The sequence below is a fragment of the Triticum aestivum genome, chromosome 7D, assembly GCF_018294505.1.
Source record: "Triticum aestivum cultivar Chinese Spring chromosome 7D, IWGSC CS RefSeq v2.1, whole genome shotgun sequence".
Classification (NCBI taxonomy): domain Eukaryota; kingdom Viridiplantae; phylum Streptophyta; class Magnoliopsida; order Poales; family Poaceae; genus Triticum; species Triticum aestivum.
The window spans coordinates 529,947,126-530,019,214 of NC_057814.1; the positions used below are offsets into that span (position 1 = coordinate 529,947,126).

The 72,089-nt window shown below is 47.2% G+C and overlaps 2 protein-coding genes across 2 annotated transcripts; one reads left to right on the plus strand and one right to left on the minus strand.

Annotated features, from left to right (window-relative positions):
* Positions 1–16,859: 16,859 nt before the first annotated feature.
* LOC123168440 (AIG2-like protein D) lies at positions 16,860–19,619 on the plus strand. The gene is made up of 5 exons (XM_044586326.1): positions 16,860–17,103; positions 17,881–17,953; positions 18,493–18,585; positions 18,697–18,780; positions 19,228–19,619. Exons 1-5 carry the CDS (start codon positions 16,958–16,960, stop codon positions 19,381–19,383), a joined length of 552 nt encoding a protein of 183 aa, XP_044442261.1. The 5' UTR covers positions 16,860–16,957; the 3' UTR covers positions 19,384–19,619.
* Positions 19,620–19,945: 326 nt separating this feature from the next.
* Positions 19,946–28,900, minus strand: LOC123168439 (auxin response factor 19). Its single transcript, XM_044586325.1, has 14 exons — positions 28,309–28,900; positions 27,561–27,679; positions 25,969–26,067; positions 25,830–25,886; positions 25,584–25,739; positions 25,408–25,492; positions 25,089–25,179; positions 24,769–24,933; positions 24,544–24,666; positions 24,254–24,329; positions 24,039–24,168; positions 21,568–23,504; positions 20,781–20,971; positions 19,946–20,521 (listed from the first exon to the last, which is right to left on the minus strand). The coding sequence occupies exons 1-14, from the start codon at positions 28,403–28,405 to the stop codon at positions 20,320–20,322; spliced, it is 3,528 nt and encodes a 1,175-aa protein (XP_044442260.1). The 5' UTR covers positions 28,406–28,900; the 3' UTR covers positions 19,946–20,319.
* Positions 28,901–72,089: the final 43,189 nt, after the last annotated feature.

Genomic DNA, 72,089 nt, shown 5'->3' on the forward strand with positions numbered 1-72,089 from the left:
ATTGATATCTATAGATGGGCATCTCCATAGCCCGTTGATACACCTAGTTGATGTGAGACTATCTTCTCCTTTTTGTCTTCTCCACAACCACCATTCTATTCCACCTATAGTGCTATGTACATGGCTCATGCTCATGTATTGCGTGAAGATTGAAAAAGTTTGAGAACATCAAAAGTATGAAACAATTGCTTGGCTTGTCATCGGGGTTGTGCATGATTTAAATATTTTGTGTGATGAAGATAGAGCATAGCCAGACTATATGATTTTGTAGGGATAACTTTCTTTGACCATGTTATTTTGAGAAGACATAATTACTTTGTTAATATGATTGAAGTATTATTATTTTTATGTCAATATTAAACTTTTGTCTTGAATCTTTCGGATCTGAACATTCATGCCACAATAAAGAAATTTACATTGATAATTATGTTAGGTAGCATTCCACATCAAAAATTCTATTTTTATCATTTACCTACTCGAGGACGAGCAGGAATTAAGCTTGGGGATGCTTGATATGTCTCCAACGTATCTATAATTTTTTATTGTTCGTGCTATTATATTATCTGTTTTGGATGTTTAATGGGCTTAATATACTCTTTTATATTATTTTTGGGACTAACCTATTAACTGGAGGCCTAGTGCCAGTTTCTGTTTTTTTGCCTATTTCAGAGTTTTACAGAAAAGGAATACCAAACGGAGTCCAAACGGAACGAAACCTTCGCGATGATCTTTCTTGGACCGAAAGCAATCTAGATGACTTGGAATCGAAGTCTGGAACTCCACGAGGCGGCCACGAGGCAGGAGGGCGCGCCCAGGGGGGTAGGCGCGCCCCCACCCTTGTGGGCTCCTCATAGCTCCACCGACGTACTTCTTTCGCCTATATATACTCTTATACCCTAGAAACATCACGGGGAGCTACGAAACCACTTTTCCACCACCGCAACCTTCTATACCCGTGAGATCCCAGCTTGGGGCCTTTTCCGGCAATCTGCCGGAGGGGGAATCGATCACGGAGGGCTTCTACATCAACACCATTGCCTCTCCGATGAAGCGTGAGTATTTTACCACAGACCTTCGGGTCCATAGTTATTAGCTAGATTGGTTCTTCTCTCTCTTTGATTCTCAATACAAAGTTCTCTTCGATGTTCTTGGATATCTATTCGATGTAACACTCTTTTGCGGTGTGTTTGCCGAGATCCGATGAATTGTGGATTTATGAACAAGATTATCTATGAATATTATTTGGTTCTTCTCTGAATTCTTATATGCATGATTTGATATCTTTGCAAGTCTCTTCGGATTATCGGTTTAGTTTGGCCTACTAGATTGATCTTTCTTGCAATGGGAGAAGTGCTTAGCTTTGGGTTCAATCTTGCGGTGTCCTTTCCCAGTGACAGTAGGGGCAGCAAGGCACGTATTGTATTGTTTCCATCGAGGATAAAAAGATGGGGTTTATATCATATTGCTTGAGTTTATCCCTCTACATCATGTCATCTTGCTTAATGCGTTACTCCGTTCTTATGAACTTAATACTCTAGATGCATGCTGGATAGCGGTCGATGTGTGGAGTAATAGTAGTAGATGCAGAATCGTTTCGGTCTACTTGAAACGGACGTGATGCCTATATTCATTATCATTACCTTAGATATCTTCATAACTATGCGCTTTTCTATCAATTGCATGGCAGTAATTTGTTCACCCACCGTAGAATATGCTATCTTGAGAGAAGCCACTAGTGAAACCTATGGCCCCCGGGTCTCTTTTCTATTATACTGCATCTCTTTTATTTACATCGCATCTCGTTTACTATTTTGCAATCTTTACTTTCCAATCTATACAACAAAAATACCAAAAATATTTACTTTACTATCTTTATTGATCTCACTTTTGCGAGTGACCGTGAAGGGATTGCCAACCCCTTTGTCGCGTTGGTTGCAAGGTTCTTGAATGTTTGTGCAGGTACTAGGTGACTTGTGCATTGTCTCCTACTGGATTGATACCTTGGTTCTCAAAAACTGAGGGAAATACTTACGCTACTTTGCTGCATCACCCTTTCCTCTTCAAGGGAAAACCAACGCATGCTCAAGAGGTAGCAAGAAGGATTTCTGGCGCCGTTGCCGGGGTGATCTACGCCAAGTCAAGACATACCAAGTACCCATCATAAACTCTTCTCCCTCGCATTACATTATTTGCCATTCGCCTCTCGTTTTCCTCTCCCCCACTTCTAAAACGATTTCCGAAAACCTTTGCGATTTTCCGTACAAATATATGAAAACTCGGCGATCTTATGAGGTTGTCGATGTTGGGGAAGAAGCCGTCGTCGGGGAAGTAGTTGTCGGAGTCCGGGGCATCCGTGACGAAGAAGTCAGTAGTCGCACGGAGCGCTCCCCAAAATCCATATCACCCTTCTCCCGTACAGGACTCAAAGAGGTGCGGTTTCGGAGGCCTACTGTCCCGACTCACGGTGCACACCGCAAGCCGGGATGAGGAAGACATCAGCAACTCAGAGATTGGAACCGGTGGCGAGAGGAAGAAGAAGTTCTGGTGCGCCTCTCTGAGAGGAGCGACCTCCCTTTTATAGGCGCAAGATAAGGAGGTGAGAGGCCAGCGACGGGAGATGAAGCAAAAGAGGGAGACGAAGCGAACAGACTTCAGCCGAAGAGGCGAGCCGTTTGGATTCAGTGTCCACTACAGAAAAATGTTTCAGCTCCCGCGTGACCATTCGTATACCCATCGTGCGTGGAAAAAATTTAGACATCGGCTCGTTCCCGCAACCCGTGGCGCGTCGTGATGAGGCGTGGCGTGGCGTGGCGAGGCGGGCGACGGAGGAGGAGCGCGCATGGATGTCCCTCTTGTTCTCATCCTCATACATGTGGGGAAAGAACCTCCCTTATAAAGAGGTCCAACTCCCTCTAAACTAGCAACGTGGGACTAAACTTTAGTTCCACCTCTTGCCTTGCACGAATGGGCTGCGTGGGCCTCTAGGATTTATTAGGAATCTCTGAAACTGCTATTGGGCTGGCCCAAAATAGACAAAATTCCAGCAGTGCGGCTTTGCAAAAGGGAGCCACAGTCGGCGGTGTGTTGGGGAACGTAGTAATTTCAAAAAAATTCCTACGCACACACAGGATCATGGTGATGCATAGCAACGAGAGGGGAGAGTGTGTCCACGTACCCTCGTAGAACGAAAGCGGAAGCGTTAGCACAACGCGGTTGATGTAGTCGTACGTCTTCACGATCCGACTGATCCAAGTACCGAACGTACGGCACCTCCGAGTTCAGCACACGTTCAGCTCGATGACGTCCCGTGAACTCCGATCCAGCAGAGCTTCACGGGAGAGTTCCGTCAGCACGACGGCGCGATGATGGTGATGATGTTGCTACCGACACAGGGCTTCGCCAAAGCACCGCTACGATATGACCGAGGTGGAATATGGTGGAGGGGGGCACCGCACACGGCTGGAATAGATCAACAGATCAACTTGTGTGTCTAGAGGTGCCCCCCTGCCCCCGTATATAAAGGAGCAAGGGGGGAGAGGCGGCCTGCCAAGGAGGGCGCACCAAGGGGGGGAGTCCTACTCCCACCGGGAGTAGGACTCCTCCTTTCCTAGTAGGAGTAGGAGAAGGGGGGAAGGAGGAGGTGGAGAGAAGGAAGGAGAGGGGGGCCGCAACCCCCTTCCCTTGTCCAATTCGGACTGGGGCAAGGGGGGCGCGCGCCACCTCCTGGCTGCCCTCTCTCTTCTCCACTAAGGCCCAATAGGCCCATTACATCCCCAGGGGGTTCCGGTAACCTCCCGGTACTTCGGTAAAATCCCGATTTCACCCGGAACACTTCCGACGTCCAAATATAGGCTTCCAATATATCAATCTTTATGTCTCGACCATTTCGAGACTCCTCGTCATGTCCGTGATCATATCCGGGACTCCGAACTACCTTCAGTGCATCAAATCATATAAACTCATAATACCGATCGTCACAGAACTTCAAGCGTGCGGACCCTACGAGTTCGAGAACTATGTAGACATGACCGAGACATGTCTCCGGTCAATAACCAATAGCGGAACCTGGATGCTCATATTGGCTCCCACATATTCTACGAAGATCTTTATCGGTCAAACCACATAACAACATATGTTGTTCCCTTTGTCATCGGCCCGAGATTCGATCGTCGGTATCTCAATACATAGTTCAATCTCGTTACCGGCAAGTCTCTTTACTCGTTCTGTAATGCATCATCCCGCAACTAACTCATTAGTCACATTGCTTGCAAGGCTTATAGTGATGTGCATTACCGAGAGGGCCCAGAGATACCTCTCCGACAATCAAAGTGACAAATCCTCATCTCGAAATACGCCAACTCAACAAGTACCTTCGGAGACACCTGTAGAGCACCTTTATAATCACCCAGTTACGTTGTGACGTTTGGTAGCACACAAAGTGTTCCTCCGGTAAACGGGGGTTGCATAATCTCATAGTCATAGGAACATGTATAAGTCATGAAGAAAGCAATAGCAACATACTAAACGATCAAGTGCTAAGCTAACGGAATGGGTCAAGTCAATCACATCATTCTCCTAATCATGTGATCCCGTTAATCAAATGACAACTCATGTCCATGGCTAGGAAACTCAACCATCTTCGATTAACGAGCTAGTCAAGTAGAGGCATACTAGTGACACTATGTTTGTCTATGTATTCACACATGTATTATGTTTCCGTTTAATACAATTCTAGCATGAATAATAAACATTTATCATGATATGAGGAAATAAATAATAACTTTATTATTGCCTCTAGGGCATATTTCCTTCAGTCTCCCACTTGCACTAGAGTCAGTAATCTAGATTACACAGTAATGATTCTAACACCCATGGAGTTTTGGTGCTGATCATGTTTTGCTCGTGGAAGAGGCTTAGTCAACGGGTCTGCAACATTCAGATCCGTATGTATCTTGCGAATCTCTATGTCTCCCACCTGGACTTGGTCCCGGATGGAATTGAAGCGTCTCTTGATGTGCTTGGTCCTCTTGTGAAATCTGGATTCCTTTGCCAAGGCAATTGCACCAGTATTGTCACAAAAGATTTTCATTGGACCCGATGCACTAGGTATGACACCTAGATCAGATATGAACTGCTTCATCCAGACTCCTTCATTTGCTGCTTCCGAAGCAGCTATGTACTCCGCTTCACACGTAGATCCCGCCACGACACTTTGTTTAGAACTGCACCAACTGGCAGCTCCACCGTTCAATGTAAACACGTATCGGTTTGCGATTTAGAATCGTCTGGATCAGTGTCAAAGCTTGCATCGACGTAACCATTTACGACTAGCTCTTTGTCACCTCCATAAACGAGAAACATATCCTTAGTCCTTTTCAGGTATTTCAGGATGTTCTTGACCACTGTCTAGTGATCCACTCCTGGATTACTTTGGTACCTCCCTGCTAAGCTAATAGCAAGGCACACATCAGGTCTGGTACACAGCATTGCATACATAATAGAGCCTATAGCTGAAGCATAGGGAACATCTTTCATTTTCTCTCTATCTTCTGCAGTGGTCGGGCATTGAGTCTGACTCAATTTCACACCTTGTAACACATGCAAGAACCCTTTCTTTGCTTGATCCATTTTGAACTTTTTCAAAACTTTGTCAAGGTATGTGCTTTGTGAAAGTCCTATCAAGCGTCTTGATCTATCTCTATAGATCTTGATGCCCAATATGTAAGCAGCTTCACCGAGGTCTTTCATTTAAAAACTCTTATTCAAGTATCCTTTTATGCCATCCAGAAATTCTATATCATTTCCAGTCAGTAATATGTCATCCACATATAATATTAGAAATGCTACAGAGCTCCCACTCACTTTCTTGTAAATACAGGCTTCTACAAAAGTCTGTATAAAACCATATGCTTTGATCACACTATCAAAACGTTTATTCCAACTCTGAGAGGCTTGCGCCAGTCCATAAATGGATCGATGGAGCTTGCACACTTTGTTATCTCCCTTTGGATTGACAAAACCTTCCGATTGCATCATATACAACTCTTCTTCCAGAAATCCATTCAGGAATGCAGTTTTGACATCCATTTGCCAAATTTCATAATCATAAAATGCGGCAATTGCTAACATGATTCGGACAGGCTTAAGCATCGCTACGGGCGAGAAAGTCTCATCGTAGTCAACTCCATGAACTTGTCGAAAACCTTTTGCAACAAGTCGAGCTTTGTAGACAGTAACATTACCGTCAACGTCAGTCTTCTTCTTGAAGATCCATTTATTCTCTATGGCTTGCCGATCATCGGGCAAGTCAACCAAAGTCCACACTTTGTTCTCTTACATGGATCCCATCTCAGATTTCATGGCCTCAAGCCATTTTGCGGAATCTGGGCTCACCATCGCTTCTTCATAGTTCGTAGGTTCGCCTTGGTCAAGTAACATGACCTCCAGAATAGGATTACTGTACCACTCTGGTGCGGATCTTACTCTGGTTGACCTACGAGGTTCGGTAGTAACTTGATCTGAAGTTATATGATCATCATCATTAGCTTCCTCACTAATTGGTGTAGGAGTCACAGAAACGGATTTCTGTGATGAACTACTTTCCAATAATGGAGCAGGTACAGTTACCTCATCAAGTTCTACTTTCCTCCCACTCACTTCTTTCGAGAGAAACTCCTTCTCTAGAAAGGATCCATTCTTAGCAATGAATGTCTTGCCTTCGGATCTGTGATAGAAGGTGTACCCAATAGTTTCCTTTGGGTATCCTATGAAGACACATTTCTCCGATTTGGGTTCGAGCTTATCAGGTTGAAGCTTTTTCACATAAGCATCGCAGCCCCAAACTTTAAGAAACGACAACTTTGGTTTCTTGCCAAACCACAGTTCATAAGGCATCGTCTCAACGGATTTCGATGGTGCCCTATTTAACGTGAATGCAGCCATCTCTAAAGCATAACCCCAAAACGATAGCGGTAAATCAGTAAGAGACATCATAGATCGCACCATATCTAGTAAAGTACGATTACGACGTTTGGACACACCATTACGCTGTGGTGTTCCGGGTGGCGTGAGTTGCGAAACTATTCCGCATTGTTTCAAATGTAGACCAAACTCGTAACTCAAATATTCTCCTCCACGATCAGATCGTAGAAACTTTATTTTCTTGTTACGATGATTTTCCACTTCACTCTGAAATTCTTTGAACTTTTCAAATGTTTCAGACTTATGTTTCATTAAGTAGATATACCCATATCTGCTCAAATCATTTGTGAAAGTGAGAAAATAACGATACCCGCCGCGAGCCTCAATATTCATCGGACCACATACATCAGTATGTATGATCTCCAACAAATCTGTTGCTCGCTCCATTGTTCCAGAGAACGGCATTTTAGTCATCTTGCCCATAAGGCATGGTTCGCAAGTACCAAGTGATTCATAATCAAGTGATTCCAAAAGTCCATCAGTATGGAGTTTCTTCATGCGCTTTACACCAATATGACCCGAATGGCAGTGCCACAAATAGGTTGCACTATCATTATCAACTCTGCATCTTTTGGCTTCAACATTATGAATATGTGTATCACTACTATCGAGATTTAACAAAAATAGACCACTCTTCAAGGGTGCATGACCATAAAAGATATTACTCATATAAATAGAACAACCATTATTCTCATATTTAAATGAATAACCGTCTCGCATCAAACAAGATCCAGATATAATGTTCATGCTCAACGCTGGCACCAAATAACAATTATTTAGGTCTAAAACTAATCCCGAAGGTAGATGTAGAGGTAGCGTGCCGACGGCGATCACATCGACTTTGGAACCATTTCCCACGCGCATCGTCACCTCGTCCTTAGCCAGTCTTCGCTTAATTCGTAGTCCCTGTTTCGAGTTGCAAATATTAGCAACAGAACCAGTATCAAATACCCAGGTGCTACTGCGAGCTCTAGTAAGGTACACATCAATAAAATGTATATCACATATACATTTGTTCACCTTGCCATCCTTCTTATCCGCCAAATACTTGGGGCAGTTCCGCTTCCAGTGACCAGTCTGCTTGCAGTAGAAGCACTCAGTCTCAGGCTTAGGTCCAGACTTGGGTTTCTTCTCTTCAGCAGCAACTTGTTTGCCGTTCTTCTTGAAGTTCCCCTTCTTCTTCCCTTTACCCTTTTTCTTGAAACTGGCAGTCTTGTTGACCATCAACACTTGATGCTCCTTCTTGATTTCTACCTCCGCGGCCTTTAGCATTGCGAAGAGCTCGGGAATTGTCTTATCCATCCCTTGCATATTATAGTTCATCATGAAGCTCTTGTAGCTTGGTGGCAGTGATTGAAGAATTCTGTCAATGACACTATCATCCGGAAGATTAACTCCCACTTGAATCAAGTGATTGTTATACCCAGACATTTTGAGTATATGTTCACTGACAGAACTATTCTCCTCCATCTTGCAGCTGTAGAACTTATTGGAGACTTCATATCTCTCATTCCGGGCATTTGCTTGAAATATTAACTTCAACTCCTGGAACATCTCATATGCTCCATGACGTTCAAAACGTCGTTGAAGTCCAGGTTCTAAGCTGTAAAGCATGGCACACTGAACTATCGAGTAGTCATCAGCTTTGCTCTGCCAGACGTTCTTAACGTCGTCAGTTGCATCTGCAGTAGGCCTGGCACCCAGCGGTGCTTCCAGGACATAATTCTTCTGTGCAGCAATGAGGATAATCCTCAAGTTACGGACCCAGCCCATATAATTGCTACCATCATCTTTCAACTTTGCTTTCTCAAGGAACGCATTAAAATTTAACGGAACAACAGCACGGGCCATCTATCTACAACAACATAGACAAGCAAAATACCATCAGGTACTAAGTTCATGATAAATTTAAGTTCAATTAATCATATTACTTAAGAACTCCCACTTAGATAGATATCCCTCTAATCATCTAAGTGATCACGTGATCCAAATCAACTAAACCATGTCCGATCATCACGTGAGATGGAGTAGTTTTCAATGGTGAACATCACTATGTTGATCATATCTACTATATGATTCATGCTCGACCTTTCGGTCTCAGTGTTCCGAGGCCATATCTGCATATGCTAGGCTCGTCAAGTTTAACCCGAGTATTCTGCGTGTGCAAAACTGGCTTGCACCCGTTGTTGATGAACGTAGAGCTTATCACACCCGATCATCACGTGGTGTCTCGGCACGACGAACTTTGGCAATGGTGCATACTCAGGGAGAACACTTTTATCTTGAAATTTAGTGAGAGATCATCTTATAATGCTACCGTCAATCAAAGCAAAATAAGATGCATAAAGGATAAACATCACATGCAATCAATATAAGTGATATGATATGGCCATCATCATCTTGTGCTTGTGATCTCCATCTCCGAAGCACCGTCATGATCACCATCGTCACCGGTGCGACACTTTGATCTCCATCGTAGCATCGTTGTCGTCTCACCAACTTTTGCTTCTACGACTATCGCTACCGCTTAGTGATAAAATAAAGCATTACAGGGCGATTGCATTGCATACAATAAAGCGACAACCATATGGCTCCTGCCAGTTGCCGATAACTCGGTTACAAAGCATGATCATCTCATACAATAAAATATAGCATCATGTCTTGACCATATCACATCACAACATGCCCTGCAAAAACAAGTTAGACGTCCTCTACTTTGTTGTTGCAAGTTTTACGTGGCTGCTACGGGCTGAGCAAGAACCGTTCTTACCTACGCATCAAAACCACAACTATAGTTTGTCAAGTTAGTGTTGTTTTAACCTTCTCAAGGACCGGGCGTAGCCACACTCGGTTCAACTAAAGTTGGAGAAACTGACACCCGCCAGCCACCTATATGCAAAGCACGTCGGTAGAACCAGTCTCGCGTAAGCGTACGCGTAATGTCGGTCTGGGCCACCTCATCCAATAATACCGCCGAACCAAAGTATGACATGCTGGTAAGCAGTATGACTTGTATCGCCCATAACTCACTTGTGTTCTACTCGTGCATATAACATCTACGCATAAAACCTGGCTCTAATGCCACTGTTGGGGAACGTAGTAATTTCAAAAAAAATCCTATGCACACATAGGATCATGGTGATGCATAGCAACGAGAGGGGAGAGTGTGTCCACGTACCCTCGTAGAACAAAAGCGGAAGCGTTAGCACAACGCGGTTGATGTAGTCGTACGTCTTCACGATCCGACCAATCCAAGTACCGAACGTACTGCACCTCCGAGTTCAGCACACGTTCAGCTCGATGACGTCCCGCGAACTCCGATCCAGCAGAGCTTCACGGGAGAGTTCCGTCAGCACGGCGGCGTGATGACGGTGATGATGTTTCTACCGACGCAGGGCTTCGCCTAAGCACCACTACGATATGACCGAGGTGGAATATGGTGGAGGGGGGCACCGCACACGGCTGGAATAGATCAACAGATCAACTTGTGTGTCTAGAGGTGCCCCCCTGCCCCCGTATATAAAGGAGCAAGGGGGAGAGGCGGCCGGCCAAGGAGGGCGCGCCAAGGGGGGGAGTCCTACTCCCACCGGGAGTAGGACTCCTCCTTTCCTAGTAGGAGTAGGAGAAGGGGGGAAGGGGGAGGTGGAGAGAAGGAAGGAGAGGGGGGCCGCCGCCCCCTTCCCTTGTCCAATTCGGACTGGGGCAAGGGGGCCGCGTGCCACCTCCTGGCTGCCCTCTCTCTTCTCCACTAAGGCCCAATAGGCCCGTTACATCCCCGGGGGGTTCCGATAACCTCCCGGTACTCCAGTAAAATCCCGATTTCACCCGGAACACTTCCGACGTCCAAATATAGGCTTCCAATATATCAATCTTTATGTCTCGACCATTTCGAGACTCCTCGTCATGTCCGTGATCATATCCGGGACTCCGAACTACCTTCGGTACATCAAATCATATAAACTCATAATACTGATCGTCACAGAACTTTAAGCGTGCGGACCCTACGGGTTCGAGAACTATGTAGACATGACCGAGACACGTCTCCGGTCAATAACCAATAGCGGAACCTGGATGCTCATATTGGCTCCCACATATTCTACGAAGATCTTTATCGGTCAAACCGCATGACAACATACGTTGTTCCCTTTGTCATCGGTATGTTACTTGCCCGAGATTCGATCGTCGGTATCTCAATACCTAGTTCAATCTCGTTACCGGCAAGTCTCTTTACTCGTTCCGTAATGCATCATCCCGCAACTAACTCATTAGTCACATTGCTTGCAAGGCTTATAGTGATGTGCATTACCGAGAGGGCCCAGAGATACCTCTCCGACAATCGAAGTGACAAATCCTAATCTCAAAATACGCCAACTCAACAAGTACCTTCGGAGACACCTGTAGAGCACCTTTATAATCACCCAGTTACGTTGTGACATTTGGTAGCACACAAAGTGTTCCTCCGGTAAACGGGAGTTGCATAATCTCATAGTCATAGGAACATGTATAAGTCATGAAGAAAGCAATAGCAACATACTAAACGATCAAGTGCTAAGCTAACAGAATGGGTCAAGTCAATCACATCATTCTCCTAATGATGTGATCCCGTTAATCAAATGACAACTCATGTCCATGGCTAGGAAACTCAACCATCTTCGATTAACGAGCTAGTCAAGTAGAGGCATACTGGTGACACTATGTTTGTCTATGTATTCACACATGTATTATGTTTCCGTTTAATACAATTCTAGCATGAATAATAAACATTTATCATGATATGAGGAAATAAATAATAACTTTATTATTGCCTCTAGGGCATATTTCCTTCACGGTGCACCTTCTTTTCAAGTGCATATATTCCCTTAGAGTTAGTGTTGTGGTCAAAAATTGGGTCGATGTTTCGAAGCTTGCACATTGCTACTTGGGGAGGGCTAAATTTAGTCCAGGCTTGGTGGGAGGCGACGGTTCTTCACCATGGCCACACGAGGAACGTGATCTCCTCGCTGCTCATGTCGGTAGCTTGGGAGCTCTGGAAAGAGAGAAACGCTAGGGTCTTCAGCAACAAGGCATCAATGCCCCCCATTGTTATTGTTGACATCAAGGTGGAGGCCAAATATTGGGTTCTTGCTGGGGCCAAGCATTTGAGCACAAGCATGTCATGTGAGTAGGCTTTTTTGTTCCATTTGTTGAGGTGTAATGGATCTCATGAACTTGTTCCTATTCTCCTTCATTAATGAGACAAGGCAAATCTTTTGCCTCCATTTTCACAAGAAGAAAAGTTCTCTTCTCCATTCATGGTTAGAACGTGCTTTTCAACACTGATATGGGTATTATCCAATCTGGGCGCTCTTATGCTTCCTTCAAATTGTTTTCACTTTCGTTACGTGCATTTTTCGAGAGTACGCCAATGGCGTATCATATTTTTATAGAAGAGAGCAAAATATTTACAAGATGCTAAACATGGATGCGAACATCCCTTTAGCTACTCCAACACCTACATACACACTAGACTAATCTCTCACATAATGGTGTAAACGCCCGACTCCCGCGGTATGCCACTCTCTCATCTCCTCCATGATCTGTGAAGTCAATTGTTGTGTGCTCCTTTGTTGTTCCGTGCGCTCAAACACCCGTGCGTTCCTTTGTTTCCATAACGACCAAGCAGCAGGTATGATGAAAGAGTCGAAGCCGCGCCTTTGCCTGGTCGGGATAACCTTTCGTGCCTCATGCCACCAAGATGTAAATGTGTGTGGCTGATCTGGTTGTGGAACATTGATCCCCATCTTCATGAGGCAGGAATGACACACCTCATTTGCATATCCGCAGTGCACCAGTATGTGATTGACCGTGTCCTCTTCCTAGAAGCAGGTGTAGCAAACTGTTGTCTCGTCTTACAGGCCATACGGAGCCCTCCTGTCCGATGTCCACAATCTGTATTGCACTACCAGCCATGCAAAAAATTGCATTTGAGAATGGCCCCACTCCGCCAAATGACTTATAAGTTTCAGATTTGGTTAGCCCTAGGCACAGTCTGCTGTACACAGATTTAGCCGTGTATTTCCCAGATATATCACACGGCTAGGTAAACTCATCTGGTGCCTCAATGTCTCTTTCAATTTCGGTGATCACCAACCTTAGGTGCATGAGCTGAATGAGGGCCATAAAAGGTAGATCTCCACTTATGTCTTGTTCCCAGTGATTATTAATCAGGGCTTGACATACCGTACGCTGGTTTTGCGCTCGTTTGTGCACCATCGTGAGTATAGCTGGAGCAACGTCAGCCACAGACATTCCATTTAGCCATCTATCTTTCCAAAAGAGCACTCTTTCACCGTTGCCCACAGTAATCTTCACCAGGCTGTTGAACATAGTCCTCGCATCCTCATCAATCAGGAAAGGGATTCCTTGCCACGGTCTAGATTGGTCGGATCTCCTTAGCCACTCCCACCTTACTCTAAGGGCCAAGGCTTGCATCTTAATGTTCTTCACTCCCAATCCTCCGTAGCAAGTTGGACGGCATATCGTGTTCCACGCAACTAGGCACTGGCCGCCGTTAACTCGATCCTTACCAACCCAAAAGAATGACCTCATCCATGCATCAATCTCCTCAAAAACCCAGTCCGGTGCATTCAACACCATCAGCTGATGTATAGGCCTTGTCGCCATAACCGATTTGACAAGCACTAGTCTGCCAGGTCTTTGTATAAGTCCACGCTGCCACGCAGGCAAGATCTTTCGGACCTGATCCAGCAGCGGTTGCCAATCAGCCCGTGTAAGCTGCTCAATAGCCAACGGGGTCCCTAGATATTTGCATGGAAACTCTCCCATAGCACATTCCAGATTCGTTTTCACTCTGTCTAGGTCCTCCTCAGTTCCTCTGATCATGATTGCTTTGGACTTGGTGTAATTGACAACCAGCCCAGATGTAGTCTCGAAGCAGTCCAAGGTGTGCTTAATGAAGGTGAGGTCTTGATTTGTAGGTTTGATGAAGAGGGCCACGTCATCCGCGTATACCGACAAGCGTTGTGTAGCCGAAATCCCATTGAAAGTACTGACAACCCCTTCCTATGCTCCCTTCCTGAACATAGCTGAGAGGACCTCCATAGCGATTACAAACAAAAGCGGCGAAACTGGGTCTCCTTGGCGCAAGCCGCAAGCATGTGCGAAACTTTCTCCTGGGCATCCGTTAACAACCACCTTAGTGCTCGCTGTTCGCAGCAGAATTGCAATCCATCCAATCTATCTTTCGCTAAAACCCTTGTGTTGCAGCACCTGGAAAAGGAACGGCCAGGCCAAGGAATCAAAAGCTCTTCTTATGTCGAGCTTCAGGAAAACTCCCGCTATCTTCCTTGTGTGGATCTTCCTGGCAATCTGTCTAAGGAGCAGAAAGTTATCGTGTAAACATCTTCCTGAGATGAACGCCGATTGATTAGCCCCCACAATATCCGGCATCCTCCTTCTAGCGCGGCACGCCAAAGCTTTGGCAATCAGCTTCGCGAAGCTATGCGTGAGGCTGAGTGGTCGATAGTCACCAACTACCTCAGCATCCGGACGTTTGGGAATCAGGGTAATTAGCGCCTTATTTAACTTGGAAAACCCACGTCCATCTCCAAATACAGTTTCATGATCCCTGCCATAATGTCATGCTTTATGATCTGCCATGCCTTTTGGTAGAAAATCCCTATGAAACCATCTGGGCCAGGTGCTCGATCCGCTGGAAGTTCCTTGATAACATTCCATATTTCTTCCTCCGTAAAAATGGCATCCAACTCCTGTAAATCTACTGCTTCCAACCCCAAGTAGTCCATGTCCAAAGTATAATCTCTTGCCTAATGCTTGCAAAGGAGATTCTTGTATGCCTCGGTAAAAACATGCTCCTTTTGTTCCTGATCAGTGACGATCTCCTCCCCTTCCTTGACATGCGCAATGTAATTTATCATGCGTCTGCCATTAGCTACCGCCTGAAATAATCACGTGTTTGCATCTCCAGCTCCGATCCACCTAATTCTCGATCTTTGCCTCGCAATTGTCCTTTCAAGTGATGCGAGGCCGAGCACAGCCAGTTTAAGAGCCCTTCGCAGCCAAAGTTCTTCCATAGACAACTGTCGCCATTCCTGTGCCTGTTCCAATCTCAGGATCACCCAATTAGCAACCGCAAGCTTGAGTTTGATGTTGCCAGTCTTCTTCTGGCCCCAGGCTTGTAAGGCAGCGGCCGTGTTTCTGAACAGGGCATCAAGTCTTTTAAACAAAAAATGTGTGCATGCCCAAGTAGGTCAAGCTTGAGATCTTCAGACTGCTCCAGCCTCCAAGGCCATTAGAGGGTAGGAGAGACTGACTAGGAGCTGATCTGACTCACGTTCAACTAGGCAGCTGTCGGTATCAATATCGGCCAGTAGCACCTGCAAAAAAAACAAAAAAACAGTTGCGTACAGGTTACAACAGGATCGTATAATCGTATCATAGAGGGATTATGATCAGTCGGTCATCGGTGACGTTACAATCATATCCAGATGACAACACAATCTCGTCATGCTGCACGAGTCTATCTTCGCAAGGAGATTGGTCATTTCAGACCGCAACTGGCTCAGTTTTTCAGCTCGAGAACGAGCAGGTCCTCTTTGATTCGCCCCATCCGCATGGACCTTTTAATTCAGTGGTCATTTTTAACGTGACGGCTACTGATCTTCACGTGGTCATTAGTGCATTGGCCAAAATATGGTGCTCCTTCAGACTGCATTATTTTCATGTTAGAGGATTACCATTGTTGCCTTGCCTCACTGTTCGGTGGAGACATTACCTTTGACTGAAATAATTATTTTGTTTAAGAAAACACACATCATGTTAAACATAGGGTATTGATTCCTCATAAGGTAGAACCATTCTGATTAATTTAAAATATAGCATCAAGAGAATACAAAGCATGATGAGCAACGTCTGGCCTCTGCATAACTAATATACACACAATCGCCAAAAGTTTGGCAATAGAAAAAATCAACATATCCGCAAAGTGGTCATATAGGACCGGCACTATGTCTATGTCAAAGGAGGTGGTGGACCGATCTAGAGATTATGTTCGGTAAAACCCTCCCTAGCTACCCGCTCCAACCGCATACAGGCCGCCTTGAACAACGGTTGGTGCTCCGTTCAGTGTAGCATAAACCATGTAAAAAGTGAGTGCGTACAGCAAAAAATTACCTACAAATGAGAAGAGTTTTTCTCAAAGGGCGAAGACACACAGCCACGCCATTTGCTCTGTGTGTTAGCACCACTAAGACAAACTTGTAGGAAAAAAACTCAAATCTGGGGACACACCACTCTTCACACGCCTCCCAGCGATGCCAAAAAGCACACTCGCGAGGTGAGTTGGACTTATTCCAAGCCGGCAACAACCCAATTGTCTCGCCATCGACTGAAGACCCAAAACTTAACCCTACCACCACCAAACTAAAAACAGCGAGGACTTCGCCCCCTCTCGTGGCTGAACTAGCAGGCGGAGGGAGAGGGGCCCGCGGGTCGTGGCCACACGAGGGACAGGGTAGATTGCGACTATCGCATTCTCTCCTAAGGTATCGCGGGTGCAGAAAGATGGCTTGTGGAATAAAGAAATTCTCTGGAAAAAAATACTTTGCATAGATTCAAAGAGAGAAGGCACGGGAATAGAAGAAGAAAAAAAGACCACGAGGCCTCTCATTTTGCTAGGTAGAAAACATGATATCAATCCTCTGATCAGAAACTTTCACACACAAAAAATGCATGGGTTATTTTCTACACACACGAAAAAAAACTTTGAAAATTATTCCATCCAGAGCAGCCGTATTATTTTTGGAAGATGATGTATTTATAGGGCGCGCTCGCTGTGCCCGCTCACGCTCGGTTGACAGCACACCACAACCTGAGCTCGGTCGTACGTATCCCTCTGGGCCACGCCAAGTGTCAGCAACAAGCACCGAACCCCACTCCTCCCCCTGCTCCCGAGACCATGGCGGCGACGCCCCCTGCCGCCGCCGCCGCCGCCGCGGGCGGGGCGCACAGCGTGTTCGTGTACGGGAGCCTCATGGCAGACGAGGTGGTCAGCGCCATCCTCAAGCGCATCCCGGCCTCCTCCCCGGCGCTCCTCGCCAACCAGTACGCACGCACGCTAGCCCCTTTCCCTCTCCCATCCTTGGTGGCTCCGCTCAGTTATTCCTCTCTGGCCTCCGCTCTCGCTTCTCGTGTTACGTTTGTTCACGGAACAGAGCAGAGGTGCTTTGGAGTTGGTGGCGAGGAGATCATGCTTTTGATTAGCCGGTAGTACCAACCACTAGTCTCGTTCATCGGTTGCAATTGCAAACTTGCAGGGATTGTTCGAATGATCGCAATCCATTGGATATCCAATATGCGGCATAAACAACGAATTCGTATGTAGATAGGAGCTTTAGTGACTGTATGTCTAAATACACAAGAACAGTGGAAACTGATAAATGGATCTCCATAGCTCTTAAACTTGGGAACTAACTTGTCTGACAAATGAATGGATTTCTAATCAGTAGTGAATTCAACTCTTAATGGGATATCGGTAGCCGATTTCCTTTGTAAAAATTGCACATCAGTTGTAAGTGAATTTTCAGGATTTCAGCATAAGCCTAACTTCTTTATCGAAAAAAAAAGCATAAGCCTAACTTGGCCGTGTTATGGCAGCACCGTTTTCCATTCTAGGTTTTGGAATCGACAAGGTTTCTTGTGCTCGTACTGGTAACAAACTGCCTTGAGCAATTAACATGCACAAAGATGATCTGCTGTTCTTCCTGTTGTAATTTGACTCTTGAACTAGAGCTCTTTTTTACGTTACTCTAGTTCTCCATCCATATTTATTTACTTCCAGGTTGTGAGTTAAGTTTTGACATCAGATGCAATTCATTTCAGCCATAGGTTTAACGTCAAGGATCGTATTTATCCAGCAATCCTACCTGTTGAAAGCAAGAAAGTTGCTGGAAAGGTTTGTTAACTGTTTTACGGAGCTCAGCTATTTATCTTTTTTCCTTTTTATCATTATTCAGCATTTACAGATTTGTTAATAAGCCTATAATTTTCTCAGTTGGCTGTACCCTGTTCCCTTAGTTCCACCGCTGTCATCAGAGCATATGGTTTTTCTCTGCTTTTACATGCGTGTGGTTTCTCAGGCTTTTCACCCCAGAATATCAAAGTGCTGGAGTTTTAGTTACAATTTAATGTTGTTAAGTCAATAATTTTGGGGGAGTTTGGGTGCAGAACAAGCTTCTCATTCTTAGAAGTTGCTTTGGTCAGACAGTTGGTCAAGCCTAATTCTGTGTGATCCAGCATTTACTCTTGTCACTAAATTTAGAAACACACACGATTTTAGAACCATGAAATTGTTGTAGTAACTGCCTCTGTTTCTGTGAAGTCAATTTCTCACTTGGCTTGGAGTATAGTTTTTTCTCTTTTTGCAATGCGGCCAATCATTTAGCTGTGAGTCCCAGTTACACCCTTTCTCTACTTATGCTTACTGCTCTGCAGGTTATCATGGGTATTTCTGACGCGGAACTCATTGTCTTGGATGCATTTGAGGATTTTGAGTATGTAAGGAGAAGAGTTCAGATATCACTAACCGTAAGTTTATTTTCAACTCAAGTGACCCATTGCTCATGGTCTTGTTTTTATCAGAAACTGTTTGACTTGTCGTTTTAGATGGTTTTGCTCAAAGAAAGTTTGGCCTTACAGGATACTTCAGAGACAATGCATGCTGACACTTATGTATGGAGTGATGCAGAGGATCCAGATCTGTATGGTGAATGGGATTTCGAGGTGAGGGTGTCCAATTTTTCATTGTGGTCTATTGATGCATCTGATTTCAATTCTTTCAGTCCCACACTTGATTTTTGGAATGAACACATTTATTGTTATTATAAATGTTGATAGATTTCACCGAAGTTATGAGTTCCGACAGAAGAAACGCAATAAAAATGTTTGCCCCATAAGATTCTGCTAATGACCACATTGAAGCACAGTATTTATGATGAGCTCATGTAGGTCATTTTGCTGCTGAAAGCAAATGTTAACGCCGTTTATGTTGGTATTCAGCAGAGAGGGCTGACGCCCCCTTCGCAACTACCACCACCTTCTGCCCATTTGAGAACAAAATGTTTCTGTGATTGTAGCCTATTGATGCATTTACTCTGTGATAAACTGCTCGGTGCCACTATTTGTGGGGATTTTTTTTTTTTTGCGTACTAACCATGTGTTTGTCTATAGGAGTGGAAGAGGGTTCACATGAAGGATTTCCTAACGATGACACTCGGATTCATGGACGGACTCGAACGGCCCGAACCGAAGACCCGGGTCGAGACCTATCAGTCTTTCATGCACGAGCACGAACAACCTGAATCAGGAACCCAGGTCGAGAGTTGAGTTAGGATTGTTCTTCATGAAGAACTGATTCATCAGTGTGCTGTAATAGCGTTATCCGAAACAGTTTATATCCTCAGATTTGTGAATAAGATCTTTATAGGATCATTCTCACTGAAACAAATTCAAATACAATCTCTTCTGTGAGACCCCTGATGATCCAAGTAGTGATGTGTATCACAATAAAAACTTTTCTGCTAGAATCAAGATGAAATATGTGCTGTTAATGCATGATTGTACAAGCAAAACGAAACCATCTTATATTCTGCTATTGGTTGGTGGCCTTTCTTCTGTTTTCGTCTGCGCCATTAACATCCCTATCAACATTGAACCAAAGTTTGAGATTGTGCCCTATATATGCCAGAGAAAAGAACATCAGCAATTTTCTGGCATTGAAATTGGCCCAAAAATTCCCATTTTTCATGCAAGTGCCTAACCTGACATATTTCTTATAGAAATGTCGAAATCCTCAAGGAATCGGCCATCAATTATTTGAATGATCACTCACTCAGTGCAAATGCTGTTTCAAATTCTGTTAGGTTGGGTTTTCTGCACCTCGTTCAGATGGCATCAGACATCAAAGTAATGAATTGCAGGGTAAAAAAATAATAGCTTGGGATTCATGCAGATCTGAAGAATTTCCTCACAACAGAGGAAGCATCAGGTTACTACCACAGAACTTGCCTTTCCAATAATACAAAATATTCCCCCTAACCCTCTCCAACTCTAGGTAAGCTTCATTTACTCATGCCTACTTCCTTTCTTGTAACAACTACACATATAAACAGAACACTACTGATCCAATGAGCCGCTTGCGCTCCCGGATGTAAGCTGACAGAATCTACAACATCCTGGCGCCGCACAGCCTTCTCCGGTCATTCCAGCGGTCGATGTCTACTTAGACCGATACCGTTGGTGTGTATAGACTGGTAAATTAGGTCATTCAAACTGGTCATATGAACCGGTGGAAGGGTTGCCGGAGTTCTGGTCACAGCGAGCCCTCCAGGCATTGCCCCCACCCTCCGAACTGCTGCATGCCTGGTTGGGAACAACACTGCTCCCCAGATCGCCGTCCAAGCTCATCTGCTGCACTTCCTGAGGCGAAAGGATCCTGATGCACTTCACGCAGTTCACAAACTCCCTGTACAACCAACATAACACCCACAGTTATTAGGGCAAAAATATGTGCAAGCGTCCATAATCAACACAAGCTCAGTCTTGTGTACGCATTTCTTGCGATTCATCATTCTAGTAGGCCAGATTTCACATTGTCACTACCAATTGCTATCTAGTATTTTACAACATTGACTACTATATTATTTTGGAGGCATTTAAATATATGGCATTCTTTAGTCAAAAATAGTTCACGCAAGCATAAACGGGAAGACAGATGAACTTACTCCCAAGGATCATCGCCAAGAAGCAGGATATCATCCTCGTGATCTCTGTAGACAAGTTTCCAGCCAATCCTCTGTCGTTCCTCAAGTTGCCCCTCTATGCTAAACATTCGAGCCAGTGCATGCTTTAGTTCCTCATATCCAGCGTACTGACTAATGTCAATAGACCGGCCCACAGCTCCACGTTTATAGACCTACAGAGACCGTTAGGTTAGGCAAAGATGCAACAGGAAAGGCACTCATGAATATTAGAAAGAAACCAATGCTTGAGTGTAGATTTAGCTACCCTGATATTACAGCAACAGCTAGCCGGCTACTGCTATTAATAAGAAAAGGCACACATATGCATGCTAAAACTTCATTTTGCTTCTATTAGAATCTCAACCCGGCATCTCATGAATCATGCGTACACAAATCAAATGTGAACATAATCATCTTCCACACATGACAGTTCACATTTTACACCTTGAGTGTACCTTGGTAAAGAGAACCAAACTCTCTATTCTTCTGCTCTTCATCACAGGCAGAACACAATTTACATAGGACTAATTATGTGATTCATGTTCCTCATATGATTGTTTTTGTAACATTTAAGAACTTAGTGAACGGAGATTGATCATTTGGTTTATAGTTCACTATCTCATGATTTTCATCTTCCAACTATGTTATCATGGTAATCAAAATAGGTCTCCTGTTTATTTCATAGGACAACCATACTGAAAATTAAAAGATAATAATGCACTGAAAGTAGCATTCAAGATTCAGGTGAAAGAAAAGGGAAAGCACTAACCTTCGTAAACGTCCTCATCCTCTTTACTGGAGGAGCAGGTGGCCAAGAACTTTTGTTCAAGAAGGCACCATCGTTGATTCCAGAGTCAATTGAATTAAACGCCATGTCTGACGCACCAAATGACTGTGAAACCATGGAGGATGATATCTCTTGCTGGGCATCCTTTGGTATTCTATAGTTGTTATCAATGTCTGTAGAGATATGATTTTCATACTTGACAGCATCAATCCCATTCGTCAGGAAGTCATCAGTTACCATAGGGAAGCCCACGTGCCCATCATTGCTAATTCCAAACAATGCATTATTGCTTGGAATTTCAGCAGGAATTTCGGTATCTGGAGGTGCATCTTTGAACAGCTGCTGCTGACTAAAGTTGGTCATGGGGAAATTTGGATGTAGGAGTCCATCAGCCTGGGAAAGCCAAACTGAAGTTGCTGAAGAAGCTGTTTCTAGATAGTCTGTCGGGGGTGCGTTGTTCGCAAAATTTTGGGGACCAGCTCCTCCATTCGGTAATTTTGAAGGCATCATATTTTGCTTTACATTGGAATTCAACTTTGGCAATTCCTTTGTCATTCTCTGAGCTCCGGTGACAGCATCAAGGGAGCTTGGAACTGACATAGGAGCAGTTGAGTGAGGTGCCTTCTCCGTGTTGATCATGCTGGAGTACTGGTCCCTACCAGGGACTGGTTGTAGAAGATGATTACCATTAGCAGTGGAAGGGGATGTTGAGCAAGAAGGGATTTCTTCCGTAACTACAGAATGTGTAGCACCAGGCATCCTCAAAGGGCTTCCATTTGCTGAACTGAATTTATGTGATGTGGTCGTAGGAATGGCAGCTTCTAAGGTGTCTGCAGGCAGAGCTTGCTTCTGTGGAAGCTTCTGGTGTGTAGTATCTGGCTGCATGGGTGGTGGCAGTGATGCTACCTGTGATGGAATTTTTGTGCTTTGTTGAGGCATCATCTGCTGTTGGGAAAGTGAATGGGAGCTTGACAGCTGCTGCTGCATATCCATAAGTAACTTTTGCTGTTCTTGGATCAGAGGTAATTGCGCAAGGGTAACTCCAGGTTGGGACAGCAATGACTGCTGCTGTTGCTGTAGCTTTTGCAGGAGTTGAAGCTGAAGCTGCTGATCCGATAATTGCAGCTGCTGATTTGACAGATTTGGTAGCTGCGCAGGCATCTTACCGAGTTGCTGCTGTTGCTGTTGTTGTAACTGATGTTGATGTTGTTGCAATTGTTGTTGCTGAAGTAAAAGCTGCTGCTGCTGTAGAAATTTTTGCTGCTGCTGCTGCTGTTGATGTTGTTGTTCTTGTTGTTGATGTTGCTGTTGCTGCTGATGATGATGATGTTGCTGCTGCTGATGGGACAGGAGCGGCTGGCTGACGGCTGGCAACTGATTTTGAGATATATGTGGCTGCTGCTGCTGCTGTTGCATCTGACTCTGTATAAGGACCTGAGCTTGGGCAAGACTGGTTTGAGCTTGGCTCAAAGGAAGGGCATAGTTCATGGACTGTTGTTGCCTCTGGAAGTTGCTGGCATCTTGAGTTTGTTCTTCTGGTTTGATGCTCGCACCATTCTGGTTCAATGGAAGGGCTGCCTTGGACAACTCATTGTTCGGCTGCATTTGCTGAGGAAGTTTGGGCGTATTAAACTGCATGTTGTTCTGTTGCAGAAGCTGGTTCTGCAAGCACAACTGCCTCGACAGATCACCGGAACCAATATTTTGCATACTGGGGTTGGTTATTGACCGCAGGTACTCGGACTGCATGGCTGTATTTGCAAACGAGGAGCTCTGCTGCATATTCATGTTCATCCACTGAACCAAGCTCAGACCAGGCATTATGGTATTTTGCGTCTGAGGGTCCTTTATGCATATCTCTTCACCCAGCCAAGGCATAGCCCTCTTTAAGAGATTCTCCATTTCCGAGGACTCGTCATCTGTAAGTACATAATTGGGATCAATTTATAAGCATGCATAAGACCAGTTCAATAAAACACTTAGATGAGAAGATTATCCAGAACCATTTCGGACTCCAATAAAATAATGGCTTGTCTAGCTATAATGCTCCCTCATAAATATGTTTTCATGGTATGGATGCCTGATCCATGTATGAAAACAAGAATGGTAGTCTGATAGATTCTCTAAAGCTCAAACATCATTGTTTTCCCGAGGATCACAAACTCCTAGCTACTTATCTCAAGGATTAAAGGGACAGGGTGATGATGTTCTTTGCAAAAAGGCAAGTACTAGCTTTAAATTAGGGCATCTAGACGAACGTATCAGAGATATACATGCATATACAATATAACACTACATGCCACACACCCACCACCTCTGGTGCAGGCCTACTTTCCCAATTGTACAGTGAAAATGTAACATGATTTAACTATTGACATCCAGGATGAACAACTCTATCAAATGGTAATTTAGAAGATACAAAATAAGTGGCGTTGAGGTAATCCCAGGTCTACCTAGTTGTCTGGGACGCTTTGCACCAAAAAACGGAGGCGGACATATGAAAAATGGAGCAGTGACCGGTTCAATCTCCCAGATTGAAACTCGGTTCCTTCTTTCACCTGCTGCAGATTCATCCCAACCAACCTGTTTAATGAAAAGTTCTTGGATAAGCAGCAGAAAGGGGTGGGTGCCGCAAAACAATGCTACCCAATCTAACTACTAAACCAACCTGTAAATTGCGCCACTGAGAATTCTTCCATCTTACAGGATCTAAATCATTTATGCCAGTTATTGTGCCCATGTACCTGCAACATGCTAACATATGTCAGATACTAAAAGGTTGAAAAATTGGAAGGACCGCTCGCAGTCTACTCATTAAGTAAAAGCATCAACAAACCACTAAGCTAATCATAAAATATATATGGAAAGATTTACATGAATCTTTCTTGAAAAAGGAACATACAAAAAAATATGTAGCCAACAACTTGAAACAGAAAATTAAAATGAGCAATAAAATACCTTCTCGTTCCTAATTCCTCAGTTTCAAACATCATGCGGAAGCGCATACCTAACGATAATTGATTACCATAGACAGCCTTCTGATACTTAGCGAATGGGATAACAAATTCAGTAGGGCTGGCCCTGAAAATATACAGTTTGGATGTCATGGTTTGAAATACCAGCATGATTCACCAACACTGAGCTAATCAGCAGTTAATACGGGGTGAAAGTCACAGAACTGACCTGGGGTTATAAAAGATGGTAAATGGGCTATTGTTGGCAGCAGCATGGGCTGCTGCAGCAAGAATCCCTATATGCATGCTGTCACTTGAAAGGACAGATGATGATATGTTAGTCGGTTGTCGGTTAGCACGCCTGATTCCTAGTAGAAGTTGCTGCCTTTCGTCCCTAAAAACGTGTTGAAAAAAGGAACAAGGGACAGTCGCCGTCAGTTTTACAACAAGTAATTATAAGCAGGAAAAGATTTCTGGAAGTGCAAATAATAACAGAACTACTTCATTAGTTCAAACTTCAAAGATATATTATTAGAAGATGTGCTGTACCTAACGAAAATGACAGAGTCTCCAGCAAATAACCTCTTCCCGCTCACAAAGAGACTCCAGCCAGTCGTAAGGAGATGTCTTTTTGGCTGACCTGTTACAATATAAAACAATTATGACTAAATACACCTGTAATACACAAAGAGACTCCAGCCAGTTGTATGGATATAATACACATGTAAACATACAAAAAGTTCATATCAACAGTATTTAGAAGTGAACAATGTTCACTATTGAGTAACAACAAAATTAGATGTTTAGATGTAGGCAATAGAGATCCTTTAGCAGCAGGAAAGATGTCCACAATGCTGAAACTTCTTACCCCTATATATGTGACGGAATGTCCACACGTTGTCATGCAAATCCCTAGCCTGTATCTCTTGAGCGGGTGGTTGCATTGAGAAGTCCTAGAAGAACACAAAGCAACAACAAGTTAATTAGAAGGGCGAAGGATACGTAAGGTAAAGCAAATGAATTTGGTCTCCAATCTTTACATACAAGAGGTGGAAATATCTTCTCTGCAGCTCGGCGAGGTACAGAGAAGCCTCCGTGCGTACTTGTATCGCTAGCAGTCAGTGTCTTACAGAAGAACTCATTCTGTGGCCTTGCTTGTTTGAGAGCTAGCTCTGATAGCTGCAGCGCCTCCTTTCCATACTGATCATAGTTCAAACCGATCAAAATACAAATAACCCTGTTAGCATAGGGAAGTTCTGATAACAAACAACAATGGGCTCAGGTACTTACTGAAGTAACTGGCTGAAGAGTCATTTGTGCATAAACTTCATCTGTTTCTAGGTCAGCCTGAAAACAAATAGAAATCATTTTAGTATACATGATTACAAGCAGAAAGAGAAAAAAATATAGGCATGTGGCAGTGGATTACATGTAAAGTGATATTGTGCAGTAGGCAGATCAACTTGGATGGAAGGTTTGGGTAGTTTGGAACATGGGCATCAACATCCTTCTGCATAGAAGCTGCAACCTGCCAAATGGAACATGCTTAAGTCCCAGATCGAAGCAACTTAAATATAATCATAAATTCAATGGAGGAGATACTAGTAGGACCAGAAACTGAAACCGACAGCAACCCACAGGAAGAAGAATAGTTTCACATCACACCCTGAATATCATTGCCATAAATTGCAAGTTTTTTTTTCCGTTTTCTCTTCGAACCGTAAACTTCCAATGGGGCGAAACAAAATGAAACCACAGAGGGAATCAAGGTTCTGTTAAGCCATGCTCCACTTCCAAATCCAAAATATACCGCCTAACTATTATTTTTCTTTCTGCAACATCAGTACTATCATGTATATAATGGGTTTAAAAAATCGTAAGGCTCAAGTTGAGATTTCTATTATATGATATATACAAAGTAAAAAAAAATCAGCAAGTAGAAACAAGTGCTATGAGGCCATTTCCAATCATGCCGAAAACAGTTCCCCTTCCCCCTCATCGAGCCGAAAGGGGAACCAATCGCCAGTACAGAATTAGGCACCTCCATCCCGGCACTATCTTCCCCACGTAGGGAATCCTTTCCTAATCCAAGCATTCCATCACCCCAATCCTCCAGACTTGCTCAGAACATGCTCACCCCAGCGCCAAATGCAAGAAAGGTGCAGCAGAACATACTACTAAATGCTCCCAGCAGCACCACCACCCAATCAATGCAAGAATTCGAAGGGTACTCGGTTGCTTCATCCACCCAGACAAACAGAGCAAGAGAATGGTGCAACACACCAGAAGCCCATAAAAGAGGGGGGCCGGTAGGCCCCAATCCTCCCCAACCACTTTGGCCACAAGCTTAAAATCGGCAGCAAACAGAGCAAACTATAGTACAGGTAGCAACCAACTGACTAACTGATAAGAATACACCATCACATATGCCTGTATAACTGAAGAAAAAATTGGATATCAAGAGGGCAGTAATGGTATAACTGAACCAGCAAAAAAATCATCATCAATGGGTGAATCAAGGGATTTTTAGGGAACAGAATATAGGTGCTTTAAGAAAGTTGTGCAAGAATCATTCCTGGAAATAGTGATCTGATGGGGGAGAAAATGGGAAGTGTCTCTCAACACTCAAATTAACAGCAAAACATCACATCATATCAAATCAGAACAAGGATAACCATGACTCACACCACCATCACCCAACGAAATGGAGCACCGCGCATCGAATCGCCAGAGATAACTCTCTCAGCAACAAGTTCAGGATGGCAGAAACGAACCTTGGCCACACAGGAACACAGCTCAGACGGCGCCAATTAAAAATTGTAAAAATGAGAACCTAATTTTGCTACTATTGAGAAGACTCAAATCGGACAATTAAATACTTGATCTTGATCGGCAGCAAGAAGACGATCGAAGGGTCAATCAAAAGGGAGGAATCAATCCAAAGAGCTAACAGACAGACATCACTAGACAGAATAATCTGGAGAAAGCATATGGCGAGACGGAAGAGAAACGGGCATTTACCTGCTCGCTGTGGCCCTGTGGGAAGTAGACGACGAGGCTGCCTGCCGGCGGGAGCTGCACCAGCGGGCCGGCGCAGGCGTGCCACAGGTCCGAGTTGATCGCCGGCGCCTTCTTCTCCCCTGCACACCACCGAGTCCATCAGTAATAAACCAAAGAAAAGACGAGCCTTCGCCACCAATTTCTTGTTGACACGGAGAACTAAATGCATCCGGCTCCGTCGCCTTCTTGGCACATGCCGCCGGCGACGGCCGTCGCCGCCACTGCTACTTGTTTCGGAGTGGCATTTGTTTGGCTGTCGTTACAGGAACGACACCGCACATGGCGGCTCTCCGTAATTTTTCCAACCTTTGAGAGGCCCAAATGCAGCGCTACAGCAAAAAGAATAGAAGAAAAACACAGCACGCTCGTCTCCGGCGCCGGCGAGCAGCCAGCAGCCAAGGTCCAGCAACTTGCTTTTCTAAATAAACCCCCCGACAAACCGGAGAACACGCAGCGAAACCCCATGTGCGGGCTCGCACGGGAAAAGATCGCGTCACCTTTGGGACCTGGAAGAGCCAAGAAAGAAGAGGCCGCCGGAGAAAAGGGAGGAGGCTTTCCGATCCCCCTGACGCAATAACGCGAGAGGGGAAGGAGCAGACAGCAAAAAGGACAACGCCACCGTTGGTTGGTCTCCGAGGCCGAACCGCCATGCCATTGGACGGAAGAGGGGATGCAGGGGAGGGAGGGAGGGAATCGGTAGTTGGGGTACCTTCGCATCCGGCGCCCGGCACCGCCACGGTCACCGCCGACCCGGCGGCCGCGCTCGGCGCCGGCGGCTGCTGCTGCTGCCGCTCCATCTTCATCATCTTCCGCACGCACGCGCGGCGACCAAACAAACGAACGAACAGACCGGATCACCTGGCCTCCGCCGGCGAGAGCTGCTGGCTCAGAGAGCACCACGCATGGCCGCGCGTCGAGGCCGGAGGAAAGGCGGGCGGGCGGGCAGGCCGGCCGTCCCAGGCCCGTGCGCGCGCGCGTGTCCCCTCCGACAGGCGGCAGACAAGGGGGGCGGGGGAGGAGAGGGAGTGGGGTGGGGGGCGGCGAGCACGCGGCGCCGAGACCGAAGACCTGTCTCCCGCTGCCTAGGCTGCTACGCGGCTGGCTCTATGTGTCGAGGGAGGAGAGAGAGGGAGGGGTCGCTGTGCCGCGTGATGATCTCTCTCGCTCTCTCTATACTCTCTATCTCTTCTGATCTTGCTTGCTTTGGTGGCTCTGCAGGGGTAGGGGCAGAGGAGGTCTGGTCTGCGCCGCGCCTGGGCGTTGCTTGCTTGCTCGCTTTGCTTGTGCTGCCTCGGCTGCGCTGCAGAGTCTGCCGCCTGCCTCGGGCCACTAAAAGTTTTTCTTATTGTCCGTGTGGTGTGGCGTGAGAGAGATGGGGAGAGGAGTACGGTCGTGGTCAGCTCCGCTCCGCCTCCGCTGCGTCTCTCTCCTCCACCACCCCACCGGCTCATACAGTACTCCCGATGGTTTTTCACTGTCCTCCCGTTTTGTTTTCTTCCTCCCTCCCTCCGCGGGGCCCAGCTGCGGTTTCTCATCTTCTCTTGTTTTTTGGCACGGTGTGCTGGTGGTACGAATTTGGGTCGGTCACTTCACCTCTTGCTACTCTTTGATACAGCTGCTACGAGGGTGTTAGACTCTGTATATATTGGGCCCCACGTGTAATTGTATTGTACATTACTATTATGTATCTCTATATAATGAAAAGGTCACCCCATATTGGAGTGTGCCACAAACCCTAAAACCCTCTCGCTACTCTTTGATTCAGCTGCTACGAGTGGTGGTGTGTCCGATGTGATGTTTCATTTGTAATGCAAATGAAATGAAAAATTATTAACAAGTAAAATCCTAAAAGCTTAGCATTAAAATTAAGGGCTCCTTTGATTCATAGGAATTCCGTAGGATTTTGGGAGGATTGAACTCCTTGTCTTTTGATTCGTATGATTGGATTCCACAGGGATTGTTCCTTGTAATCTTTTGTACTACATTTCATACGAAATCTAACATCACTCGAACCTTTTTTTTACAATGCCTTCGTTTGTTCTGTGATATCAAACACTCATTTTCTAACCCTATTGAATTTAAGAGGATATGCCACTAATCCTATACTTTTCCTATTCTTGTATTTTTTTTAGAATCATGCGAATCAAAAAGGCCCTAAATTGTAGTTCAATGGAATTCTTAGGAAAAGGTAATTCTTACGGAAATTTGTTTCCTAGGAAGTCCCTTTGCAATAGTTCACCAATCCTTTACAAAATGGATTCCTAGGGGAAAGTACCATTCTCCTCCAAGGTTCAAATGCATGTGTGAACAAAAAATTCCCAAAAATAGCAAAAGAAAGTCAAATATTCTGATTTTTTTTGCATGGAAGACCGAGGACTAGATTGCAATAACCAATGGTACAACAGACCCATAAAGAATGAAGATTGTGAAATGAGATGCAGGCACCGCATCCACCGACATGAGATGCAGGCACCGACATGAGATTCAGGCACGCCGCCGCCCACTCCCGGACCTGGTGAAATCGTTGGATATGTGCACAGACTCATGGCGCGAGAAGTCTTCATCTTTGGTCAGAGACTAGCACGCTGGAGATGGGGGAAACCGGCGATGCATCACCGCCATTTGGAATCGTCGGCTTGGCACCATGTGAGCACGACAAAATACACATTCACCAGCCAAAGCAATCAGGCCTGAGGTCCACAAACAATCCCACCGTAGCACGCAAGCGACGAGAAAACCAAGCAGTCAGCTTTGATCCGATGCCCTGAAAGACGTTGTGGTGAAGGAGAAGCCGTTGTGGCCTATTGCAACGCAGCGCAGCCACCTCCACCCGAGCAACGCCCCACGAAAAATGAGGCCAACCCTAACTACCGGTCGAAGCCGAACGTCGAGATCCCACACCCAGCCACCGCCGGAGTGGCTGATGGAGGCAGGGACCAGTGGCTCTGCCGGTAGAGGGTGGGGGTAAGCAGTTTCTCCTCGTGCTTTGCCTCTCTCATGTGGTTGGAAAAAAGACGCAATATTCTGATAATTTTGTAGACAAACATTCCTGAATGTGTTTCCCTGCCTATAAATTTTCTTGAAGATATCACATTTGTGATGCTTTGGAGAGTAAAAAAAAAGCACCAAGATGCTTCGAAAATGAGATTTTTAGAGTATCGAAAAAACCACGAGCACATCAAATACTATTTCTGGACGAAATTTTGTACAGGAGCTGAACATTGAAACATGTATGTTAAAAAAGAGATTTTGTTTTTGAAAAAAAATACTATTTTTAGATTTCACTATTCATCAGGTGCATGCACACCCGGGGCAAAAATTCCATATCCATCTTAGGGCCTCTTTAACTGGTGGGATTTCCAAAAAGGTACGAGTAGGAAAAACATAGAATCCCAATGTCATGTTCATTTGAATCGTATTGAATTTAGCTTTGCTAGTTCGAATGCAAGAGCAATAAGCGTTGACGAAACCATTCATTAGGGAAAGCGGAGGGGAGGAAAATAGTCACTATAGAGTAGCGGTGCTCCAGAGATCCTATCCCTTGAAGTTGAGAGTGTGCTCGACCTTCCGGTTCATTTTTCGTTGGATGCTCATGATCATCATCATCCCGGTTTCTTCGTTCCAATCCGACAAACCGATAACTCCTTTTGAATTAATTCATCAAGCTCAGCTGGTCCATACTCCTCGTCTGACAAACCATTTGTCGTTTTGCCTACAAAACAACCACAAAAATCTGGACGGACAATGTGTTGAACACATGAAGGGCAAGGTATGGTCCGAGAGAAGTGGGAGCGTACCGCAGTGGCGTACAGGCTAGCGACCGTGTCCGTGCAGGCGAGAATGGAGGGGAGGAGTGTTTTGACGGTGGTGTCGACGCTGCAGGCTCAGTACAGCGTTGGAGTTAGGGATGGGCCGGCGCAAACAGGGGAGAAGAAAGGAGAGAAACAAGGTCTAACCGACGAGGTTGGGGGAGGGGAAATTTGGTGCAATTTGTAGAGAGGTCGGGCTATCTGGTCCGACGTGGCAAAAGCGCCTGAGCCTCCCCCGGTCTGCCGCGCATTTGGGGCCGCTTTGATGCGTCCATCTGAGTTGAGTTTTTTCGATCGGATTTGGAGACAGTTTGGTTCCCGGCCATCGATTGCCACGCCAAAGCTGTGGCTTGCCACACCTTCCTAGGCTGGTGTTTGGTTCTGTGTGCAAGTTTGGCTCGCCACAACACAAAGGAGGTTCTGCAGCAGGAATTCTCGCCAAATGTGTGGCGCCCATTTAGCTCGCCACACTTTCTGTGAAACGTCACAGGTGTGGCTGAAACCTCAACTTAGGCATGGCAATTTTAGTCTCCATCCAAACAGACCCTTGGGGGCTTGGGGCACCCGGCTTTGGATGCTCTTGCTGTGTGCATTCAAGTGAGTAGCGGCTAGAAACACACGGCGCCAGAGCAAACGTGAACTCTTTGTATAATTCAAGAAGATTTAATTGCCGTTCGACCACATAGTACCTTCTCAAGTTGACTTTTGCTCTGTATACATGATGAAATCACTTTCATCTCGCCAAGCAAAAGAATAACAAAATCCCTTTGATCTCACGGCTGACACATGGCGCCGAAGCGATGGCAACACGAGCCAGGATTAGCATGAGTACCTTTCAATCCGCTCCAGCTGCTATATGTAAACTGGACTTTACTTGCTCTCATCAACTTTTCTACTACTAGCCTCCCTGCTGGTAGTGCTAATGAGTGTTGCCTATTTAGTCCCTGAGCCTGTGCCGACGTTACAAAAAGGCCCACGCAGTTAACCTTTAAACGGATAATAACCCGGTACTAGTAGAATAATCGCCGCCGCTAGCTTTGACCATTACGCCCGCCGGCCGCCGGGAGCTTTCGCCGGTTAGTTGCACGGGACCTGGACCTGGACCTGGCGGAGTTAACACGACGAAACGGCCGTGCTACTAGTAATACGCACACGGCCAACTTCGTTAAAACGCCATGCGTCAAAGTAATTAAACTTTTTTTCCCTGGAACTGTAAAAAATTAAAATTAGTCGCGTAGTACTACAGGGTATTATAGGCCGCTCTTACCCGCAAAAAAAAAAAAGGTATTATAGGCCACTGTCTTAGCAGGAGGATATGCCATTTCGCAAATCGCAAAAGAAAAAAAGCAGGAGTAATTAAACCTTTTCTTTCATGAAACTGTAAAAAAAATAAAATCGTCACGTAGTAGTGCTACAGGTATTATAGGCCACTCTCTCAGCAGGAGGATATGCCATTTCGCAGCAACAAAAAAAGCAGGAGGATATGCCGCTTCCCAGGTGCATTTATCATTGCAAAATTAACAGAACCTAAGCTAGATTAGCACGAATTAACAACCGACCCACTGATTCCAGGCTATAGTTTCACCGAACCTAGGCGCATCTCCTCCGGCCGTGCCGTGACCGGCGTCCGTCAGCGGAAAGAGCGTGGCCCCCGATAATTGGAGCGGGCAAAGGCAGAGCAGAGCAGAGCCGGGAACCCGGGGAGGATGGCCACCTACTGCTGCCGCTGCGGCTAATCTCCTGTGGTGTGGCCTCACCAGCTCCATCATCATCATGCGTCGCCATGTGCTCGCCCCTTAAACTAAGCGCCCCACATGCGACTAAACAAGGTTACCCTCCTTAATCGGTCCCGTCTCCTCTACCTTTTCGTTTCTGATTATTATTAAGGGCATCTTTGCCCGGGGAATATTTGGGGGCCGCATGGCATGATTGCCGCTTGCCAGGCTAGTCTCTAGGGCAAATCAGCCGTCTACTGGCACCAATTTGTTGGCTCTTTTTGGTTGAGGGAACTTGGCGGTAGGTTGTTGGGTCAAAGAGGGGCTCCAGTGTTGGACTAGTTTCGAAGTCGGTTCACGCGGTGTTCCTGTAATTTAGGGAAATTCACAGATGATGTGTTTTCTCCGTTTTCATATTTTTTTTCTTCCTAAAAACGGTTTTTGACAGTGGCAACACAATTAAAGAGGAGGGAGACCACTATGATGACCCCAGAAAGAAAGAAGAAACGATGCTAAACACGTGAACCTATGCAAAATGCCTATCAACCAATGCATGAAGGATTTTAATGATTAAAAAAATTAAATGAGAGAAGCTTAGCAACAAAAATTAAGCACCTATGCGCTGGAAAGATTAGCTACTCAACTTTTAAATGCATTTAACACCTCACCTAAGCTCCAATGCATTCGAAGAGGCCTGACGCGGCACTTTTATGTGAAATACCATCTTCTTGTAGATGGAGAAAAGGTTGGACAAATTACATTGGGCCCGTAGAAAAAATTGTGTTTACGAAACTTTTGGAGCTTCTACTTCTGGCAACTTCTTGCAAACCAAACATTTTTTTATGGATACAGGTATAAAAAAATCAAGTTTATGAAAATGTTGGAGCTTTTCTTTTTGGCCAACTTCTCGTAAATCAGACGTTTTTTTATGGTAAAGGCTCACCTTGCATTACGAATATCCAAATAGCATTGTCAGAGAACTTCACATATGATTCCCTTATGTAATTTATGAAAAAATTTCCTTGTTCCAACCCGGGCCTAAAGGGGCGAAATTTGGTTGTCAAGATTTTTCAACAAAAAAGGTGTATGTTGTTTACATAGTTAATTCAATGTTAATGAAGCTGAGGTTGAGCATAACAGTTAGATTTGATTAAAAAGTGTAGGTTGTTTACATAGTTAATGAAGGTGTGGGTTGTTTAGTTAACAGGATGAAGCACGAGGTTGAGTAGGTCCTTTTTGGGACGAACTCCTACAAAATGGTCAATTTTATCAAGTACTACCTCCGGTCCTTTTTACTCCGCGTTTTATATTTGTGTTAAGCCAAACTTTGCAAAGTTTGACCAATATATTAAATCATAGCAACATCTACAATACCAATTATATATACTATGAAACTCAAATTCACAACGAATCTAACAATGTTGATTTGGCATTATGAATGTTGATATTATTTTCTAAAAATTTGGTAAAAGTAGAGATACTTAACTTCACACAAAACTTATATGCAAACTAAAAAGGACGACACTACGCGTCCGTCGGCAGATAATATAAGAAGATCCGTCGCCTTCATGACCATTGGATTGAGTTGTGGATGTCGTACGATCTACCTACGTGATAAGTCATCTTTGCAACAAGTGCGTTGTTCCGGTATTTTCTGCAGTTGAGGTCTTGTTACGGAATTATTATTTTTGCAACAAAGGTCTTGTTTCAGAATTTTTTCACAACAGAGGTCTTGTTGCAGAATCATTTTTATGAGTTTTTCTGCAACAAAGGTCTCGTTGTAGAAATTTTTCACAATAAAGATCTTGTTGTAGAATCAATTTTATGAATTTTTCTGCGAACAAAGGGCTCGTTGTAGAATTTTTTCGCAACAAAGATCTTGTTGCAGAATCATTTTTACGAGTTTTTCTGCAACAATGGTCTCGTTGTAGAACATTTTCGCAACAAAGGTCTTGTTACAGAACCATTTTTATGGTTTTTTTATGTTGCAATAGGGCCCTTTTGCAAAAGAGCCTCGTTGTAGTTGCAGCAGGCCTTTGTTGAAAAAACAAATATCTTTTATCTTCTCCTTCCGCCATGGCTAGAGCTTGGGTTGTGGATAATCTGGGAAGCAGATTGACACCGCCGTTCACCATCGCTGGAGCTTGCCCCGTGGATGATTTGAGAAACATATCAACACCGCCGTTTACTATGGTTGGAGCTTGGGCCGTGGATGATTTGGGAAGTAAATTGACACCCCCGTCCGCCATGGCTGGAGCTTGGGCCGTGGATTATTTTAGAAGAAGATTGAAGGGAGGAAGTGTTAGAGCATCGTGGGGAGAGAGACGAGATCGAGGGGGTCGAAGGCGAGAAAACGAGGGAGTAGGTGCTAGATTCGTCGAGGGGATTGAACGATTGATTTCTGATTCTGCAACATCGTTGCGTCGCACATGTGATCGTATCTGCTTGTGTCGCTGCCAGCCACCGCCGATCCCAAAGCCGTCGTCGTCGCCACCGCGGTGGATGCGCTCCGGTCGCCCCACACCGTGCGCCGCCGCCGCCCCCTACGCCCTCCCAGATCCTACCGTCGTCGCCCTCCCAGCCACGGAGTCGTCCCAACTGAGCTGCGGGGGCGTTATCCAGTTACATGAATGTGTCCTGAAACAATAGGTAAGTTTAAAAAACGGTCGCGCGTGACGCGGAGGCGGGGAACGCTCTCATCCGTCTGATCAACAGACTATTCGATTGACGCGGAGCCGGCGGACGCGCGAGTGTTATTGGTCGGTTGAAGGTAAGTTTTTTCCGACTAAAACGGACCAGAGAGATTACGAATCACTTTGTACAAGCAGGGAGAGAGAGGATGACACACTGGACATCATGGCGAGCGATGTGTCCCAAAGCCGTGGTGCCACGTGGCCCCCTCGCCGCAGCTCTCCTGTTCCGCGATCATTCTGCCCTGCAGACACCCGTGTGAACGGGGACGCCTATAGCCGCACACATTACTCACACGAGCTCAACCATGGTGGCTTCGCAAATCCCTTTTGTCCTGCCCGCGTGCCCAGAATGCCCATGCACTTTCGTCCGTTTTAACGGGCGGCGACTATGGTTTCTCGTTGAAAGCACCGCGACTTTCCTTTGCAAAGTGCGGAGGCCACAAAAATACCGAGGCAAGCCAAGCCAAGCACGCAGAACTCGTTGCGTCAGGAGTGACGGTCACGCGGAACACGCTGGCTCGCGCCTGCCGAAGCTGCGATCGAGCAGATGGATTTGCGCTGCTACTACTCCAGATTACACCGTCAGAAGATTCAGATAGCAGTACAGCGTGGTGTGCTTAGCCAGCGATGCGGGCGGAATTATCAGGAGGATCGATGACGGTTAAGGCAAGGACGTTGTACGTACGTTGGGAGAGCGACGGGACTCCTAATCCGTACTTTACTTAACCCCCAAAAATGGTGTAGCTAATCCCTGCCACTTGTAAACACGACCCCTGAAAAACGGCGGGAGTATACAATTCTGTCGCCGACGCTGTCACCTGCCTAGTGCGTGTCGGCACCGTGACAGCGACAGGAGAACACTACGAAATTTACTACACTCGACTACTCGCTGGGCTGGATCTTTATGAACTTGGCCCACGGTGATAAAATGAGCGCTCCTACTCGATCTTGCGAATGTTATTTCGGGACCGGCAAGAACGGGTGAACACATCGGCGCAACCGCTCGCTCGGACAGCACACGACAAGGAACACGCGAAGGAAAATAAAGGAGCGACGGTGGTGGAAGAACAGATCGAACGGCTGCGAAGTTGCGCGCCATGTTTTGTAGACTCGGGGTCTTGACTTAACTGCACGGATGATTGGCAACAAGTAGAGTACTCCAGAGAGGAAAGTCGGCAAATCGTTATTACACGTGCTGACACGCAACATCACTCCAGACACACAATCTTTTAACTAAAACTAAAGACGGGCAGTTTGGAGCAATGCCCGCGCTAAAACCGGAGAACAAGCGCGCAATACGCAATTTCGAATCACGTACCCATCACGAAGATCATACGTACTACTCACAAACAGTACGAGCATGTACGGAACAGTGGCATTGGGCGTAGGCCACCGTAGGGCGCGCTGTGCGCTGGGGTGCGTCACAGGGGTGTGGGTCCCACCTTGGTTTTGGTGTCCCCCGAAACGCGCAGCGTGGGTCCCCTCAGGTTTGACCGGCCGACCCGGACTGCGGGGCGTGGGTCGGGGCTGACGAAAACTTTTGTTTTCCACCTGCAGATTCGTGTGTGATTGGACGGGGCCGGAACCTCTTTTTTTGAGGTACAGCTTGCTGGGTCGGTCAAGAGTGAGTTATTACGGTCTAGCTTCCGAATTCCCAGGTCTCCGGTGGTGCATGCTCGACTACTCCTACTCGAGTACTGGTATTGGCTACGTCTTTGACCCTGGTTTCTGCCTGTGACGCTGTGACAGACGTGGGACGATCGTATGGCTTGGTTTGGCTGGCTTTCGTGTGAGCATAATTCGGCAAAACCAAGCCACAAATGATTTTTCCGTTGCAAAAAGAACTGGCGACAATTCAGCAAGTTAGGCCGCGAAAGGGCAAAACATTCCCATCCCATGTGAGGCTGTCGTGTGAAGGAGGCCGGCAGAATCCGAGGGCGGTAGATGCATGGCAATGCATGCACATTGCGGCCTCCTCCAAATCACGCGCCGTCCCTTGACTTTTGTTCCGGTCGTTGTACATTCGCGGGGATTCTCAGATCCGAACCACCTGCTAATTATGTTTCTTCTGGTGTGTTGTTCTTTGGTGCTATCTGGTCCGGTGTATGCCCACCACATCTAGAAAGAGTGGTGCCATCATTTGGTTGGGGATGACACGGTGGCGCTTGGACGTTCAGGTTTGGGGTGGCCGATCAAGAGCCCAGCTTTCATACACTCCCACGCTGGTGCTAAACTAGTCGAAACCATCGAGCTTTACGGCGCCGATCGGCCACAAAAATGCAAAAAAATTGGCATCTTTCCGCGACGGCGCCTTTCCCGTTAGGGGCGTATGGGCAGGCTCGGCTCACTTGGACATCCACGAGAGTCCTTTTTTCTCGCATGCTTGATTACTGCTCGAAACCATATGTTGTTTGCAATTATTAATAACCAACCAAAAGAGCATTTGGCGTGCAAAAGGCGCAGATCACGGGCCTGCGCCCAAGATCCTCTCGCTTTTCTGGCTTCTCCAACTCTTCGTTCGCAGCAAACGGTGGAAGAACGGAGTAGTTCAAGCTGCTGCTGCGTTCGTCATCGAGAGGGAACGTGCCAAAAACAAATGTACAACTAGCGGTACGGCCAGGATTTCAGTTGTGCAAAGACACGAACGATTGATGGGATGGGAGGTGTGCAGCAGCGGAAGCAGGCGCAATGACACTGTGGAGCAGGGTGGCCGGCGGGCGTCACGGGATCGACATGGCTTTCCCTTCACGCCTTCTCCGGCCCGGGTTGGGGCAGTCGGGGACACCCGCATCGCCATCTGGGCGTCCTGCACCTTGCTCCTTCTCGCTCTGTCTGTAGCATTCGGCAGTAATTATTCGCAAAACTGTAACGAGTGGAGCAGTAGTCAGCAGCCAGGCGCCCAGGCCACCGCTCGCGGCCAAATTTCGTGTTTTGACTCTTTTGTTAAACAAAACCGGGATCTGACCTCCTTTGAATTTTTTTGACATCTGACCCTTTTGCTACCGCCAAAGGTCTCGGCGGTAGGGTCACGCAGGCGACTGCCAGAGCTTCTGGCGGTGGCATGGACGGCCCACTGCCGTTAGCTAACGGCCAGCGCAACACCCTACCGCCACAGGTCGTGGCGGTAGGTTGACTTACCCTATCGCCGCAGGTCTTGGCGGTAGGGTCCTGTGGGTTTGGGTTTTACAAGTTTATTGATTGTTTGTTTTGTTACAAGTTTCACATAGTTTCACAAATAGCAAAATATGAGCTCACATATTAATAAAGGTTCCACATAGTGATGAGGACATGACTACCTTGGATACGACCAAAAATATTGCATACTTGCATATTTGTCAGGTGATTTCTAGTGCTAACTATTCAATAATTTATTTATGTCATGCAGAACAAAAATACTTCACACACTTTTGTGTTTTGTCTAATTGCAGGTGTATGGGACATTTGTACAATCCACATATGAAGATAAGGGAAAATGAGAAGTTTATGTCCTGTTCAAAAAGTCCTCTCACGTCATTTTTGAGCCAAGAGAAGATAGAGTCCAAGTCTCCCACGTTCTGAATTCAGATTCGGACTGCACACACATACCTGACTCAAAACGCCAACAACTTTTTCATATGGAATCCGAATTGGGTGATTCTTTTTTGTTGCAAAGTAGATTTCGTGCACTTTCCAACCCAATTGGATTCACCTTCAAATTCGTTCAGAGCGTTTAGATATGGACGAAACAATCTGACGCTGCAGCAGAATCCGAGTCAAACAACAAGTCCAAAGGTGTTGCATCACCTCCACTTGGGCCCATGAGCCTTGTACGACCTAGGGTTAGTTTTAGGCTGCCTTGGGACATCCTCCCACCTCCTTGTCCGCCACCCCTTGCTCCTATATAAGTAGATCCATCTAGTAGCTTTTTGCTTCAGATTTGTTTAGTTAAAAGTTAGCCATTGCAACTTCGTGCACTTCGTTTGTGTCCAACGACCAGACCAAGACCGCTTACGGATCCCCACCATTATCAATACTTCATATATATTCGCAATATTTGGATTGCTTTATCATATTCTTGCTCGTTCTTCAATTGCTTGCAGGAATAGACCTTCGTGGTCAGGCTGACCGTGCTTCCGGCATCGATAGTTATCATCTCATTGAAAGATCGGGACACCCTCGCCTCTATCACATAACAAATATAAAACAGTTTACACATAGATTCATAAGTAGGAAATAGCAAACTTGTCTACATAGTTTGACAACCCCAACTAACACATAGATGCATATGCATAAGACAAGTTTATATGGCGGATCCACCGGTTCAGGCGGAGGCGGAGCGCTGGTCGACATCCGACCGTTCAAGCACTCCCACCTTGCCTTGCCCGCTGGAGTTTTCGCCTCCGCCCTTCCCCAGCTGATGATATCGAACGCCGATGCACTTGGGGGCGGCATCCTAGCTCTCTCTCCGCATTGCTCTCGAAGTAGATCCTCCGGCCCAAATTGCGCAGCTCCCAGTTGGAGTGCTGCTTGGCAACTTCAATGGTCCCTTCCCGGCGTTCATGGGAGATAGTTGGATCTCCCTCCATCTCTGCAGTCACTCTCTTCAGCTCCTTCACACTCAGCGACCAAGACTTCACATCGTCGGCGATCCGTTCTGCCCTCTCATGCCACCGCACTGCCCTCGTCTCCTCTAGGAACTCGTCTGAAAAAGCTCCCACCGGCTGCAGAAGCTCGGGGAAGGACTCGTACACGTACGGAAGTGGCAAGGCAGAAGGGTCGTGTTGGAGATGAATGGGCGATGGTTGCGCCACTGTTGCAGACCTAAACATATGGATGAATAACAAAAGTTCATCATTAACTAAATAAAATACATATATCAAGATGGGTCAAATGCAATATCATATCATATCATATTTACTCCACTACTTGCATCATATAAATTTTGCTTACTCCAATATTCATCATATCATAAATTTTGTTCATCAACTAGGTTCATCACATTGCAATCATCTAGGGAGGGTTCAACATTTGTCAAAAAAGATATCTAAACCTAAACCTAAACATATCGATGCATAACAAAGGTTCATCACATCCAAAAAAACCTATGAGTTCAATTTTTGAATAATCATATATCAAGATTATCATGAACATGAACTAAATACAATACATATATCAAGAACTAATTAAAATACATATATCAAGATGCAATCACCATGGTTCAAATGCATCATATCATATTTCTCCAACAACACCCAACATGCAATATATCATATTGTTTTCAAAAACAAAAACCATGAACTAGGGTTCATCTTGAGGGATTAACCATGTTTACTCCAACAAAATCCACTACTTGCATCATATAAGATCCACATGCATCCTATATCAAAACAAATATCTCCAATATTCATCATATCATAAATTTTTTAACACAAAAATTTATGAACTAGGTTCATCTTGAGGGTTCAACATTTGTTCTCCAACCATATCCACTACTTGCATCATAGCATATCAACATGCATCATCATATCACAATAAATTCCTCCAACATGCATCATATAAAAAATCCTCCAAAAATAATATGAACTAGGGTTCATCTTCACATAACCATACCAACTAGTGACTAGAGTTCATATCTAACACAATATAACATCTATAATCAACCTAAATCAATCCTAGGGTTCAAAATATTTAAATCTAGTTCAAGAAGGGGGGGCGATTTGAATCAAATAATGCGACGAATCGGAAGCTATTTGACTAAAACTAATTGGAGGGATCGAAGGAGCTTACTTTTCTTTCTTCGGGGCCATCTCGATCCGCAAAAACGGTGAAGAAACGACGAAGATCTGAGGGAGGGACTGGAGGAGAAGAGAGAGGGGCGAGAGGAAGAACTCCTCTGTTCTTGGGCGGGTGGTTGGGGGGAGAAGGGGAGGGGTGGGGCGGCCGGCAGCTTATAACTGCCCGCACCCTACCGCCAGGGACCTCGGCGGTAGGATCGGACAGGCTACCGCCATGTCCTGCGGCGGTAGGGTGGGACGGAGGCCGTTTACGCTGCTGACGTGGATAAGTTTCCTACCGCCGCAGTTTCCGATGGTAGCCTAGCTAATCCTACCGCCGAGCCTCGTGGCGGTAGGGAAAAGGGTCAAATGTCGAATTTTTTTCAAAAGGGGGCCAGATCCCGATTTTGTTTGTTAAAAGGGTCAAAACACGAAATTTTGCCACCGCTTGCCACTCGCCGGTATTCACCACGCCTCCATGAGTGTTTGTCGCCGCCCAACGGATATCCACGCGAAACGGTGGCGTGCTCGAACGAAATGTAGGGAAATTTTGTCGTCCATACTCTACAGGAGTACTACTATTGTGAGATGAGATACACAAACAGTCCATACTTGAGTACACGTCCACACTTCGTACATGTCCCATTAGAGCAACTCCAATGGGGCGACCCATTTCGTCCGCGGCCGTCCGTTTGGGTCGGCGTGGACAAAAAAGTCGGCCCAACGCGCCGACCCAAATGGACGCGCGTCCGCTTTCGTCCGCCTGCCGACCCATTCCCATCCCATTTTTGAGCCTGATTTGCGTCGGCGCAGACACGCACGGACGCGCGCGCTCGCCCTCTTTCCTCACGTGGCCCGCTGGTCGGTGGCACATTGGATTGGCCTCTCCACATCAAACAACACACCCTCGCCCGCCTGCTTCGTCGCCAACGCCGCCGGCCATTTTCGAGATAAAAATGGATACATAGATATTTCTAGCTTACACAGATAAAAGAAAAGACCACTACTCGTCGCTTTCTGACTCCGACTCGGTAATGTCATCCTCCGACGTCTGAATGTAGGCGTCAGCATGCTGCTCGTCTTCAAAGTCCCAACCCGACGATTCTCGTAGCCATAGTTTCAATTGAGCGGCCTGCTTCCGTGAACGCTTGTCCTCCCGATAGGCGGCTCGCTCCGTCCTCCTCGCGTCCCTCTCCAACCTCCTTTGCTTGTAGAACTAGCGCTCGTCGATGATGTCCTGCGGGAAGCGTTCGCGCCACACCACCATGGCTTCCACGTCCATCTCGGCGATGGCGAGGCGACGCTGCCACCTCCGGTGGACACAACGATCCTCGTCGGTGAAATGCCGCGGGAGAGGCGCCAGATCCTGCGCCCGCTGGCTCGACACGTCGGGAAAATTCATATCCCGACGAGGCCTCAGGAGGCACCACGCCGCCGCGTCGTGCGCGTGGGCCGCCTCCTCTGCGGTGTCGAAGGTGCCGAGGATGAGACGTTTCTCGCGAAACCAGATCTCGGAGGAGAAGGCACCGGAGCGGCGCTCGCGGACTCCGTGAAAATCCGAAGCGCCCAGGCGGCGGATCGACATGGTGGCGCAGAGGCGGCGAGGCTAGTGAGAGGGGGCGAGACGAGTGGGCAGCGGACAGAGTGTGGAGGGAGCGCCTTCTTATAACGAGCGCCAAAATGGCCGCTGGCATGAACCCTCGCGCGCTGGAGCACCAAAACCAGCGCGCGCTAGGTCGCTTTTCCCCGCGCGCGAACCTTTCCCGCGCGCTGGAGCGCCAAAACCAGGGCGACGGCATGGCCGCTGGCATAATTTAAAACGCGTGCGGTCATAAAATGGGGTCGGCCCGTTGGGCGCACTGCCGACCCAAAACTAAAGTAGGGCAGACGGCGGGCGGGCGGCCGACCCAAACGGACAAAAAGCGGACAAAAACGCTGTCCGTTTAGGTCGGCCCGTTGGAGTTGCTCTTAGCACAAGCAGCATGCAACAGTATAACCGACATGCATGCATGCATGCGTGCAACGTGCCAAGTTGCAAACACGCACAAGCCCACTTGCCCAGGAGCAGCAGCAGAGGCTGTACTACTATTGAGGTGTGAGGTGTACAGTAGACGAAAAATGGTTTTTCCGGCTTTATAGATAAAGGACCGTCACCACTACGTTCGAGTAAGAAGATATAAACGCACTCCATCACCGCACTCAACGCACACACCCAAGGCGAGATACAAAGGTGCCAAGCACGGAAAACACCACCCCAACAACGACTAAGCACACTAATGATAAACCGAAGAACACCATGAAGATGAATAATCAACCGAGGAGCTGTGAAACGGACACGGCCGGAGCGGGGACTCCAAGACGATGCCTTCATGAAGGATACGACCGTACAAAGCCGTCATCGTCTGATCCCGAGGATTAAGATTTCACCCGGAGTGACACGTAGGAAGTGGGAGCACCACGACGGATCTTGTAGGGAGGGGAACAACGTCCACGGACGCCACCTCCGTCGGCCAGTACCAGGACTGGGTAAGTGGTGAACCCCGGTGCTCCTACCCCTCCATCGCAACCCCGCCCCGCCAACCACCCGCATCCATGCCGCCCAAGCGACCATGGCTGCCCGCCTGCACCCGAGCCGCGCGGTCAGCCCACGACCAACGCGCCTCCCGCCGCTAGAGCCGCCGCCCTGCCTCCAGACCGCCACCGATGACCACCAAAGGCCGAGACTTTGAGAAAATCCAAACCCCATCCGCCTCTGAGACTGTCGGCCAACCACCCCCGCTTCGAGCAACGCCGAAACCAAGAACACACGAGGATGGGGAAGGGGGAGGGGGAGGAGTGGCCCACGGCCACGACCGGGGACCACCTTGGGCCGGCGACGAGCAGCTGGGCAGCAGAGACCCCCTCCCTCCAATCAGCTCTCTGCCCCGAAGCCACCAGTTTGGCCCCACCCTACCATTGGCCCGTTGCCGGAGCAGAGGAAGCAGAGCCCTCGCCGCCGCGTCCATGGATGGCCACCAGAGGAGTCTCCCGCGCCGTGCGACGCCGACCAGCCGCAAGGGCCCGAGCGGGCAGCGGCGCACTGATGACCCACAAGTATAAGGGATTAATCGTAGTCCTTTCGATAAGTAAGAGTGTCGAACTCAACGAGGAGCAGAAGTAAATGACAAGTGGTTTTCAGTAAGGTATTTTCTGCAAGCACTGAAATTGTCGGTAACAGGTAGTTTGATAGCAAGATAATTTGTAACGAGCAAGTAACGATAACTGCAAATAAAGTGCAGCAAGGTAGCCCAATCCTTTCGTGGCAAAGGATAGGCCAAAACGATTTGTTATGATAAGCAAAACGTTCTTGAGGTACACAGGAATTTCACCATATCACTTTCATCATGTTGGTTTGATTCGTGTTCGCTACTTTGATAATTTGATATGTGGGTGGACCGATGCTTATGTGTTTTTCTTTCTTGAACAAACCTCCTACTTATGATTAACCCCCTCGCAAACATCCGCAACTACGAGAAAAGTATTAAGATAAAATCTAACCATAACATTAAACTTTTAGATCCAAATTGGTCCCTTACGAAGTAGCGCATAAATTAGGGTTTAAGCTTCTATCACTCTAGCAACCCATCATCTAATAACTACTCCAAAATGCATTCCCTTAGGCCCAAATATGGTGAAGTGCGATATAGTCGACGTTCACATGACACCACTAAAGGAATCACAACATACATATCATCAAAATATCGAACACATATCAAGTTCACATGATTACTTGCAACATGACTTCTCCCGTGGCCTCAAGAATTAAAGTAACTACTCACAAATGATAACCATGCTCATGATCAGAGGGGTATTAAATAGCATAATGGATCTGAACATATAATCTTCACCAAATAAACCATAGAGTAATGAACTACAAAATGCAATCAACACTACTAGTCACCCACAGGTACCAATCCGCCCGCTCGCGCCCCCCTGCGGCGGCGAGGGAGGAGGGAGGGACCGGCGGCGGCGCTAGGGTTGCCCCCCACGGACGCCCGCGGGAGCTTCTCAGGAGGAAGGGGAAAACCCGGTTCCGAGTGTAGCAGTAGGTTGCAAATGTATCTGAATCGTAAAAAGGTTTGTCATGTACAATACTACTTTGAGTGGAAGCACAAATGACAAGGCCCCAGCCTCACTGTGCACCCGACGCTGGCGTGTGAGGGAACACTTGGATTTGTCATGTCTCCTCGTGCTCACACACACTTTTCTCTCGTGCTCTCCAACCGAGAGAGCACATGTTTTCACCGGACCTGATCGATCGGCGATTGATCTGGCGGAAGTAGTGGGGGGCGAGCGGGGGCCAGACCCCCCTATAGTTCGGCCACCCCTAACTTTTTTTAGGAAGCCCCCTACTTTTTTTTGAGAGGTAAAGTACCCCTCCACACATTAATTTACAAGAGTTCTAGGGATACACAAGCGCTTAGCCGGATCTAGTAGCCAAATAAACCGGACAACATTATTCCTAAGCGATGATCGAGCAAGCCTGTGAGCTTCGAGGTTTGAAGTACGTTTCTCATGAGAAAAAACAATGCCATTCAACTGCGCAACTCTGGCCTTAATCTCCTGTGTGATGTGATAATATACTGGCCTAGAGTCCTCATTCAGGGTATTGATTACCCTAAGGCAATCAGAGGCTACCTTAAACTCTTCAAGTAAGCAAGTCGTCCGCCATGAGAGAGCCTCCCTTATGTTGGGAATCGTTGCATGGAAAACAATTTTTTTTCTATGCACACGCAATGATCTATCCATGGAGATGCATAGCAACAGGGGGGGGGGGAGTGTGTCTACGTACCCTCGTAGACCGTAAGCGGAAGCGTTTATTCAACGCGGTTGATGTAGTCGTACACCTTCGTGATCCGCCGATCAAGTATCGAACACACGACACTTCCGCGTTCTGCACACGTTCAGCTCGGTGTCGTCCTCGTCATCTTGATCCAGCAAGCGGGGCGAGGTAGTAGATGAGTTCCATCAGCATAACGACGTGGTGACAGTGGTGGTGAAGCAATTCCGCAGGGCTTCGCCTAAGCACTGCGACGATCTAGAGCGGAGGAGTAAACTAGAGGCGGAGGGGTGCCGACACACGGCATGGAATAAGCTATCTCTTGTGTGGCACCCCTCCCCACATATATATAGGTGTGGGAGGGGAGGAGACAGCCCCCAGGGCGCCCCAATAGGGCCGGCGGCCACCCTAGGGTTTTCCTAGTGGTGCGTGCTACCTCTTGAGCACTGCATTGGTTTTCCCTTGAAGAGGAAAGGGTGATGCAGCAAAGTAGCGTAAGTATTTCCCTCAGTTTTTGAGAACCAAGGTATCAATCCAGTAGGAGACCACGCTCAAGTCCCGCGCACCTACACAAACAAATAAGAACCTCGCAACCAACACGATAAAGGGGTTGTCAATCCCTTCACGGTCACTTACGAGAGTGAGACCTAATAGATATGATAAGATAATATTTTTGGTATTTTTATGATAAAGAGAAATAAAGATGCAAAGTAAAATAAAAGGCAATAAAAATAGCTAAGTGTTGGAAGATTAATATGATGGAGAATAGACCCGGGGGCCATAGGTTTCACTAGTGGCTTCTCTCAAGATAGCATAACTATTACGGTGGGTGAACAAATTACTGTCGAGCAATTGATAGAATTGAGCATAGTTATGAGAATATCTAGGTATGATCATGTATATAGGCATCACGTCCGCGACAAGTAGACCGAAATGATTCTGCATCTACTACTATTACTCCACACATCGACCGCTATCCAGCATGCATCTAGAGTATTAAGTTCAAAAGAACAGAGTAATGCTTTAAGTAAGATGACATGATGTAGAGGGATAAACTCATGCAATATGATATAAACCCCATCTTGTTATCCTCGATGGCAACAATACAATACGTGCCTTGCTGCCCCTGCTGTCACTGGGAAAGGACACCGCAAGATTGAACCCAAAGTTAAGCACTTCTCCCATTGCAAGAAAGATCAATCTAGTAGGCCAAACCAAACTGATAATTCGAAGAGAATTGCAAAGATTACCAATCATACATAAAAGAATTCAAAGGAGATTCAAATATTGTTCATAGATAATCTTGATCATAAACCCACAATTCATCGGTCTCGACAAACACACTGCAAAAAGAAGATTACATCAAATAGATCTCCAAGAGAATCGAGGATAACTTTGTATTGAGATCCAAAGAGAGAGAAGAAGCCATCTAGCTAATAACTATGGACCCGAAGGTCAAAGGTAAACTACTCACACATCATCGGAGAGGCTATGGTGTTGATGTAGAAGCCCTCCGTGATCAATGCCCCCTCCGGCAGGATGCCGAAAAAGGCCCCAAGATGGGATCTCACAGGTACAGAAGGTTGCGGCGGTGGAATTAGGTTTTCGTGGATGCCCCTGATGGTTTGGGGGTACGGAGGTATATATAGGAGGAAGAAATGCGTCGGTGGAGCAACATGGGCCCCACGAGGGTGGAGGGCGCGCTTGGGTGAGGTGGGCGCGCCCCCTACCTCGTGCTCTCCTCGTTGATTGCTTTACGTAGATTCCAAGTCCTTTGGAGCATGTTTGTTCCAAAAATCACGTTCCCGAAGGTTTCACTCCGTTTGGACTCTGTTTGATATCCTTTTCCTTCGAAACACTGAAATAGGCAAAAAACAGCAATTTGGGCTGGGCCTCCGGTTAATAGGTTAGTCCCAAAAATAATATAAAAGTGTATAAATAATCCCATTAAACATCCAAAACAGATATATAATAGCATGGAACAATAAAAAATTATAGATATGTTGGAGACGTATCAGTGCGCCCCTCCCCTTCCATATAATGTACTTGGGAGAAGGAAAGGGGGGAGGCGCCCCCACTCCTTCCTTTCTCCCTTCCGGAGATATGGTAGAGGAGATGGCGCCTCCCCCTTCCATCTAATTGGGTGCGTGTGATAGCCTGGCTTAATAGGGATGATAGACTACTCATATTAATAAGGAATTCCTTCATTTTCGAAAGCTCATTCGGACAGAACTCCCAAGTTAAGCGTGATCAGCTTGGAGTAATTTTAGGATGGGTGACCGACCAGAAAGTTGCTCCCGGGTGCGCACGAGTGAGGACAAAGTGCGCAGAAAAGACTAGTCTTGACCCGTGGGGCCAGTTTAGATCCCGCCAGGAGTAACGACCATCGGCGGGTGTGTCCGAGGAGTTGGTATCAGAGCCGACCCTCACGGTTATACGGATGTTTGCAGACAGGTGCGCGGTCATGTTGTTCATGACATTTGTGACCCGTCGTGGCACACGGCATGGCACATGTACCAGACTGGATGCACAGACGTATGTGCCAAGAGGGAACGTTCCTGTGGCCCGACGAGGACGTCGGTTCCTCTGAGTGGGGGTGTATGTGACAACCTGACTTAATAGGGATGATAAACTACTCATATCAATAAGGAATTCCTTCTTTTCCGGAAGCTCATTCAGACAGAACTCCAAAATTAAGCGTGCTCAGCTTGGAGTAATTTCAGGATGGCTGACCGACCGGGAAGTTGCTCCCGGGTGCGCACGAGTGAGGACAAAGTGCGCAGAAAAGACTAGTATTGATCTGTGGGGCCAGTCTAGATCCCGCCAGGAGTAACGACCATCAGCGGGTGTGTCCGGGGCATTACATTGCGGCTGTCCTGAAGGGGGCGCACCAGCCCATGTGGGCTGGTGTGTTCCCTTCCACGTGGCCCACTAAGGCCCAATACTCTCCCGGTGCCTCTGGAACCCCTTCCAGCATTCCGATAACTTTCCGGTGCATTCCGAAACTATTCCGGAGACCAAATAGCATCGTCCTATATATCAATCTGTACCTCCGAACCATTCCGGAGCTCCTCGTTATGTCTGTGATCACATCCGGGACTCCGAACAACATTCGGTCACCAAACCACATAACTCATATAATATCAAATCGACATCGAACGTGAAGCGTGTGGACCCTACGGGTTCGAGAACTATGTAGACATGACCGAGACACTTCTCCGGTCAATAACCAATAGCGGAACCTGGATGCCCATATTGGCTTCTACATATTTTACGAAGATCTTTATAGGTCGAACTGTCATGACAACAGACATAATTCCCTTTGTCCATCGGTATGTTACTTGCCCGAGATTCGATCGTCGGTATCTTCATACCTAGTTCAATCTTGTTACCGACAAGTCTCTTTACTCGTTCCGTAATACATCACCTCGTGACTAACTCCTTAGTCATTTGCTTGCAAGCTTTTGATGTGTATTACCGAGAGGGCCCAGAGATACCTCTCCGATACTCGGAGTGACAAATCCTAATCTCGATCTATGCCAAGTCAACAAACACCTTCGGAGATACCTGTAGAGCATCTTTATAATCACCCAGTTACGTTGTGATGTTTGATAGCACACAAGGCATTCCTCCGGTATTGGGGAGTTGCATAATCTCATAGTCGAAGGAATATGTATTTGACATGAAGAAAGCAATAGCAATAAAACTGAACGATCATTATGCTAAGCTAACAGATGGGTCTTGTCCATCACATCATTCTCCTAATGATGTGATCCCATTATCACATGACAACTCATGTCCATGGTTAGTAAACCTTAACCATCTTTGATCAACGAGCTAGTCAAGTAGAGGCTCACTAGGGACACGGTGTTTGTTTATCTATTCACACATGTATTTAGGTTTCCGATCAATACAATTCTAGCATAAATAATAAACCTTTATCATGAATAAGGAAATATAAAATAACAACATTATTATTGCCTCTAGGGCATATTTACTTCACCTTATCGCAAGAGCTTCAACGGTTTCTGCATCTGAAATTCATGTGAAAAAAACAGAAGAAGCTCCCAAGAATTCACCTTCACAGCTTCATGCTACAGCCGCAAAGGCTACCTTGTGATCATGTTTTCTGAAGGCTCCATCCATGTTTATCTTCGTCCAGCCGGCCGGCGAGGCGATCCACTGCTGGACATTGATCTCCACTTGTCTTGTACCTCGTTCTTCATCTTGCTTTGTACCACACCTAGTTCTTCCATGAAACTCTTGATGAAGCAATGAGTAAATAATAAACTTTGGAATAGATTTTCATGAATTACCTTCCGCCTTGCGTGCTAGATAGCCCACAGGGTGACAAAGGCCTCTATCATTTCACGTGAGGGTAATTTTTCAATGAGCTGAAAAATCCAATCCCTCGCATTCCCTTGCTGCGTCATGGAGACCTGTTCCGCAACCTCCTCCGATGCCAAAGCCCGAACACATTTAGCCATCGTACACTTGATCAAAGAATGCTTCCATGAGTCATCTTTGTTGGGAAATGATGCATGGAAAACAAAAAAATTCCACGCACACGCAAGATCTATCCATGGAGATGCATAGCAACGAGAGGGGAGAGTGTGTCTACTTACCCTCGTAGACCATAAGCGGAAGCGTTTCACAACGCAGTTGATTAGTCAAACTTTCTTCGTGATCCAACCGATCAAGTACCGAACGTACGGCACCTCCGCGTTCAGCACACGTTCAGCTCGGTGACGTCCACACCTTCTTAATCCAGCAAGACGGCGACGTAGTGGATGAGTTCCGACAACACAACAGCGTGGTGATAGTGGAGGGGGGCACCGCACACGGCTAAGCAATTGTTCTGGATGTGCTAGGCGCCCCCCTCCCACATATATCACTACAAAAAAAATACACTTCCGTGATGATACGTGTTTGTCACAGTAGGTCACGTTTTCTGTCATGCATGTACATCCATGACAATTTTATGACACAATCAAGATAGTCATACCTGTGCTGTCGTAGAAGTGTTCCATGACATTACCAAAATTATCATCACGGAAGTGTCCACTTCCATGACGATAAATCGCGCATCACAGAAGTGCTTTCGTCAAGGGTGACCGACACGTGGCATCCATCGTAACGGAACGCCGTTAAGCTATCGGGTCCGGTTTTGGATCCGATAACCCATTAACAGCCCCGACCAATGGGGATTTTCCACGTGTAAAATCATCATTGGCTGGAGGGAACACGTGTCGGCTCGCCGTTGGGACAGATGTCATCCATTCATTGGAGCCAAAGCGCCTATGATACGTCGAAACGTGGCACAGTCCAACAGTGGCCCATTCCTGTGAAAAGGCCGGCCCGTTTGACTTGGTCAAAAGGTGGCGGGCCGGCCCACGGCAAGCCTGTTAACGGCATGTTCGCATATAGCCCATTTACAGCCCGCTAACCCAGGGCCCGTTTACGGCCTATCTGAGTTAGGCCCAGTAGCGTTATCTGGGCCGTCCAATATAATTCCAGCCCGATTTAACTTCTGGCCCATGTATGGCCCATGACGTCTTTCGGCCCATATGAGCCCCTTAGTAACCCTCGGCCCATTAAAGGCCCGTGGTAAAACTGGCCCGTAATGAATAGTGTATCACTTTATACCCATTAACGGCCCATTATTTCGTTGGGCCGTTTCCAGCCCATGTTATCTTTCGGCCTTCTCAGGGCCCATTTATTCTTGGGCTCATTTCCAGCATTTGTTTACTTTCGGCCCGTTACTGTCATTTTCTGCTTGTGGGCCAAATTCAGCCTGTGGTTACAGTCGGCCCGTTTGTGGCCCGTTAATACGTTGGGCTGTTTTCATAGCGTCATCAAATACGGCCGATTAACGACGACCCGTTATGGTCGGCCCATGAACGGACGATTTCAACTCTAGCCCATTTACGGCCATAATGTGGTCTGTTATTGGCCCATGTTTGGCCAACCGATCATACGGCCCGTAGAAGGCCCATTGTGTCAACGGCCCGTATAAGGCCCATGGTTTCTATGACCCGTAGAAGGCCCATTGTTTCTACGGCCCTTAGAAGGCCCATTGTTTCTACGGCCCGTAGGAGGCCCATGTTAACTACAGTAAATATGTAGCCCATGGTTAATGTGGCCTAGTTTTAAAAAATAGGTTATTGCGGCCACTAGCAAACCGCGGAAAAAGAACTGCACTGACTAAAAGAAAATAAATAAACAAAACAATAAGGAAATAAATAGGCAAGCAACTTACGCTAGGCTATCACGGCTATTACACATATTACATCCACTAGGCATCAAAGTTCGCCACCAGTGCAAATATAGGGAACAAAGCAACATATAAACGCCGCAGCAAAACAAGTCCAGAACTGAAACCACTTCAGAAGAGCTCAAGAAACAATATCCTGGGTACCCATAATGCTGGCAAGATGCTTAGCAAGCTTATTAACTTTCTCTTGTTTGGCGCTTAAATCCTCCAGCACTTGCTGTTGCACCAGAAAGTATGCATCTGAATTCTGCAGAGACTTCCTCAGTCCTTCGGCTTCCTGTCGCATAACATATGATCGATGTCTTTCAACTTGAAGTTGAGAATCAAGAAGCCGAACTGATTCACGCAGCGAGTTCGAAGAGCTGGTGCCAGCAGTAGTAGCCAGTAACTCGAACACTACATCAAGACATGACTTTGGGGTTGTCTCAGTGTCTTCAATATAGTTTTTATCAGCTTTCTTGGAGACCAACAGGTATGTCTCACTATCTTGAACCTTATCTGCATTACTTCCTGTACCATTGCATAACGGGGTCTTTTCTCCAATATTTTATCCGCATTCTGAAAGAGAAACAAACAAACACATCACAGGTTTACAATGTAGTATATGAAACTCATTTTGGTAAACCAGTTCAGTAGTAAGGTGGACAGGATAACAACATGAAACAAACATATATCTATGTAGTATGCTCATTGTATGGTCTATATCATTCTAGTTTATGTTGCCAAATCAAGATAGATACAGTTCGAATCATATCTATTTAAGACAAAGCATCTTAGACAGAATATAAGTGTGGGAAACTACACAACAATAACAACACTTGTAAGGTGCATGGCATGAGAATATAACTGTTTATTCAATTGAAACTGAAATCAACATAGAGCAAGTTACAACAACAAACACGTTAAAGAAACAGGTTTTAAACATACCTGTTGCGCCATTGGAGTTTCAATTGCATCCTTCAAATTTGAAATTAGTTGGTATGAGTAAATACAGTGATGCAAGAGCAAAGTAGTATGAACCATAGCTACGGAACCTGACCTGAGAACAATTCTTCTTCTGCTTTAAGCGTTGACTTGGGGTTCAGAGTGGTGGTTGAGGGAGTCCTAGACTAAGGGGTCCTTGGGCGTCCGTCCTGTTATCCATGGGCCGGACTGATGGGCTGTGAAGATACGAAGGCCGAAGACAATACCCGTGTCCGGATTGGACTCTACTTGGCGTGGAAGGCAAGCTAGGCGGCCTATTATGAAGATTTCCTCTTATGTAACCGACCCCATGTAACCCTAGATCTCTCCGGTGCCTATATAAACCGGAGAGCATAGTCCGGATAGGACACAGATTCATGACCATATACTCATAGGCTAGACTTCTAGGGTTTAGCCATTACGATCTTGTGGTAGATCAACTCTTGTAACACTCATACTCATCAAGATCAATCAAGCAGGAAGTAGGGTATTACCTCCGTAGAGAGGGCCCGAACCTGGGTAAATATCGTGTCCCCCGTCTCCTGTTACCATCAATCCTGGACGCACAGTTCGGGACCCCCTACCCGAGATCCGCCGGTTTTGACACCGACATTGGTGCTTTCATTGAGAGTTCCACTGTGCCGTTGATGAAAGGTTCGATGACCCCTTCAATTGTCAATAATGACGCTGTCCAGGGAGGGACCTTCCTCCCCGGACAGGTTTTTTTGTTTGGCGGCTTCGCACTGCGGGCCAACTCGCTTGGCCATCTGGAGGAGATCGATAGTTACGCCCCTGGCCACCAGGTCAGGTTCGGAAGCTTGAACTACGTCGCGGATATCCGGGGAGACTTGATCTTCGAGGGATTTGAAACCGCGGCGATCGCTCCCCTTTTCTCCGATGAACATGACTTAAATCCGTCATTGGAGCACATCCAGGAGATGTATCCTATTGCTACGACGACCTTAGAGCCAAAGCAGATCGCGCCCTCCGAGGCCATAAAGTCCGCGGCGTTGGAGCCACACACGGACTTGACATCCTGCAATGCTTGTGTCAACGGAACCCCGGACTCGTCTCCGGCCACACGTTCCGGACCGGATACACATGCGGACACCAAGCTGGATCGGTTGTCGATTTTCGAATTCAGCGCCGTAGACATCTTCCAGCATTCGCCTTTGGGTGACGTACTAAATTCTTTGAAGAACTTGACCCTGGAGGAAGACTCACAGCCGAACTATATTCGGTTTGAGCTAGAGGCGGACGACGAGGAATTTTGTTTCCCACCCGCCACCCACTTCATAGCCACCGTCGACGACTTAACCGACGTGCTTGACTACGGCTCCGAAGACATCACAGGTATGGACGATGATGCCGACAATGAGCAAGGCCAAGACCCGCCATTCACGGGACGTTGGACGACCACCTCTTCATACGACGTATACATGGTTGATACACCCAAAGGATCTGGCGATGACAAAGAAGAGCCAGATAAGAATAAACCTTCTGAGACGCAGTCCAAGCGCCGGCGCCCCAAACACCATTCTAAGCCTCGCCGCTCAAAAGATAGCAACACTGGTACCGGAGAAAATAGCACTCCGGGCGACGCCGAAAACAATGAAGACCCTGTCGGTGCTGCATCCGAACAGGAGGAACAGGACGACAGGCAAGACAACCCTGATGAGCAGGCCATAGAAGATGACTCGGGGGACGATAGTTACCGTCCACCCTCCGAAGAGGAGACAAGCCTCGGCAACGAAGATTTCATCGTGCCTGAGGACCCTCTGGAGCAGGAGCGCTTTAAGCTTCAACTCATAGCCACTGCAAGGAGCCTGAAAAAGAAACAACAGCAGCTTCAAGCTGAACAAGATCTGCTTGTCGACAGATGGGCTGACGTCCTGACAGCGGAAGAATACAGCCTCAAGCGCCCAGCTAAGAGCTACCCGAAACGCAGACTGCTACCTCAATTCGACGAGGAAGCACCAGAGCACACATCTCCCTCGCGTAATACGGAACGACCGCTGCGCGGTCGAGACAGGGTGGCCGACCGGCCACCCCGCGGTCGGGATAAAGCGGCAACTCAGGCCAAACAGCAGCATGCCCCACCACCCCGAAAAAATAGAGACGAAAGAGTTCGGGGTCACACATACGACCTTCGGCAGACCTTGGACAATAAAGCAGGACATACAAGATCGATCTACGGATCGCGCGAACGTGCCTCAAGGCACGACGATGGCTACCTATTCGGACGTGACAAACCTAATCAGGCCCGGGCCGAATGCCGCAGACGGACTCCATCAGAGCTACGCCGCGATGCGGCCCGATACAGAGGTGCCGCACACCCTCTTTGCTTCACGGACGAAGTACTGGATCACGAATTCCCCGAGGGATTCAAGCCCGTCAATATCGAATCATATGACGGCACAACCGATCCCGCAGTATGGATCGAGAATTTAATTCTCCATATTCATATGGCTCGAGGAGATGACCTCCACGCCATTAAATACCTCCCACTCAACCTCAAAGGGCCAGCTCTGCACTGGCTTAATAGCCTGCCTGAAAATTCTATCGGTAGCTGGGAGGACTTGGAAGAAGCTTTCATAGACAACTTCCAAGGAACCTATGTCCGGCCACCAGATGCCGATGACTTAAGCCACATAGTTCAACAACCTGGAGAATCAGCCAGAAAATTCTGGACTAGGTTCCTAACCAAAAAGAACCAGATCGTTCACTGTCCGGATGCCGAGGCCTTGGCAGCCTTCAAGCATAGCATCCGGGACGAATGGCTAGCACGCCACCTCGGCCAAGAAAAGCCGAAGTCCATGGAAGCCCTCACGGCACTCATGACCCGCTTTTGCGCGGGAGAGGACAGCTGGCTGGCTCGCAGCACAAACACGACCAACGAAACAAGCCCCTCCGAGGCCAAAAATAGCACCGGCAACCTTCGGCGCAACAGAAACAAACGCCAAAGCAATGGCGATAACACCGATGACACAAAAGTTCATGCCGGATTCAGTGGCTCCAAGTCCGGCCAGCGAAAGAAGCCCTATAAAAGGAGCAGTGGAAAACCATCCAGCTTGGACCGCATACTCAACCATCCTTGCCAAATACATGGCACCCCAGACAAACAAGCCAACCATACTAACAGAGATTGCCGGGTCTTTAAACAAGCCAGCAAGGTAAATAGCAGAAACAAAGAAGGGGAATCGCAGAGCAAGGACGATGACGAAGATCCCAGGCAGCCGAATACCGGGGGGCAAAAGAAATTTCCCCCTGAAGTCAAAACGGTGAACATGATATACGCTACACATATCCCCAAAAAGAGCGCAAACGCACACTCAGGGACGTCTACGCGGCAGAGCCCGTCGCCCCGAAGTTTAATCCGTGGTCATCATTCCCGATCACCTTCGACCGCCGAGACCATCCGACTAGCATCCGGCATGGCGGTTCAGCCGCACTGGTCCTCAACCCATTCATCGATGGATTTTCACCTGACTCGAGTCCTAATGGACGGTGGTAGCAGTCTCAACCTGCTCTATCAGGATACAGTACGTAAAATGAGCATTGACCCCTCGCGAGTCAAGCTCACGAAGACTACCTTTAAAGGAGTCATACCAGGTGTAGAGGCCCATTGTATGGGCTCAATAACGCTGGAGGTAGTGTTCGGTTCCCCGGTAACTTCCGAAGCGAAGAACTAATCTTCGATATCGTCCCATTTCGCAGTGGCCATCACACACTGCTCGGACGAACCACATTCATTCAAAGCGGTGCCGCATTATCCTTATCTCAAGCTCAAGATGCCCGTCCACGTGGCGTCATTACGGTAAACGGAAATAGGGGACGCTCCCTCCGTACAGAGGAGCACACCGCCACCCTAGCAGCAGAAGTACAGAGTGGCCTTCTCAAGCAGCACTATAATCCGGCTGCCGAGCCCCTGGACATCATTAAGAGGGTCCGGACTACACTGCAGCAGGACAGTTCGGCTCGTCACAAGCCAAACTAGCAATTTGGCCTCCGTCCCAGCCCTGACGAGGCAATGGTGTTAGTACCATGCGCATTTAAACTACGCACTCGAAACCCCATGGGTACGGACGGAGGCACAACTCGCTCGCAATCCACAGTACGGCTTGATAGACCCTGGGATTCGCCAGCTCCTGCTTTTTCTTTTTTACGGGTTTTTCTTTTCTTTTTCAAGGTCTATACGGACGACCCGTTTGCAGAACAAACCAAGGAGGCAACGAGCTCGGGCGTACAAGGGAACCCCCAGGTGGTCTCTAATAAATGATTAATATCCTTGTTTTACATACCCGCATGCATCTCGCCGTTGGTTACGACATGTTGAATAGCCTTACTTGCTTATCGCATTACTGGTACAAAGTACGCCTCGACGTACTGATTACATCACAACGGTGAATAAATGGTGGCGTCAGCTCATTACTTAATCCTTTCCGTTTCCTCACCTCAGTATCTATTACTCATTGCACACGTACATCATGGTACGTACTAGTACGCCAGGGGCTTCATTATACCCGCATCACGGCAATAAAAGTCCGAACACTTTTTCAGTATAGTTCGGCACCCCGAACTTATAGCATTATATGCATCGGCTCCGAATCATGTCTTTGGTCAATAGTTGGGTTGCCCGGCTCCTGTGCTTACTACCTTACGTTCCGCTATATCGGCTAGGGTAGTAAAGTGAGAACTACTGCGATTGTGTCCCGGTTCTTCTGGACGAGCACCTCTGTAGAGAAAGCCGAAAACTGACTGTCATGATGCGGCGAGAGCCGGTCAGCTGTTCGTGAGGTTTCAAATCATTGGAGATTTTTTCCGCTTCTTGCGAAGAATCGGTTCTTCCGATTTGGCGTGTATAGCGCCCCTAATTCGGCCTTCCAAACACCAGGGGCTTCGCCAACTTTCTTAATTGTCAAACTCCTATGGCTAAGTGGGGCCGGTAAAGGCCGCATAGTCTGATTGCCTTGTTCGCTGAGCTAAACACCTCCTTTAAGGACCAGAATGTGGAGTAAAGAGTGTTTAGATTTATCCCGAACACCCCCGTACTATCTACGTGGGGGCAGAAGCCGACGACTGGTCATCCCTCAGATAATAAACGGCCGCACAAGAGGTAAAATTTAAAATCATAAACATTATACTACATAACATCTTTGTTCCATATTACAGGGCAAGATAATACACATGCTCTTATGGGAATATAATATCCTTCGAACATTGCTCTGCCGCAAGGCGGGACCCCTCCAGGACACCATCAAAATAGTGCTCGGGTCGACGATGCTCCTTGCCCTCTAGCGGTCCTTCGGTCATTAGCTTCTTGGCATCAAGCTTCGCCCAATGCGTCTTGACGCGGGCAAAAGCCATACGCGCACCTTCAATGCAGACCGACCGCTTCACGGCTTCGAGCCGCGGACAGGCACTCACAAGCCGCTGCACAAGTCCGAAATAGCTGCCAGGTGTAGGATCGGCAGGCCACAGCCGGACTATCAGGTCCTTCATGGCCAGCTCTGCCAACCTGTGCAGCTCAACCAACTGCTTTAGCTGGTCGATGAAGGGCACCGGATGTTCGGATCCCAGATATTGGGACCAGAATAGCTTCTCCTTAGACATCCCTTCTTCAGCTCTATAATGCTCGGCCGCGTCTGACACACTGTGCGGCAGACCTGCAAATGCCCCTGGAAAACCAAAATTCAGGACAAGTACAAGGGACGTTTTCTCTACATACTTGCTCGGCATGGTGAAAGACTCACCCGCCGCAATTTTCTGGGCCACTTGAATCTCCTGGAGGGCGCTCTGGGCTTCGGCTCATGCATCCTGCGCGCTCTAGCGAGCCTTCGCCAATTCGGACTCCTGCGCCTTAAAATCGCGCTCCAAGGACTCAAATTTCTCTATCGCGCCCTGGAGCTGTTGCTGCACCTCGCCAACCCGGGCCTCGTGCTTCTCGCGCAAAGCGTGTTCCTTGGCCGCTTTGTCCTCGTCCTCGGCTAGCGCATTCTTAAGGGTTGCCACCTCGGTCGTGGCCCCTAATAAAGTTTATGACACTTTCAGTCCGGTCAGACTATTCATTTTTTCGAAATGTACCCACGGGTTACTGCATACCCTGGCTTCCTCCAACTGCTTCTTCACGCGACCGAGCACCTCCTCGGCCCGCTCCAATTTCTGCTTCAGTCTGGATACCTCCACAACATGAGTAGTGGCAGCCTGCAGCGATACCTCTTATTCACATAGACAACTCATGTTAGACTCCTGCGATTTTTTGATCCTCTGTTAGGCTTTTCTTCCCGAACACCAAACAGAGTATCAGGGGCTACTGTCTATACTGTGATATTTTTCCTATAATCACATTACTTACCTCAAAGCCTGTTAGAAGGCTAGTGCAGGCTTCGGTCAGTCCGCTTTTAGCGAACTGAACCTTCTCTATTACCGTGTCCATAAGGACACGATGTTCATCCACGATAGAGGCGCCTCGCAGCGCCTCCAGCAGATTATCCGGTGCCTCTGGTTGGATAGAGGTCACTGGTGGAACAGGCGCGCTCCCTCCTTGGGGGGAACGCCGTTCGCTGGACCCCGGAGCCGTATAGATTTCCGGAATGGTATCCGGCTGAGGTCCGAAGGGAACTCGGACCCCGTCACCAGTCTCCATGGGGGCTTTCCCCCCCGTGTGTCCGGCGTCCGAGGAGTCATCCTGGGGCGTCACCCCGATGAACTCCGGAACCTCCCCCCGGCTTGGGAAGGCCTTTTTGGACACCACCTCGTCATCACCCCTGGGTGAGACGGAATGAGCAGGTGGCGGAGATATGCTAGCCATCTCCTCTGTGTCCAGCGAATTCTCTGTCGAGGATCGCGGGGAGTTATCGCGCGCCGGACTGCAAGGACAAGGTTTACAATATGTCAATATTACAAACCGGAAAAGCCAGACATTTGCGAATTCTGGTGCTTACGAAGCGGCCTGAGGCTTGGTCCGGCGAGGTCGTTCCGGACTGTTGTCAACATCCCACGCGAAGTTATCCGCGAGGGAGCCTTTAACCCTCTTAGGCGCTTTCGCCTCCGGGCTTGTGGGGGCCGCTCTCTTCTTCCTCCCCGCTTCGGCTGGGGAGTCGTTTTCCTCTTCCTCTTCATCATCGTCATCAGCGGACGAAGAGGAAGTCTCGCTTCCGGACGTCGCGTCCGGAGTGCGTCTTCGGCAAAGGCTCTTCTTGGCCCCTTGGGCCGCCTTCTTAGCCGTCTTCTCCGGCACCTCATAAGGTGCAGGGAACAGCATCTTCTCCAATAATGGAAATTCTTGGTCCTCGGGCAGCGGAGCCGGACAGTTAATCTCCTCGGCCAACTTAATCCAGGCCTGAAAATAGGGGAAGGAAGCTTAAAATTCCTCTCAAAATATGCTAATAGGGGATACTCCTTGAAAACTTTAAAGGAGCTTACCGGGTTGGGCTGTCGCTTCAAGCTAAGCCCGCGGTCTTCGGTCGTAGGCGGTGGCGCCTCGCCGGCCTTGAAGAGCACCTTCCAGATTTCTGCGTGCGTCGTGCCGAAGAGCTCCAATAGCGTCTGGTGCTTGGCCGGCTCGAACTCCCACAAATTACAAGTTCGGCGTTGGCATGGAAGGACCCGACGAACAAGCATGACCTGGACCACGTTGACGAGCTTGATTTTCCTTTCTATCATGTTTTGGATGCATGTCTGGAGCCCAGTCAGCTCGTCCGAGGGACCCCAGGTTAGGCCCCTCTCTTGCCAGGAGGTGAGCTGCATCGGAATTCCGGATCGGAATTCGGGAGCCGCCAACCAGTCAGCGTCGCGTGGCTCGATGATGTAGAACCACCCCGATTGCCACCCCTTTACCGTCTCTGCAAATGAACCTTCGGGCCAGGTCTTCAGCCACAGGCCAAAGTGAGGCGGGATGCGGAGAAAAGCCTCACAAACAATGATAAACGCCGAAATATTGAGGATGAAGTTAGAGGCTAGGTCATGAAAATCCAGCCCATATAGTAAGGAACTGAGCAGAGGGCAATCGCATACATGATGTGTCAACTAAGGAGATGGCATTCAATATCGTGTATATGATGTAAAAACTAAGCATTGCAATACAACATATGCATGGTATGAGTAATATAACCCTGCCAAGTTTGAGCATACACCTCAGGGGGATAATAGGACTGGTCATCTACCTCTGAATCCTCCTCTGAAGAGCTATCCATAACCAGCAAGATATCTACTTCACCAGGTAGCATTGTCTGCTCTAAAGACCTTGTTTTCACTCCAGATTTCTCCATCACCAATTCAAATGGCTGATGCACAGAAAGAGCAGTTGAATATACAAACATTGTCGACAAAAGCAATGAGAAATACAAAAAAAGGACGACATGATATAATTCACATATATGACGCTTGGCTAAACAGCATGGCATTGCATAATTCACATATATAATGCCTTACAACAAGATAGCATTGCATAATTCACATATATAATGTCTTGCAACAAGATGGCATTGCATAATTCACATATATGGTAATTAGACACTAAACAGGTGGCATTCACGCAAAGCATGTCTAAACTAAGCAAATGACATAGCAATGCAAGATACCATACGCAGGATATGAGCAACATAACCCTGCCAAGTTAGAGCATGCACCTCGGGGGGGGGGGATAGGACTGGTCATCTATCTCTGAATCCTCCTTTGAGGAGCTATCTGTAACCAGCAAGACATGCGCTTCGTGAGATAGCATTGTCTGCTCTGAAGACCTTGTTTCCACTCCAGATTTTTCCATGACCGTGCCGAATGGCTGATGCACAGGAAGAGTAATTGAATGTACTAAAATTGTTGAAAAAGTTAACACGTAATAAAAAATGATGTCATGATATAATTCACATATAAGATGACTGGCTAACCAGGGTGGCATTGCAAAATTCACATATATGATGCCTGTCTAAACAAGATGGCATTGCATGATTCACATATACGATAAAGAAACTAAACAGATGGCATTGACACAAAGCATGTCTAAACTAAGCAGATGACATCTTTGATGTATACAGTAAGCAATGCAAGGCACCATATGCATAATATTACCAACATCAGCATGCTAAGTTAGAGCGAAGACCTCATGGGGTAAATAGGAGTGGTCTTCTGCTTCTGAATCCCCCTCAGAACAGTTATCTTCCTCTTGATTACGATCCAAAATGGGTGGAGGGGGGGCTGCCTTTGCGCCCACCATGGAGCGATGTCTGCATGAAATTTTATTGCCACACAAGGCTCGTCTCTTTTGCTCTACATGTTCAGTTCCATTGTGTACAATAACTGACATTCATAGGAATAAAACATAGTGAGATTATGTAAGGAGTGCATGCACAAATCCAGAGTGATGGTAGCAAACTATGGATACACCCAAAACAAATGATAGCAGGCAGATAATAGCTTTAGTTAAAAAATACAGATAATGGCTCCTTTAATGTTTGTTTGCACCCAACATGAAACTCATAGTAGACACCCGAGATTAACCAGATAGTAGACAGATAGTACTGATTGCAGCCCCAATATGTACCCCACAACCATTTAAAAACTCAAGTTTCAGCATAAGTTTGGACCTGAGTCGGAGTCTAATAGGTGAACACGACGATAAAGTAGCATCTCATCATATTAAGCAATGCATAACGTAAGCAGACACGGAAGAGTGCGACCTCTCTTGCGGACCCGTCTAGTCCTCAAGGTCATCTGCTCAGTTGATGATGGTAATGCAGTTCTCGTGGCTGTCGGCGGTGGGGAAGAAGATCTGAGGCGGCGAAAGACAGTCTGGAGAGTGGATCCCTACTGTGGTGAACCCTTCCGTCGTTGGAGCAGCTGAGCTAGGGTGGAACACAGCACCGCAGGAGCAGGACAAACCACACAAGGTTTTCTTTGACACATATCTGTAACAGAAGTAATTGTGTTAGGGCTTGTTTGAATTTGAGGATTCTAACAATGCAGGGATAGGAAATAGACAGGAATAGGATAGGAATGCACGTGCAAAACAGAGAATTTTAAAACACAGGATTTCTACCAATCTGGGTGTTTGGTTCACAAGAATTGGAAGATCACAGGATGCAAAGAAGCATGGTGAGATTAAGTCAAACCACAAGAAGTGTACAACCTCTTTAGCGAAGCCATGTCGATCTCAGCGTGATTGGGTTGGCCGGTGAGGATGCTCCGGCTGACTTGGCTGTCGGAGGAGGGGAAAAAGATCTTAGGCGTCTGGAGATGGAGCCCGAGGTACTGCTCCGCTATGATGGAGGGTTTCGTTGTTGGAGTAGCTCCGGTGAGTTGTACGACACCGAGGCTGAAGCAGGACAAGAGAGACAACATTAACCTGAGTGGAATTCTAGTAGCATCTCCAATAGATGACGTAAAATACATAACCACAAAGTGCTAGATGTATACATCAGCCGCTCATCTCTGAACTTAACTGTCGAAACTGAATTTAACTGTCGAAACTGAACTTAACTGTCGAAACTGAATTTTGCTGTTGAAACTGAATTTTACTGTCGAAACTGAACGCACTAGAGGTGAGGCTACACGACAGTCGACTGACTTTTTCATCTCTGGTCAGTCGATTTTGCAGCTGTTGGATACGAAATCAAGGGCCTGCAGTTCATCTTCAACCTCCACCCCCTGAGCCGCCAGCCACCACCGGCCAAACATCCGCCCCCTGCCGCTCGCGGCCGGCGGTGCGCCGACCAGAAAACACTCCCCACCGCCGGTCCGCCACCGCCCCGGCCATCCCTCTAGGCCCCCCGTGCCGAGCTTTTTCTCCGGCGATCCCCACGCCACCGCCCCACCACTGCCGCGACCACCGCCCCACCCTGAACCCTAAGATAGATAGTGGGGTACCTCTCCGGCGAGCCCCCTCCCCGCTGCGGCTGGTTCTTCCTTAACTCCAGTGAGCCCCCCACCCCCTGAAAATCAATTGACCCAAAAGTCAATTCAGTCGACTGAAGTGTAGCTAAATCGGAGCAGCATCGCAAGCAAGAGCAAGAGCGAGAGTAGCAGCGCGAGCAAGAGCAGACCAGGCAGGGGACCGAGAGCAAGAGCAGAGCTGCAGCGCGAGCGAGAGCTAAAGCAGCAGCAACTCCTACTGATGTGGACATCGGCACCGAGGGAGCGACGCCGTGGAGGAAGTGGCCGGCGACGCCATCGTGGATGGAGCCGCGCCGTGTCGGCTCGGGACCGAGCGCCGGCAGCACCGTGAGATCGAATCAAGAAGAAAATGCGGCGATTAGTGTACAACCTCTTTGGTGGCGCCGATTAGGCTGCAGCTTCATCCGAGGAAACGGTGATGATGATGCTCTTCCGGTGGTGCAGGTGAAGACGACGGTGTGGGAATGGAGGTGGCGCGAAAGATGAGGGGAACGTCGGGGCAGCTCCTTGGAGGTGGAGGATGGGGTGGCTGAACCGGCGGGACGACCAGATCGACGACGGATCCTCATCCGGTACGGTGGATGAGGGACGTCGAGGTGTTGTTGTGGACGACGTCGTCGGGGAAGAGGCTCCGGCTGGGTGGCGGACGGAGGAGGGTGTGGGGCTTCGCGGGTTTTCCCGGCCTCGGTGTACGAATGGGTGGGCGGATGGGATGGGAGTGGGGAACCATGGCTTAGGGATGCGCTTGTCCGAAATGTGGGGTAAGTTACAAAAGTACCCCCACCGATTTGAGGCGGTTCTTTTGGTTCAGGGGTATCACGGGCATTTCGCGTGTCGGGATTTCACAGGAGGTGGGAGTTTTCACGCGCGTTGTAATTTTGGAATAGCAAGGCGCGGGTTGAGATGGAGGGAGTTGTCGGAGCACAACGAGACAAAGATTTATCTTAAATATTTCGGGGTAACAAGGCGCGGGTTGAAGAGGCGGGAGTTTCGCAGCACGATAGACAGAGACGCTAGCTTGAAATTTCGGCATAGCAAGGCGCGGCTTGAAATTTCGGGAGAACAAGCTTAACGTGTACCCAAAAGAAAAAAGACAATTTAGACTAGTATGATATACTACGTACAATGTGTTTAACACGCACAACACACACACAGACACCATTTAGACTAGTAAGGTACACGTGCATTGCACGCATGAGATTTGGCAACCAAATTATGAATAAATACCACATTATAGCATGTAAGCTTTGAGTCATATATGCATGATGTAGATGTTCGTTTAATTCTTATAGTTATTTTCATTCAAAATCATCTAGTTTTTATAAGAAAGCTAATCTATTTTAAGATTCATGGAATTGTGCGTTGTAAGGCATAAAGTAAAAAAAATCATGTAGAAAAACATTTGGGCAATTCTGATACGGAAGATTCTAGAACAAAGAAGAAGTGCTTGTGTTTTGAGGTTTGTGCATTATGCTTAAGTTCAACCATAGAGTCTTCTAGATTGTACATGTGGCAAAATCTGGTGGAATCTAGATGATATCCAATGGCCAGTAGTGCTCAAATTTGCCAGCTCTGCACCATCGGATTGGCCTCATCCAACGACCATCTTTCAAAGTTAAAGTTATCCACACACTATATAAAAAATAAAAAATATAATATATATAGGGGTATAGGTATAGATATGTGATGCGAAAGCCACCCATCATCTCCAATTAGAATAGTGTGTCCATGCACGGATGCAATGTGGCCAAACGATGTCTGCCATCGGTATCTCAAATTCAAACCAGTCTGACCTTGTTCAATGTGTATGCATTACAACATGCTCGTTTCCAAACCACACCGCGCAGATCTCCGTTATATTCATGCATGCATGGGTTTCAAACATCATGATCTTTTATTCAAATATTTGAATTCAACTTTACATTGATTATGACCTCACCTAGTATTTTACACCAACACATTGGTCTTGTCTTTATAATTGTACCACTAACTTTCTCTCGTGCATGCATGCACACACACTACCAGTCGGCATTATCCATCGCACACATGCAATCTTTTTCTTTAGGTCGGTCTCCCATGAAGGCACACACACACATCCCCCTCTCCATCATATCGGGCATTCTTTATCTCTCACGTGCATGCGCAACGATTGATGTTCCTCTATGTGTGTGTGTATATAGCTAGGTCTTTCATAGTTTTCCACATAAACCGATCAATCTATATATCTAGTGAGGTCACCCTCTTTCCCACGTCCACATCGATCAATCTATACCTCTCTATATAGGATTACATATATAGCTAATACACCCACATTAATTATATATCCAACGCCCCCTCGCATCATCCATGCCTTCCGCTTCATCTCTCAGACGCGCGCACAATGGCGAAGACAGGGGCAGCAAGGGCCCTGCCCCCCTAACATCACTATATATCGAGGCTAATATGAATGTGATCATTAGACAATTGCTGGTAAAAATGGTTTAAGTTGATGAATTGGCCCTCCTCGTAAAGGATTAGCAATGCTTGGCCCCCTAGCTCATGGGACATTTTTCATGGCTCCGCCACTGCGCGCAACAGCGCACGTTCTCGCCCCCTCTCTCTAAATATCAATCTCGCAGTTGTGCACTCCTTCATAGTCTCCCTCCACTCGGCCCTCGCACCATCTTCTAGCCCCCCACCGAATTTTGCCACATGTACAATCTAGCAGACTCCATGGTTGAACTTAAGCATAATGCACAAATCTCAAAACAACACTGGTTCTCCTTTGTTCTAGAATCTTCCGTATCATAATTGCCCAAACTTTTTTTCTAGTTGAATTGCCATTATTTGTTTTTACTTTATGCTTTACAATGCACAATTCCATGAATCATAAAATAGATTAAGGGCTTCTTTGATTTAAAGGATTCTCGAAGGAATTTTGGAGGATTCTAATCCTTAGGAATTTTTACTATCTTGGTTGTTTGATTCGTAGGATTGTAAACCATAGGAATTTTTCCATATGATTCATTTGCACTAGATTTCATAGGAAACATCCCATCCACTCAAACCTCTTTGAAAGAATTCTGCGTTTTTTCTATGCACAATCAAACACTCGTACCATCCTGTAGGATTCAAGACGACATTCCACTCTAATCCCATGTTCTTCCTATTCCCGTGTGTTGGAAATCCTACGAATCAAAGAGGCCCTAGGTTTTTTATAAAAACTAATTGATTTTGAATAAGATGAACTATAAGAATTAAATAAAGGTCTATATCAGGCATATATGACTCAGAGCTTACATGCTACAGTGTGGTATTTATTCATAATTTGGTTGCAAAATCTGACGCGTGCAATGCACGTGTACCTTACTAGTACTTCGAGTATGTGCAAAACACAATGGCATGCTACACAGTGTCTCTCTTACAGTTCATGAAGCCATGTGGCACATGTGGAGGCGTTGTCGCGACATCCTTGTGTGGATTGATCACAGTGACATGCCGCTGGTTCCAGAAGAATGTACTCGTCCTCCCTGAGCCGCACTGGCGGTACATGCACGAAGCGAAGATGTGCACGCACGCCACACACGCACTCATTCCCTCGCACGCACACGCGGGTACACGGGCGGACGCAATTTTGTACCAAGATCCACCCCATGTGATAATTTGACGCGTGTAAAGTCCTTCACTTCATTGATGGTCAATTAATACAGCGCATGCAAATTGAGTGGACGTGAGGGCGGAAGAAAGACATTACTACTCCACTGCGCGCATGCGAGTAGTTAAATCATGGGTTGCTAGTAGTACTTCCATGGGTCTCCTTCGTATTTTGTGCCAATTTTTGACAGTAACATAATATTTACGCATCTGAGCAGTGTAGTCTACTTGAAATTTATGTTCCACTAAACTTATCGGGAGCCGTTTCGGGCCTCGAAACCAAAAACCATCAATTAATCTTTACCTTGTTCCCATCACGTTCGAAAGTACTAGTGCTACAATTAAGTGCAAGCCTGCTCACACCTACCAGTACGTACCAAACCTGAACGTGTTCCCACTATGCAGTTTTTAGTACTAGTGCTAGTACTTAGGTTATAAAAAGGGGAACTACCTAACCGAAAATTACTCTACCTTCCTCCTCATAAGTCCTCCTTCTTCGTCCGTCCTTGCCATGGCCGGTGTGCAGAGCTCTAGGTCAAGAACTACTCGTAACAAGGGAGTGGCAACCAAGGCTGCGGAAAAAAAGAGAGGGCTCGCCGCCACGCAGATACCTTGAAAGATCTCTCACGGGCAGGCGATGGCTCCCAGGAGCGCCCTAGACGCGGAGGCGAACATGCCGAGCTGGCGGCGCTAGAGTCATTATCCCTCGACGGCATGCCCGATCAGCTCAATAAGCACCTCAATAAGCAGTAGGAGTTCATCCACGGCTTGGTGGAGCTGCTGAGGGAGAGCCTCGACGACATGCCCGCTGAGCTCAATGAGCAGGGGGAGTTGACCGCCGGCTTGGTGATGCTGCTGAAGAAGAGCATTGCCTCGGAGAAGAAGGCGACCAGCGAAATCCTGCAACTTCAGGAGGACAAGGCGAAGCTCTGCCACGAGGTCGACCTGCTGAAGGAGGAGAACGCCGGCTGGAAGAAGCTGCATGAGAATAGTAGTTCCTCGATGAAGATGTTGTAGGCCCTCGTCATGGAACAGAAGGAGGAGTTGGCGAAGCTCTGCATCGAGCACCCGGCTGTTGTCAAGGTACGTAATGTGGCCGTGGAACAGATGATGAAGGCTCGCGTCGAGAAATCCCGCGTCATGGACACAATGATGAAGATGGCGGAGGAGACGCGCAAGGAGATGGAGGTCGTGGAGGCGATGAAGAAGCAGTTACGACTCCGCGGCCAGCAACCCTTCATGTAGTGAGAGCAGCGCCCCAAACTTGTGTGCGCGTCTTCCTTCTTTTTTTGGGGTGATAATCCTCCTTCTTCTTTTGCTCCTGTGTTTCTCATTTTGCTTCGGGTGTTTCGCCGCACGTGTCACCTTCTCTGCGAGGCATGAATAGAACAATGCTAAAAATGAGATGACTAGCAAATTAGATCATTCTTTATCGCCAATAGAACAATGCCTCTTGCTAGTAGTATATAATAAGAGTAGAGAGTAGAGGATATGGCACTGGGATGCCGTGTTTCGTGCTCCTCCGTCGTACTCTAGTGGAAAACTTGAGTATACCGCACGGTTCTTTGCTCCTCCTCAGGTCGTCGGCACATTTATACGAGCAGTCAAATCACAAGGCCCCGCCTTCCAGCAGTAATGAGCCGTCAAATCACAAAGGCCCTCGCCTCTCATGAAAAGGACCAAGCTAGACTGCCCCGCCCTCTAGCCTTTTAAAAAATGTATACATTTGTACAGTAGTAGTATCGATGGATTGCGCCATGGAGCAAAACTAACAAGATGTAATTAAAGAAAAAAGGTGGTACATATAGAGAGCGCTCGTCGCCAAATTATGCATATACTATATGACACTACCCACTATGAAGGTACTAGTAACATAGACTAGTAACTAGTCTATGCTACTCTCCACTATGACCAGCCAAAGTCGAGGCGCGGATACCAACGAGGGCCTGGTTGTGTCTATAGTTGGACAACTCACCCGACTGCATGCGCACCAGGCAAACGAAGTTCGTGTCGTGTTGGTGCTGTGTGCGGCCCGTACATTAACCAAAACCTCGTGCCTCCATCTTAGCCTCCGCGTTTTAAACTTCTCAATCTCAAGGCCAAGGAGCAACGTGAAACCTATGATAGAGCCAATCGGATGGTTGAGAACACTACAATTCGTAGCTACAGATGCGTGTGTGAGAGAGGACGAGTGCGTGCGTGCACCTCTTCTTAGAGTACAACTGTATGTGGGTGGCATCAACCTAGGGAGCAGTGATGGTGCATGCGAGAAGTCCCGAGAGATAAGTGTAATGCGTCTGAAAAAAAGACTAGTCTATTGCTCGCCACGAGGCTATTCCTGTCGAACGCCAAGCGTAAGATATGTATCCGACGGTGCCAGTTTTTGCACGTACACAACAGTAGAAAAAGAACTATTACCATGGCATATGCTACACCACGGCCGAGAAAATGTGCCGACGTTACGCCATCCGGGAATAGTGCCGCACTTCGAAACTAGAACCGTCAATAAATTTTGAGCGCGTCTCGTCACATTCCAAATTACTACTACTACCACGCTATATTTAATTGCAAACCTGTTCACACCGATCACAACCTAAACGGCTTCCCACTTAGGAGCGTATTAGTAGTACTTGGTTATAAATACTACTATGCTAAGATGACTGCACATTCCTCCTCAACTCCTTATCCACAAAAAACAATCAATTCAATCAAGCCATAGCCAGCGTGAGTTCTGGGTCGAGAGATTTCCACCAGGGAGAGGTGAGCATGGAAGAGGAAGCACGATAGATGTCCCGCCTCGCCGCGAAAGCAGCCGACATGTCCAGCCGCGCAGCAGTAGCAGCACAGAGGCCCCCCCGCGCCGCCGAAGCAGCATGGAGGTCCCGCTGTGCGGTCGATGTAGCAGACTGGTCCAGCCACGCTGCGGAAGCAGCAGAGATGTCCCACCGCGCCGCCGAAGCAGCAGGGAGATCCCGCCGCGCCGCGGCGGCCTAGGAAAATTTCTCGCAGGCAGGCGAGGACTCTTACAGGCGCATGCATGCGATAGTCCATAGCCAGATGGATCAGATCTCTGGCTGGGCGAGGATGCAGGACGAGGCTACCGGCGTCATCCGACAACTAGGGGAGGGCAATGCGAAGCTCCGGGCGAGCGCTACTTGCTGAGGGCGAAGATCACCGGAAGGGCGAAGTAGGAGGAGGAGACCGCTGCCTTGTTGCAGAGGACGGGCGTCATCATCAAGAAACTTATGGACGAGAATGCCATGCTCCGCATCGAGCGCAATAGGCTGGTGGAGGAATCCATGGATGCTGCCAAGCAGCGTATTAAGGACATGAAACTGATGAAAGAGATCATCGCCCGCCGTGAGAACTAGTCTCCGCGACCTGCAGCGCATAAAGAAAGTAGAGATCAGCGAGCCAGATCGTTGTATGCGTCTTCCTTCTTCTTTTGCCCTTGTGTATTTCGGGCGTAGCCGCATGTGGCTTTTTAAATTATCTTCCTAATTATGTAAGACAATTATTATCCACTCTCATCGTCCTTATATATATTCATCAGTCTTGCTATAAATCGCAGTAGATGCTATATTGGTCCGTCGGATCTTACATCAAGATCCGTGCAAAATTTTCTTTTCAGATTTTCTTTTTTCTCTCTTAAATCTCAGTCGAGTGAGACATTGCCACGCCATTAAACAGAGGCTCGGGCGCCATTAATGGAGACCTTGGGAGAGAGGTGGACGACAGATGGAGGTCAAAGGGCTCTCCTCCTAATAAGCACGCGCAGGGGTCTGATCGCATGCCTCCCGTACTCAAATAGCTACCCTGCACGGCGCCTCCTAGCTAATAAAAAAGGGGACGCATGGCGGCACATAAATGGTAAATAGAACGCCCACGGTTTCAATAATACTTGTGTTTCCAATTGTAACTTGACATCACTTGTTCCAAAA

Coding starts and splice junctions, on each gene's coding strand:
- LOC123168440 (XM_044586326.1), top strand. CDS start 16,958: ATGGCGGCGACGCCCCCTGCCGCCGCCGCCGCCGCCGCGGGCGGGGCG. Junction 18,586..18,696: donor GAGTTCAGATATCACTAACC/GTAAGTTTATTT, acceptor TTGGCCTTACAG/GATACTTCAGAGACAATGCA. Junction 18,781..19,227: donor ATGGTGAATGGGATTTCGAG/GTGAGGGTGTCC, acceptor GTTTGTCTATAG/GAGTGGAAGAGGGTTCACAT.
- LOC123168439 (XM_044586325.1), bottom strand. CDS start 28,405: ATGATGAAGATGGAGCGGCAGCAGCAGCAGCCGCCGGCGCCGAGCGCG. Junction 20,972..21,567: donor GGATGAGGACGTTTACGAAG/GTTAGTGCTTTC, acceptor CGGTCTCTGTAG/GTCTATAAACGTGGAGCTGT. Junction 20,522..20,780: donor CTTGGCGATGATCCTTGGGA/GTAAGTTCATCT, acceptor TTGGTTGTACAG/GGAGTTTGTGAACTGCGTGA.